The sequence below is a fragment of the Megalops cyprinoides genome, chromosome 13 (genome assembly GCF_013368585.1).
Source record: "Megalops cyprinoides isolate fMegCyp1 chromosome 13, fMegCyp1.pri, whole genome shotgun sequence".
In the NCBI taxonomy this organism is placed as follows: Eukaryota; Metazoa; Chordata; class Actinopteri; order Elopiformes; family Megalopidae; genus Megalops; species Megalops cyprinoides.
Genome location: NC_050595.1, coordinates 17571185 through 17643273, shown reverse-complemented (window position 1 = coordinate 17643273; position 72089 = coordinate 17571185). Strand labels below are relative to the sequence as shown.

Below are 72089 nucleotides of genomic sequence, written 5' to 3'. Positions count from 1 at the left end.
GTTGTATTCCCCTGTAACTTTAATGAACTGGTTTGCTTATTGCCGTTATCAGTTCCCCAGGTGTGCGTCTCATCTCTTGGTTATGGAATTTAAATATCCATATCTCAGTAAGTGGCTGTATTCCCAGGACTTGGGTATCTGTGGGAAAATTGTCTCTCTGACATCAAGTCTTCTTGATATGTACTGCTAAAGTAATTAGCTTATTAAAACAAACCCTCAGCCTGTTTGCAAATGACAATCATAATTTGCAAAGATTGTTCATTGTTTGTTTTTTCTTTTTTGTCTTAGGCTAATGATCATTTCCGAAAAATGTCACTGGTAACATATGGAATTGTCAGGCCCCTAACTGCCCTGGTCCCTTTGTTTGAGCATGTCTAATTACCTGACACTCTTGGTGCTCCAGTCAGGTAATTAGAGATGAGTTATCACTCTTGTTCTTTGTGATAACAATGCTGTTGGTTGTAGTAATGATGATGATTGTTTGGTTATGGCAGTGATGTCAGTGATGGTGTAGGTTATGCTGAGGATAATGATGTTCTGCTGATAATGAGCATTGTAGTGTTTGTAGTTTCAGATGTGAGCGGTGATGGTGATGGCGTTGGCTATTGTGATGGCAATGATGACAGTGTTGATTATGATGGTTACGGTGCTGATAGGATTGGCTGAGGTGGTGAAGGTTTTGGTTGTTGTGGTAATGGTGTAGGTTTGGGTGGTAATGATTTTGTTCATGACATAGATGGTGATTATGGTGTTATAATGATAATAATGTTAATGCTGCTGTTTATGGTAATGATGGAGTTGCTTATGGTTAAGATGAAGATGATGATGGTGTTACAGTGATGACATTCATGATGATGATGATGATGCTAAGACTTTTTACTACTAATTACCATTTATTGGTATTTAATTTGTTTTATTATCTGCTTATATGACATTTATTAAAGTTGATGGCCTGCTCACCAGTTAAGAAAGATCATGTCAACATAAGATGACAGTGCTGCATAGAAATAGTTCCTGTCTGATTTGGGTGGATCGTGGATTGTGGAGTTTCAGTGCATGTTCATTTCTGTTCATCTTTCAACGGTTTTGCTACACACTTATTTTCTGAGAAGTGGAGTTTCAGCATCTTCTGATAAACAGCCACACAGCCATCTAACTTTGTTGTATGAGAGACAGTTGTTCTGTTTTAGAGTGTCATTTTGTCCTTGGCTGTGCAGATTCTGCACCTGCTCAGTGATTACGATGGCGTCTGGATTGGCTGATACAGTGGGTACAGTGAATGAGATGAACCTTCCAGGTGAAGAAAAGATCAGATCAGAATCTGTGTAAAACACCTGTTACCCTATAACAGGTTTGTGATTGAGTAATTCAGAAATTATTGATTCACTCACAGTGTAGCAGTTATGGGGGACATGAGGCTTCATGAAGCCCATGATGGGTGGAGCTGTCATTAGCTGTCAATCACTGACTTGTTTGAACACATCAATTGACTGGATAATCCCCAGCTGCAGCTGTAAGGTGCCTGGGGTAATCTTGGAGATTTCTGGTCTGGAGAGTTGGCAGTGATGTCCAAAGTTTATGTTGAGACGACACTTTAGCTGAACAAATAACCTTTCAAACACTTAATGCACCAAAACCTCATTTATGAATGCACATTTCCTCAAGCTGAATGCAAATCTGTCTGCCGCAGTGTAATAACCGCAATTACAAATATAGATGTAATTTATCACAACGTCCCTAATCACTGTGGCGTGCACAGCTTTTAAGTTCCTAAAAGAATGAGTGATTAGTCTGATTAAAGACGTGCGGCGGAGGAGGAGAAAGCAGCTGTCACAGCTGCAGATGGTGTCCCGTGGCCCGGCGATGTGTAAACGGGAAGGCGCCAGTGTTAATAAAAGGATTACCTCCTGCAGATAATCAGCAACAGCGAAATGCTCTGGGCAGAATTTCAATGTGCCCATTCAGAGGAAAGAATGCGGAACTTTTCTAGAAGGTTCTTGAAGGTCGCGTGCTTTGCTGGTCCTATTAGCGGTTTCTCCACAGTATATCAGATGGGTAAGGATTCCTGCTGGCATGGTTTTTAATAGAATAAAATTTACGGCTCTATGAATGGTTATTACCATGGTCAATTTACAAGCTAGTAAAGGGCCAGTTTACACATGGAGGAAACTCAGCAGATGTTTTATGAAGATGGAGTTTTTAGTGGCAGTAATACCACAGGGATGAACATGTTCATGAATGTGTGTCCCCGTGAGCATGTTTGTTTCTATGCTGTGTTTGCATATCTCTGTGCATGCCTTCGCATGTCTGTGTTGGTCATTGTGTCTAAGAGCTATGCAGGCCTATACTGGTCCTGGCACCAGGATGACTTCCTGAAGAAAGAAACGCCCCCACACCATCATACTTCCCAACTTACACCTCTACACATTGCTGTACATACTCTGCCACAGCACAACAGACCTGCTCTTACACACTGCAGCAGAACAGACCTGCTCTTACTCACTGAAGCAGAACAGACCTGCTCTTACTCACTGCAGCAGAACAGACCTGCTCTTACTCACTGCAGCAGAACAGACCTGCTCTAACTCACTGAAGCAGAACAGACCTGCTCTTACTCACTGCAGCAGAACAGACCTGCTCTTACTCACTGAAGCAGAACAGACCTGCTCTTACTCACTGCAGCAGAACAGACCTGCTCTTACTCACTGAAGCAGAACAGACCTGCTCTTACACACTGCAGCAGAACAGACCTGCTCTTACACACTGCAGGAGAACAGACCTGCTCTTACACACTGCAGGAGAACAGACCTGCTCTTACACACTGCAGCAGAACAGACCTGCTCTTTCTCACTGCAGCAGAACAGACCTGCTCTTACACACTGCAGGAGAACAGACCTGCTCTTACACACTGCAGCAGAACAGACCTGCTCTTACACACTGCAGGAGAACAGACCTGCTCTTACTCACTGCAGCAGAACAGACCTGCTCTTACACACTGCAGGAGAACAGACCTGCTCTTACACACTGCAGGAGAACAGACCTGCTCTTACACACTGCAGGAGAACAGACCTGCTCTTACACACTGCAGGAGAACAGACCTGCTCTTACTCACTGCAGCAGAACAGACCTGCTCTTACTCACTGCAGGAGACCAGACCTGCTCTTAAGTGTTCTCTCTGGCAGCTTTTAGGGGACCCAGGGGAAAATATCCTCTTTCACTTCTCACTCACTGACTCACTAAATGGGGAGTGTGTGGTGTTCCGCTTTTTCTCTTCTCGATCACACATTGTTCTCTCACTCATCTCTCTGCCTCGGCTGTGTCTCCTGCTCCTGGTCATTTCTGCAGCTCCTCCTGTTAGTGACACCTGGTTTGAGCTGATTCTGTGAAACGCCCTGCATTACCTCTTGAAACACAAGCATTGTAGCAGTTCATATTTGACAGAATCAATGTGAGTCGGTTCAAAATCATCTTAAACCTTACCTTTTCCCTGGTGAGACCATCATGTACTTGTGCAAGGCTTCTGACTTGAGCTGCTCCAGTAAATACACAGCTGTTTAAACCGATAATAGTCAGATATATATGACATTATAAGCTGTGTTGAATAAGGGTAACTGCTGAGCAAAACAATCCCCTTTGTTTTAATATTCCCACCTACCAGCTGAAGCAGTGGGTGTGAGCAGTTGGACTGAACGGTCTGATCGGAAGGCATCTTATCAGTCATTTTCTCTAATTTGCACGTGGAACTCGGCGGACAGTGCTGATTGATGAGCAGAACGTCTCCTATTGGCCAAGCAAACCCAGGTTCACCTACAGTGTGAGGTGGACAGGACCAATTACATGACAGTGTTGTCATGGAGATGTGTAGGTGCAGCAGAGTTTTTTTTCTTTCTTGTGGCAGTACATATGTAATGGATAGGCCTGAAAATAGAAGCAGGTACAGATGTTTGAAAAACAGATGGTATGTGCAGGCAGTTTAAACTGGAAGTAGTGATTGATGGAGTGTCTCATTGGAGTGTCTCACTATTGTTGATAAAGAAATTGGGATCTCATTTGGCTGTAGGAATGAATTCTATAATGTTTTGTATGTGTGCATTTTTGTCGATTTGGATACATTTGAACAATGTCCCCTTATGTGGATACAGTAGTATTTGCTGCCTATCTGGCTGTAGATAGTATTTGATTTTTGCACACTGCAAAAAATCCAAATCTCACCAAGCATATTTGTCTCTTCTCAAGTCAAAATATCTCTTTACACTTAATATAAGACACAGTCACCAAACAAGCAAAATTTCCTTGAGCTACAAGGACTTGTTTTTAGACGGTGCATCTTGAATATCTTGTTTGGTGAAACTGTCTTGAAAACATCTTACTTTGAGTGGTATATCAAATTAAGCAAGCCTTTTTGACAAGTCAGAAGGTTTTTAAACTGCATGACACAAAAACACTTCCTAATACCAGTTAAAAATGGATCAAAATTAGTTTTTTTCCACCTATCTTATCTTAAAAATGCTTAACTATAACACCTTATTTCAAGAAATCTTAACAAGTGTATTTCCACTAGTTCCATTGGCAGATTTTTTCACTTATTACTAGCAAAAAACACCTTGTATTAATTATTTTATTTCTTATTTTTGAAGGGCTATTTTTGTAGTGCATTTTTTGTTTAATCAGAGATATGAATACATCTATTCATATTGTCATCATCAACAGATAACTGAAATTCCACTGTGAGTCCACTATATTCCACTTTCCCAATAATGTTAATAATGAGTTATAATCTGGCCCAGATGGCTGAGGACTAAATCATAAGGTGTGTTGGGCAACAACTGAAGTGGGCTCTGTCTTTTCCAGTCAAATCAATAAATCACATAGTTTTAAACATAATGGGCTTAATAAAAAGATTGTCACAAAGCGCTTCACAGATCATATTTCATATAAACAAGTTGTGTAACGGTTGATATCACCAAGAAGAGTGAGATTTTCTAACTGGACAACTTACAGTGCCATATCATATGAACAATTCAATTCTGAGAGGATGAAAACCTACAAAAAAAACCCAAAATACCCTCAAATGTGGGAAATTTCCCATCAGCTGCCCACAACCCCCTAATGGCAGGCAGAAAGCAGAACTGAGCTGTTGGATAATGGAATTGAGCTAGCATGAGAGGAAGCCAAGGTCCATGAAGTGAATGATAAGATTGTGTTTTCAGGTACCTGGTGAAGAAAGCCTTCTCCCTCTTCAGCGCCAGCGACCATAAGGACATGAAGATGGTGTGAAAGGACGGATGTTGTGGGCGGCGGGGGGGGGTCGAGGGACAATCAGGCTTCAAGGATGTTTTTCTTCACTGTGCTGCAATGACTTCAGCTTTCAGGGGCAGGGTGGGGTAGGGGGAGATTTCAAGCAACGGTGTTCAATCACACACAAATGATCTGAAATGAGACAAGTGAAGGTAGAGACAGGCAGACAGGGGACCGTCCAGGGCCTGAGGTTTCACTCCTTCCCACGCTGTCTTTGCTGTTACTATGTGCATACATACTCACAAAAATGGTTTTTGTTGACTCGCTTTATGATAAATGTCTCTTTTGTTCACATTCTTCAGTCTTGGATCTTGTTTTTAGCTGGATGCTGCTCTGGTTAATCACAGATTTTCCCTCTGGAGAGAGTCTGAATTGCCCGGGCCGAGCTGAAAATGTGCCTCTGACGGTCTCTGAGGGAGGCAGAGGCGAGAGTGTCACCCTCTGCTGTAGCTCTCTCTGGGCGTGCAGTGGCCCTCTTAAAACATTTTAATAACACCATCCTCATCTGAAGCCAAGGCTAATTGCAGAATGTGCAATTATTCATTTGCTTGGCTGAGCCCCTAAGATAGAGAAGCTCTCATATTTTGGACTCCACCAATATTCCTCTGTATTCCACCAATACATTATTCATCCGGATGACTTACACTGCACACATACTACCCCTTAACACAGATAGATACTTACTGCCATTCAGAGTGTGTTGATCAAGCCTACAACTGGGAATCAAACCTGCCAACCTGGTTGCAACACCTACTCCTTAACCACAACACTACAAATGTGTTTGAAAAAGTTACTTGAAAGGGTGAGGCTTACATGTTAGTGAGGCAGAACACATATTGTGCTGAGTAATCAATGCAGAATTCCCAGTGCTTTTGAAATGGGCGAATTGACAGGGAGAACAGCTGTTATCGATTTGGCCTTGCTGTTAACCTTCTGCTTAAGTGCTATTTTGGTGTTGCTTTTGTGTGCTTTTTAGCCTTCATGAACTAAGCCACTTTGCTCTGCCCCTGTGGGCTCTCGGTCTTTGTCCACAAAGGTGGCACTCCTGTAGGTGGGGAAAATTTTGAATTTGTCGATCACGCTCGGAGCTTCTCCAGATGGCTCCATCATTTCGATGCATGAGCTATTACATGCATAACGGCGCTTTGCATTCTGCACGCGCACAGTGGTGGTTGAATTTGTCTCCTGCTGAATCTGTGCCCATTGTACCCAACAGGATTGCATATGTTAATGCAAGCACCATATTGAATCCATACTGAGGGTAATTTCATAAAAATGGGACAGGATTGAAATTTTCTCCTATAAGAGGGTGGAGGCAAGTCAAAGGTCTTCTGTGTGACTGCATCATTAAGCTTAGACTATGGGATTCAACGTCGCTGACAGCTCTGACAGCAGGGAGTGGTAGAAGTGGGCCTGTTCCTGAGGGAAATGGACGATGTTTACACACAGTGGTGCGTCTGTGCCTTTTGGGTTTGGCCACTCTGTCAGAATATCAATAGGAGGAGGGAATACCCTAGTGTTTTTTCCTTCTGTCCCCCGAATTATAGACGGTGTTAGTCTTAGGGCTGGGTAAACAGGTGGGAGGAGTGAGCTTTCATGACCGCCAGAATGGGGTGGGCCTTTTATTTGTTATCAACGACTTGATGATTTGAACCAATTGTAGACATTAAAGTCCATGGATTGGTTCATACCAGTGATCTGTGAGAGGAGGTTATGATCAGAGGCTTCTCCCAGAAACGGGGCACTGTAATCAGAGGTTCCACAAGGAAGCAGGATGCTGATTAGAGGTTTCTCACAGAAACAGGATGCTGTGCACCAGCAGTCACGACATTATCCTGTACACTGCATTGCTGCACTGAGGGGTAATCAGCCGGCCATGTGCTCTGGCCACGGCACCCATGTAATACCAGAAATCCATGGTAACACTGTTGCCATGGAGGCCTAGAGTGGCAGTGAGGATAAAAAAGAGGAAGCTTTTATCGCCTTGTTGACTGAGAAGCACAAGGCAGCATGGGAACAGGTGAGTGACAGTGCTGTCCTTCTTCCCCACTATGGTATCATCATATAATACCAGACAAAGAAGATTTATATAACAATAATACATTTTACTTGTACAGTGTAATTTATAACACAATATCAGAGCACTTAACATGCATCAGAAAACAAAAAACAACCAAATACAACAAAATCAAAACAAAGAAGGAAGAGGCAAAAATACAGACTGTATGGCACTATAAAAGCATTGCATGTGAAAATGCAGAGGTGTCATTCACATCAGTACAAGTAAAACAGCATGCAGCAACAAATGCAGCATATCAAGACTACAGACATGGAGATACAATACCCTATCATACATTAAAGCAGGGGCGATGAATTCATGCATTTTATAAAAGCCATTTTATGTAAGCATGCTGTAAGTAGACAGTTTTTAAATACCTTTTTAAAAATGCCTAATGTCTAGAGGAAAGTTGTTCAAAAGTCGAGGAGTTAGTTTCTCTTTCTTATGAAAACTGCACCATGCTTCATGGCACATGCCCTCACTAAAGTTCATTTACGTAAACAAGATAAAGCCTGCACAAGAAAACACTGGCAGGGTTTGTACATTTGGCTCAACTCTTCAATGCTGTACATATTTGAACCAGGAGGGGGCAATCACACTCTTTTCAGTTCTGAAGTACCACTGCTGTGAAGGTCAAGCTGGAACATGTTGTTCCACTTCAGTAATAACTCAATTTTGTTTTGATAATTACAATGATGAGCTTATCTGAAATACTTACTGTATGTGGTGTTGAATTGAAATTTCATGCAATCAAACCATCATACACACATGGTTATCATCCTAACGTGGAATTTGAATTCATACCCAATTTAGCAGCATACTAGCTGCATACCAACCGAGAGAGAGGGTACAGCAAGATTCACAGTGCATTATGGGAATTATGGGAGGCAGACAAAAATTACGTGGGACACAATACACTTGGGTTTTCAACAAAATTTATATATATTTTCCAATATATTTTTTAAAAAGCATTTCAAATAAATGTTTCTCAAACCTGGTCTTAGGGATCTATTGAGCATGCTAGATTGGAATGCTCAGTTAATTAAGTTTATTATGTTTTTTCCCTTTATACAACCCTGCGTAGAATGGCAAATTAAGCAAGGCTCGGCTCACTGTGGCAAGCTCTGCGGTTGTATAGAAGTACTGAAGCAAGACAAATGTAATCCTTTGATACACTTATTTGAGGTCAATTTTTCACACTACACATTTTTTCCACACTACACATCCCACAATGTCTAATTGCAGGGTGCCTGAGAGCGGGTGAGATGAGGACGATGACCTAAGTGCCTGTATCCCTACTGGTACAAAAGCCAAGATGTTCCACTGGTGGTCACTGTTAGCTGATTGGACAGCTGGGATTGAACCCAAGCCAAAGGGCTCAGCCTGCATTCAAGATGGGCACCTTGCTGATTGAACCTCTTGGAAGGCACTAGGGATTTGCCATTTCACTACTATAAGTGGTTGATTCTTTTTTTAAAGTATGGGTTGTTAGAAATGCATTTGTTTCCAGAGAAAGCTGCAGGTGAAGGTATGTCTATTAAAGTTATTTTTACTTATTTGAATTGCTTAAACAAGATAATACAAAAAGATTTACATATTTTTAAGAATAATTAGTTGTGTATGTACTATATACTAAGTCATAAACAAACAATTTCATTTGTAGGAACACACATGATCAGGTGATACTGCATTGCATGGGATTTGAACCTTCAACCTTCTGGTAAGACCAGCTCACCCTTCTAAGGGTTATTGTAATGACAGCAATATTTTATCTCATAAGTTGGCCCACTATGAACTCGCCTTACACTGCATTGCAGAGTGTGCCATGTGAAATGGAAGCTGTGCTTGTTATATAAATAATTGAAAAAAATTTCCCTGTTGGAGTTTGGAGTTAATAATTTATTAGTTTGTCTGTCTCCATACTTTTATTTACCAATTTAAATCAACAGGTTTAAAGGCTGAAATTAAATTAACTCCTGAAATAAATTTCTGTTCCATTTCCCCAGCAATTAAAATGTCAGTTTTAATGTCATGTGTATATTTTTACTGTTGCCCTTGTCAATGACCTTTGCATCTTGTTTGTGTGAAAAGTGCAAAATTCTTTTTTTCCAGTTGAAAGCTTAAAGCCTAAAAAATGCAGGTCTCATTAGTGTATATACATTATTTTTTGAGCAAACTACAACTAGTATTTTCCTCACATCAAAGCTGTCACTTTTGGAAAACAATGAATATAAATCAATGAATGCAAACAATGGAACAATGAATATAAATATAAATCCAAGACTATGTATATTGAAAGTGGCTTCATTTTGCCACAGAGTGCAAAAGAATCATATTCCACCTGCTTACACTACAACACAAAACCTGACACATTTGCTCTTTATACAATGTGGTTTTCCATTAAAATGTTAAACAGAACAGAATGTGCATACGTTTATGTATATGCAGTATACTGCAGCAATATGTGAATGTTTTTTACTTGGTCTATTCCAAATGTTCTCTTTACACAAGTCAATTGCCTTGCCATCAGCTCACTGTTTGGCTAACAATTTTATTTCTCCCACAAAATATTTCATATTTCAAAATTCTATGAAATAGCTGCAGATAAAAGCAACTGAGATGAGGTGGAAACATAATCTGCATGTTATTTAAAAAATGAGCACCATACTGTAAAAATGGTGCATTAAACAATGAAACCTGTAAACCATATTGGCCTGGATTAGTGTTTTACTCAGGTGGAGTCCCCGTCTGCACTCATGGATATGTCATACCTGTTACCTGCTTTTAGCCCTTATGCCTTGTTCAGCAGCAACTGCAGACCATCAGTGGCATCCACAATGGGATTTGTGCATGATTAATATAGAACAGAATGCATGTGTTATGAAAAACAAGATTTCACAAACAAAAAAGTTTAACCAAATAAAAGAAACAGATTTAGAACAGGAACAATCATGTATGGTTGATGAGGATGAGGGATGGTTTTGTTTAAATTTCAGCATCATTCTTGTGCTTCTGTGACCAGAGCAATGCTGCCTTAGGTTAAAAAACATCGTTAGGAATCAGGTGATAACACCAGTGCGAGTAAAGAAGGCAATAAAATAGGCCAGGGCCAGGTTGACGGGTCATGGAGTATAGGGGTGTATTCCAGGGCATGTTGCATCAGAGAGATGTACTGCAATGTTGTCTTGTCTTCATATATGAATCTACAGGTTTCCATACCCATGAGAAATCATGTTTTGTAAAGCACTTTTAATATTCGTATTAGTCTGAGCCAGGTAAGACATAATGAGAAATGCAATCTAATCCAGAAGCTGAGACTGATTGTTTAAGGTGTTAGTTCATATTAAAATTGTGCCGTGGCGAATAAAACTTAGGTAGTTCTAAACATCCTTGATTAAAGATAATGGATGGATAAAAAATCACAAATTTAAGAAGAAAATCCACTCATTCAATGTTCCACTTGCATAACTAATAAGTCCCCTTTCCCCTTTAGGAACAGACTGGGGTGACTTCATCCCTTACCTATGTGAGGTGCCAGGTGCTATGGAATCATACATGGGCCAGCATGACTTTATCTATAATTATATATTCTACATTACTTACTGTGTCTTGTGAGTTGGGATATTATGGATATTACTGGCAAATACAAATAATTATATTGTACAAGGTCAGCACACGGTTACACTAAAATCAGGCTACAGCCCCTCACCTTTCCTTCCTGAGCTGGTTTGTTTTCACACTGTTGTTATCATGTCCTAGAGATTGCCCTTTACAACCTAAACGGTTCCTGACAAACATACACAGCATGCTCCAATGGTTATTATATTCAACAGAAACACGATGAGGTTGCAGGATGGGCGGGTAAAATCCCAGCAATTTCGCCTGAGTCTATCCGACACCTCGGCAGGTAGCCGCAGCTCAGGTAGTTCTCTCCCAATACAAAAATCGAAGGCGCGGTTTTAAATCATGAGGAAGTCCTTCCCTAAATCGCATATGATTGGCCAAAGCCCACATATGCGTCATCAATCTCCTCGTCATTGGTCCGCAGGCGCATCAGTTGCAGAACAGGTCGATGGACTCAGTGGTCTACGCGTCAGGTGCAAGTTTTTAGCTATAGAGAAAAGGAAAGTTGTGTTGGTTTGTAAAATAACTTTAGAATCGTACAGCAGATTAGTCCATAACGTTGTAAACAGTGAGATCGCAGTTTTTAACTTACTACGGTAGCGGCGACGGTGTTTTCCTGAACATGAAGAGTCTGAAGTACAGGTTTAAGAAACACGAAGTTGCAATCACTGTAAGTTGAAACTTTCTGAGAGCCCAGTTCATGTATTGTCTACAACCACAAGCAACCGAGCTAACGCGAGCAAGCTAACTGACCACATATGTATGATTCAGGCAGGCGTGATACCTGTAAAACGGAATGCATTAAGTTATCTTTCTAGTTTGTGAACTACTCATTATACCTGATTGAAATGTTAAGTTATTGTTTCTGAGCTCGTTGTTTAACCTGTCAAATTGTTAGACCAACTCGGTCTGTGAACTTGCTATTTGTTTTTGCCCGTTTGTCATCAGGCTGGCTAGCTTGATATCTTAGCTAGCAAGCGAGGTGTTTCCCCAAATTCAGATGTCCTTCGTTGGCTCTTGTGCTTAAACATTACATTAAATGCATTTAGCGTTTGTCTAACTGTGGATGTATGAAGTATGTGTCATATATGGGCACCAGCACAGAACACTGAAAGGCCACCCAGCTAACTTGCTAGCTAACATAAGTTTCAAAATCGGTAACGTAGAATAAGTCAGTATTAGTTTCTAGGAGACAGGTTAACATTATCTGTTCGCGCCTGTGTTCGCAACAACTACAGGTAGGTAACGTTAGTTGACCATGACAACTGTTTGGCTGTTTCACTCCTTTATGAACTGTGTTTTATTTATTTATTTATTTATTATTATTATTATTATTATTATTATTTTACAAGGGTAACTAAACGTACTAGTTAATTTTATGTCGCAAAAACTCGAAAGAAAGGGTTGTCTGGAGAAGAGCCTAGTTTTGATTGACACTTGATAACCAGGACTGACACTTGCAAGCATATATTCTAATAAAAAAATTTCTCTCCCTTGATGTATCGGAAATTGGTTGTGAATATTTATCCACTAAGTATATATAAAACCGCGATGAAAAAAGGTTTTAAAAGGCTAAATCTGTAATAACTCATTTATTGGAAACTGAAATTACCTGGCCATGCCAGGGGATCACGGCCGATGAAGCGTTAAGTGGAATAACAGTTTATCCTCAGCTGGATAAACCAGGACCTGGAACACGTGCCAGTGCTGCAAAGCCTCATCACCTCGCAGTGCAAATCAAACGGCAATTTAAGGATTCGGATCACCGGCCCACATGTAATTATGATTTGATTACAACACTTCTCACAGCTGCATATTAGTGTCAGCAAAGAAACGCATGGCCTCATACACCCCTATATAAAGTATAAAGTAAACATCTACACTGTGTCATGCTTCTTGCCTTTGGTTGCTAGGCTTTTAGTTAATGCACTGAAGTGAAAGAGGCAGACCTCTTGATGTTTTGGAAGGTGTCATTACTGACGTTGATGGCATGCTTTGACAGCTCTGAAAAAGTTTTTACAGCTTTGAAATTTGCAGTTGACGGTGCAATTGAGGCTGCCAGAATAACTAGGTGATCAATATGCTGGAATGGTGTGCCATCAGTAACTGCCTGTGAAAGTCGGCAACGTGTTTTTGAAACTGATTGTGCCTTCTCACTTGTCTTCGTACAGAGGATAATGTCTTAACTGCGCTCTGACCTGCCTTCCCTTTGTCCTGAGATGAACATGGTGTGTGTGTCGTCTGTCAAAGTGACTGTAGGATAAAACACCGGGCATATGTGATGCATAGCGTTACTAAAGGACTGATTGGCAAACAAATTGTCTGATTCAGACCTTGAAACCTCTTTCATTGTTCTTGCAGACGAAAGATCAGAACTGTGAAATTATCCCTTCTTTGCTGGTCCCAAAAGATGCACCCAGAAGTCTCTTTGAATCAAATGATCACATTGCCTGCTTTGAAATGTGTTTGACAACTGACGCCTCTGTTCAGTTGTGTGCATGTGTAATTTACTAGCACTCACACATATACACACATAATACGTATTTTGTATAATAGCTGGAAGAGAACGCCACATTGTTGGATTCTTTTGCCATGAATATACTGTATGTAGAATGCTTTAGAAATCCTTCCACCTGAACGCTGGGGCTTTAAACCTGACCAGTTTTCCAGTCCATTTGAGTGCCTTACACTGCAGTGTGGCCTTGCATTCTGAATGCCCCTCCAATTCATACCACACAGAGTACCGCTGAGGCACTTTTGAAGATGCCAGTTTGCATCTGGATTTTTCCCCGAACCTTCTTTAGACCATCTAAAACCCTCCAGCTTTTTGAGGTCAGCTGTCCCCGACTCCCAACCCATTATTTTTAGATATCTCCATGGTTTTCAGAAAAAAAACATGCCAAGAGGACAAAAATATGCTAAATTTGTATTTTCATAAAGTAAATTAGTACACCATTTATAGTGTTGTGAGTAAAATTTAGTTTGCTGTTTTCATTTGGTGGACTTCATCCCCTTAAGCGCTTTGGCATATATATGATGCGCTCTCTCTCTCTCTCTCTCTCTCTCTCTCACACACACTCATATTGGTTACTTCAGCACTTATGTGCTTATAGACCTCTTGACTTCATGAATTCAGATATAGCTGTTGTATTGAAGGCTGAAAAGGAGAGGTGATTGTAAGACTATTGATCTTCTGTGTACTGGCTCCCCACTCTTTAATGTCAGAGCTTCATCAGTTACCAGATAATCAGTTTCACACTTTTAACTTTTTATTTAAACAGCACTTTATGGATTTGGGGTTCGAAAAAAAAAAAAAAATGAAAATGGCAGCTGAAATATCTTAGAAATGTCAACAAAAGATTTATAAAATGTCACAGAAAAATCCCCTGAAACTAGGCTCCTTTGAAGAGGGTAACCAGAGTGCACTTTGATCCCAGCTTAGATTGTGGCAGTTGCTGGCTTAAATACTTTGGCAGATTTAGCGTTGCAGGAATGTTGCCTAAACATGTTGGCAGCGAGCATGGCTTGGCAGCACAGTAAAATACTGTTATTGAATGTGAGATTTCTTTGAGTTTGGCTTATCCAGCATTAAATGGTGAATATGTACAGTTGCTGTATAAAAATCAATGTGTTGCAGTGTTTTCATGAGATCTTAGAACTCACATGTCCATGGTGGAAAATGTTTCCTTTGTCAGGGTGACCTCAGTACATCTGATATAAACAGCCAGAAAATGCATGTAATGCTTTTGGTGTTCATGCAGAGACCTTCTTTTGTACCATTGTAGGAGATACAGGGGTTCCAGCACAGGGTTCAAACTGAAGGATTGAAGGACACTTAACTACACATCTGCTTTTAATGGCCAATTTCAGGAATTAGAGCATTTGTTATAAGAACAGCATCCTTCTATGTGAAACATGCACGTATTCTCCCTTTTTTTCTCTCTTTCCCTCCAGAGGTGGTTTGTGCTTTATTGTTAATTTGGGGTTTGTGAACGTTCGTAGCCAGGAGTCTTAGGGGCTGCAGTGGAGTCTGCCTCTCTGTGTGGGATGGTTCACTCCTAATCCAGATGATGCTGCGTAACCCCCCCTCCCATACAGCAGGCTCAGAGAGCCCTCATGCCCTCAGGAGAAGAATTTGCTGTTCTTACAGAGATGTCTGTGTTCCTCCATAGGTGGGTGGAGATGTGTGTAAAGCAGGTAGAGTGTGCTTGGTTCCTCTGTCAGATGAGGCTCTGTTGAGACGCTGGTTATTACCGAACATCTTCCAGACTGGCAGAGGGTAGAGTTCAAACAGCTGTGCTGTGCAATGTCCCCACGGATTCTCAGTGGGAATGGATGTGTGAAATCCCAGGTGTGTGTGTGTGTGTGTGTGTGTGTGTGTATGAGAGAGAAAGAGTATGAGTGTGAGTGGATATGTGTGTGGGTGTGTGCGCGTGTAAGCCGGTCAGCACACGCTCATGCACGTGCGTGCGCACACACACACACACACACACACACACACACACACACACACACACACACACAGTGACACTGACAACTGTACTGATACAGTGGAGTTGGTTGGGGCAGCAGTGTGGTGCAGTGGTAAGGAACAGGGCTATTAACTGAGAGGTTGCTGGTTCGATTCTCTGTTGGAACACTGCTGTTGTACCCTTGGGCAAAGTACTTAACTCACAATTGCCTTAGTATATATCCAGCTGTATAAATGCATAAAAAAGGTAGCCTGTGTATGGTGGATAGGAGCGTCTGCTAAATGACAATAATGTAGTGAATCCTTCTGAATTGTACTGTTCATTCTGGTGTACTAAAAACTCCTCCATCTGCAGTAGATTTCTTTTATCTTTAAGAGAGCCCATACCTTTCAGAATTGAAATGTGGGAATCATTTTTCCGGTCACAAACAAAACCTGGTTCTCCTCAAGCAGAGCTGTGTTCATAGTGGAAAGCCCTTATGGTCTAAGTGACTGTTTCTCGGAAGAGCCTGTAAGGTTAAAACAGGCCGTTCTGCTGAAAGCCTTTGTCTGCCATGCTTGGGGAACAGATAGTGTGCACTGAAGTGTGTTGTAGTGTGTCTTAAAGATGCTGGATTACTGGGGGGGAGGGGACATACACAGAGCATCCCTCACATGGCCCACATGAGCTAGCACAAAGCATTATCCTGTCATATTTAACAGGAACAAAGCAACCCCTTCCAAAACATCCTCACAAAATGTGGTTTGTATTCGTGCTGAGGTAACTACAGTGCTCTCTGAGTAATGTCTCAACCCTTCCATCAATCTTATCTCATTTGTTTTGTGATTAACCCACTTTAAAATCAGTACGTCACTTCACAGAACTCCTGACAGAAATGGAAAGTGGTTGTCTCACCAAAACGCATGTTCAGTGGCAGAAATAATACTACTGTCTTTGCATCCTCCCATTTGAATCCCGCAGGCAGCGGAATACTGGCTGCATGCATTTGAAGGAATTGTAATACTTCCAAAACAAGGCTCGCCATTAACAGTGCTGAAATTACATACCAAGTTTCAATAATCAATTGGAACAAAACTGCCCTGTCCAACTAAAACAAGCAGTTCAGCCTCATTGTGGCCAGGCTGTTTCTTTCAATCTGGCTCTGAGTTTTTCCTCTTGATGAATGTTTTCATAAGTGTCAGAGTGTGAAATGGCAGAAAGGGCATGTGTTTCGACACTCCTCCTCGTCTGTGGGAGTGTATTTATCTACACTGGGGAGTTCAGCCGTCTGATTCCACAGTTCATAAGTTTGTGGGAGCGTCGGTTAAATTGAACCACTGCCTCACGTTTGACTGTGGCTGGTGGAGCGTTTTATGAGCAGGGGTCAGGGAGTGTTGAAGTCACTGCACAGATTTAAACATACATTAGTTCACACTGACAGAAATGAGGGCAGAGAATGTGGAGAGGAAAAAACAATGGAAGATTCAGTTGATCGAGTTTTATGTGACTGAGTGCTTACTCAGAGGATCAGCACACAGACACTGATGCATGGAGATATGAGAATTCCCCCTCACACCTCGAAAAGAAGAGGAAGAAAGTAAAATGATTAATGTTTGGTTGATGGTGTGACCATAGTAACAGATATGGTTTGGAGTGTTCGTCTATGAGCTGAGATAGGGCAGTGTTTCACAGGATTTTGACTTTGGCTCTTCCGAGGGTGCAACCATGAAAATCCCAGAGATGTGTTTAGCTCTGCTCGGTGGACGTATTGATTAGGCCTGTCTCAGCTGCAGGGAACACTAACCATCCAAGCACATTCAGTTCACGGAATGGAGCTGTTCCTGTCAAAGTGTCTATGAATGAAGCCCTGCGGCCCAGAGACATTTTCTGGTTCTTTAACACTCCGTCAGCGTCGAGCTGGCTTTCTGACTGTCATCTACTAATTAGGGTGCTGCGGGATTGAGGCTAGTAATCTGGAAAATGTTAATACTGACGAATCTCTCAATTAGAACATTCTCCACGTACCACTGGCCTCTGTGGAATTTGCAGCCCGAACTTGTGAGGTAATCGCATCAGGCTGGGTTTGCTTTGTGCTGTACTCTCACGATCGTGTCCAGTTTGATACTAATGTTAAAGTATGACGGTGTGGCAGTACTGTTAGTCTGTCCTTGTTTGCTCATGGTGTACTTGTGTTTTCATGGCTGATCCCAAGAGCTGTAGAACAGTTGAGCCCCTAGGTGGTGGCTGTGGGGGGGAAGATACGGGCAGAATTATGCTTACTTACGTTTGCTCAGCAGACAGTCTTCTACAGAGTGACATGCACAGCACACACACAAGATATCATCCATATTATTTATACAGCTGGGTATTAATAATTGAGGCAGTTTTGATAAGTACATTGCCCAAAGGTACAACAGCAGTACCCTAACGGGAATATTCCTGGCTCTTTACTCCCACGCCACGTTGCTGCCTAGAATCGACTGGGAGGCTGTTTTGCGGCCATAATGAGGCTGCAGTCACTGATAAAAGATGTCTGTCAGACACCCCCCCCCTCGGTACAGAAGCTGCACTCGTGATCCTAATTCCGAACGGACGATAAGGAAGCGGTAAGGGTGGGGATTACACGCCATGCTCGGAGTCATGGTGGACCGCTTTCCTTCACCGCTCCTTTTAATCACTCGGGAGCGGAGGGGATTGGAACCCGTCTGTGGTTAGCCAGCGAAATTGAAGCGATGAATCTGAAGAGCTGCAGCAGCAAACTCAGCCCTTTCAGATCAGTTATAAATGTTGCATTGAATACAGGAAATATGTCTTGGGAGATTTTAAGGAACTAGTTTTTTTTTTTTTTAACTGTGTTTCTTTTTTACTAGTTTATCTCAAAGATCAAAAACTGAAGAAAATCTTTTTTCAATGTTGACATTCATTGTTACCTAACACACATAAAAATTGCAGATCAGTTCATTAGGAATGAAATATTGCTAGGTCTGTCCACCAATGCCAAAAAGGTTGTGAAATTACAATGTGTTGGATCATATTTGGCTGCCAGTATTTCTTCTTTGGAAGGCTATTCAAGGACAGAACTGAAACTATTCTCCTTAAGGCAAACATCAGGAGACATTTCGAAGGAAATTAACCCTACCGCCACCCCTTTTATCAGCGATTGAACGTACAAAGAATGACCCCACAGGAAACTAACTATTCGAAAATATTCCACCGCGACATCGCAAATCAGTTACAGGAAACGGTAATAACATGCTTGTCGGTTAGATTGAAGAATAGTAACCTAGAGCTGCAGCTGCGTTCTTTGTCATTAGTATTTATCAAGAACTGAAGGACGCTGAATAGAATCAGTTTGCTGTAGAAATTTCCTGTATGAAGGTGCAAGTGAATGTGTGTCTCTGCAGTGAGTCATTGTTCTCACAAAGATATCAGGAATTTTGCAGAGTGATTCATGTGGTTGGGGGCAGTCTGTATCTGATATTCATGCTTGGAAGTGATTGCATATTTGAAAATAAGATTATTTGAAATACACATCCCTGGTTAAGGTATATGTGGAATTGAAGTAATGTAGGTGCTCCACACTGCGTCATGATATTACCAGGGAAACTCGCTCTGCATATGCTATAACACTGGACCCTTAGTATCTGGCTAATCACACTCGATTGTATTGCACCTACATGTGAGATAGATCAGGATTATTAAAATAAGTGCTTGAAATTATTGTGTTTTAGTGAACGTTAAACCATTGAAACTAGCAGCGCTGGAACACGCAAAGTACTGTTGTGCAGTGCACGTCCCTGCTGTTAATGGCCGAGATGTGGGTGACCCCTGGCTCTCTGAAGGAGAGTCTTTTTAATCCATAGAAAAGGAGGCAAAGCAGCCAGCATCCTTGGGTGAAAACAGTGCTTTTTCCTCCACCTGCAGAGCTGAAATGTGCCATTCTTCACTTGGCAACGTTTATCGGCTCTGTGTATAAAACCTGGCTGTGTGGTGCTAAAACGGTGCAAAGGGTGTGTGCGTGGATCAGCTCTTATTGGCTGTACTGAGCTGGGTGCACTTCCTCTCAGAGACACGCTGATATTAACATATTCTGTCTGACATCAGGATCAGATATTTGAGCAATAGCTCCCTGCTTTTCCCCAAAGTGCCGGATGAAACTCCAGCTATATCAATTTAACTGAAGACTTCCTGAAAGGAGACCTGTGTTCTGTCTCACTTTCAGGAAAGTTGATAATTCTTTGATATTATTTCTTATTTTATGCTGGCTTCTTAGGTGCTCCTTTATGAATATTGATTTGAGAAAATAAGCCAGGCTTTTTCTTGTTCAGAGTCAGAGAGATTTTATTGTCAGCCCATCCATATGCAGTATACAGTAAGGTTGAAATAATGTTTCCCTGGTACCCATGGTGCTACATTCAATACAACTGAATAAATACACAAGACAATAAATAGACAATAACAAGACAATAAATAGACAAGAAACCAAGACAATAAATAAATAGACAAAGTAACACGACATCAGATTGGAAGGTGGCAGGCAGAGAGTGCAAGTAAATATGTAAACAGCTTATACTTTTTAAAGTGGCTCAGTCCAGGGGAGTGGGCAGGAGCATGCTGTGCTCCTGGGGGTCTGTTCTTGTGCAGGTGCAGGAGGGGAGGAGGGGGCAGCGAGGAGTTGAGGAGCCTAACTGCCTGAGGGGAAAAAGCTGTTGTTTCATTAATAAGAATCTGGATACTAATCCAAGTAATTTATCAGTGACCTGGCAGCTGAAGGTTACGTCTCCTCCCTTTTGTTTTACAATATTGAGTAGATGAGTAGAGGAAACCAGTGAGAGTGATGGTACTGTGAGTTATCTCTTAGATGTCCCCAAACGCACTGCGGCAGGAACCCGATCCAGCCTCCCTCTCCCCGGCGGGGGGTGGGGCGGCTCTGTGCCTCTGGGACCTCAGGCTCCGCCCCGGCCTCAAGGCCGCCCTGCTCCACTGCTCCCCAGCACAGACAGTGAACGGAAGGACAAACGACTCAGGTTTCAAGGCTGAGGCTCAACAGAGGAGGGAGGTGGAGGAGAGCAGAGCTGCTCGCTTACAGGAAGTGCTTACATCTTCATCTGCTTATTGTCACTTTGGCTATGGAATTGTAGAGTGAATGAGGCTTCTCTCACCTCTGTTAAACGCTGATTATTTACTGGCTGATTATTTACTGCCTGTTTGGAGTTGGATTGAAAGAGGTCATTTTAAAAGTTGGGCTTGGCTGAGAATTGCGTTATCAGTTGGGAATGTTGTGATCACAGCAGGGGAGCGTTTGCCCAGTGACTGCAGAGGCATTGTAATAACACTGTCATGTACTGTAGCAATTAGGTTTCATTCCTGAGCTCATTTTCTCATAACCCCCTCCCACAGTCTGCCTCCACACTGAAGAGCAACATACCCACACGCATACACACACACTGGATTTTATAGATGGCACTTTTTATAGATGGCACTTGTTGGGATTCTGCTGTGCAGGTGCTGTGTCCTGACCACACTAAAAAAAAACAACAAAACTACAGAACTCCTGAGAATCCAGCACAGTGTTGAAATTGTATATTCAGTTACAAACGGCTATGCCCTGTGCCCTACTTGCTCCTGTACTCCTGCAGTATTAGTCGTGTGAACAGTGGAAAATACCCGTATATATGTACAGTGAGAGCTGTGTTGTTATTACACAGTGTGCAGTGGACCGTGTTGGTGCTGTGTGATCTAGGCATGAGGCTCTGTAGAGAAGCCCGTGTGGCCCTGCGTGTTGGGCCGATGCCTCCGCTCCACAGGGCTCTCAGACGGAGGATCCAGGTTCCGCCACCCCTGCAGTGTGCCGTGTGGACCGTCCTGGGTGCTGGCACACCCCCCGTCCCCCTCTGGCCCGGACCGGGCCTCTTCCTGTTGTTCTTGCATGCGAGGCGACGGGGGGGAATCCCGTGCTAATCCCGCGCTCATCCCGCCGTGTTCTCCAAACGGAAGCGCTCTTCCTGAAACGGTGACTCATGCCGCTCTCTGAATCTGCTTTTGGCCTTGCTTTGATAAATGACTCATTGAGCATGTAACTGGCAAAGCAGACACAGCACTGGCATGGTTTAAATCAGACTGCCCTGTGCAGCTCTCCCGTAGGGGAGTGTGGGGGCATCAGATCAGAGGATCAGATTCTCCTCTCAGCCAGGCAGCTCCGGCCTGTTTTCCTTTGTTTAGTGGCTTCTCAGCTGAGAAACAGGCCCCGAGGAGAGGCTGAGGCTGTTCTGGGTCCTCTGCATTGTCAGCGATGGGATGGAGGGGGCGTGCTATCGGGTCAGGGCCCACCCCCTCTTCCTCCAGCTGACCCGTCCACACAGGGCATTGCCATGGCGACAGGGACACAAATTTGCTGATGGAAGGGGAACTACGGCAGCGGCTGCCAACAGTTACGCCAACAGCTACGCACAGGTCCCCTGGAGGGGGCGATGGTGGAAGTGCTTGTTGTGGGCCTGTGCACACAAACATCTCGTTCATCATTTCTACCGGATAAACTCTGTTAAATGGGGGTGTCTAAATCAGAGTGTGAGGTGTACAGCACCGGTCAAACGTTTTAACACACCTGATTAAGATAATGGGAACCATGCATTCAAAGACATTTTGATCTAAAGACTTCTGTTTAAATGCTCTAAAGTTGTTTCTTAGGCATTAACTTTCACAGTTTATATTTTTCAATGTACGAATTTCTTTCCAAAAAATTTAAGTTTTATTTTTTGGCTATTTTGAAGAATCTAAAATATAAGATAGTTTTGATTCATTTGATTTATTTATATTAGTTCACTGTATAATTCCATTTGTGTTATTTCTTAGTTTTGATATCTTTACTGTTACTCTAAAATGTTTAAAATGAAGAAAAACTCTTCTATGATTTGGTGTGTCCAAACTCTTGACTGTGTGTGGTGAAGGTGTGTTAATGGGGAAGCCCTCAGATGCGGCTTGGTTTTGCATGTGCACTGGTGGGGCAATGCGCTCAGTGCTGCCCCCGATGGGCAGATAGTATACTGCTGTGGGGATTTTCTTGGTCTGTTGTTGGAAATAACTTCCTTGCAGTGGGAGGTAGGGTCCTTCCATTTACTTAGTAGTGAAAACATGTATTTAGCTTAAGCAAGTAAGAGCATTTCTGAGGTCAGTGGTGCTGGAACACCTCCACTCAGATTAAGCTGAACTGAGACATCCACCCAAGATTTCAAGGGGCAGACATTAACAAAAAATAAAAGCAAAACAAGAAGACAAAACAAAATGAAAAACACTGAGCCAATTCTGTCTGCATATTGAAGTCGGTAAGACTTTACAATGGACTAGTTGTAGCGATGTGAAAGTGATACTGGCATTCAGGTGATTGCTCTGATAAAGCCCGCAGCTGGAACAAAAGGTATTGCGCAGGGGTTCCCAGGACGCGGATTCCTAATGTCTCTGTTTTTTCTCCGCTACCTCATGAAGGTTAGCTCTGAAAGCCGTTCCCAGGCAGCTGCATTATATTCCATATGAGCTTAATGCACTCAAAACGCCTAATGCACATTTATTCCCATTACCCGCTCGTTTTTGCACAACCGCATTATCCGGGGTGCGGCGTGGATTCTGAAGTGGTGCCTTTGTGTAAGCGTATCATAACAGACCACTCATGGCACATCAGCAAGATCGCCCGTTTGATGCTGCGTGGCTGTTAGCACTGCGGGCTGATTCACCTTACGGAAGCGCGCTCCGTCACCGCTGTTTCTGCGAACCGATAAGCATGTGCGTGCAAGTGCACGTGGGCGTGTGAGGGAACATTTGTGCGCACACGTTTTTGTCTCTCTCTGTCTTTGCGTGTCTGTGCATGGATTGTCTCATCCTGCTTTAAGCAAGGGAACATCCACAGGGATCAGGTCACTCGCAGTTACTCTGGTTACTCAGGAAGTGCCACTGTGTGGAGTTTCATCAGTTCCATGTATAAATGCTGAAGAGTCAGCATGTATTTCAGGCAGCTCTGTGGAAATGTAATGACCTCCCTGCCACTGTGTCACGGTCAGGTTGTCGCCCCAGCACTAGTGCATTGGGAGGGTCTGTGTTACACTCTTGGGAAAAAGCTAAACTGGGGTGTTTCTACAGCACAAGCACTCAGTTGTCACTGAATTTGTTGTTAAAAATGGAATTGCTTTCATTCTGCTGCATAACTAATGTCGATGTGTTTCAGGTTTGTAATGATTTTCCCCTGGCTGAAGCGTCAGCATTTTAGCTCTGTAGTGTGGTAATTGTGGTAGAGGTCAAAACTCAGGCTTTGTGTTGCTTTTCTTCCCAGAGAGCCTTGTTTCGCCTGGGTGGGGTTAGCTTCAGGGCTCCGCGCTGCAGTTAAAACAACAGGGTACGGGTCTTGGAGCCCGGGTGTCTAATCCCTCAGATGAATGGCTCTGTGGCAGAGCGATATCCTGTTCTCTCTGTAAAGGGCTGAGAGGGGGAGGTTTCTCTCTCTGTAAGCCGATCCGGCCAGAGTGACGACCCTACTTTTCCGCCTAACTGGGGTGGAAGGAAGCTGGGAAATCAGGGCTGTTGGGCTCTTATTTCACCCATTTTAGCCTTTTTCATGTATTATGGTGAACCAATGAGACAAACTGGCCATGACAGCTGTGAGTGAAGAATAAGTAAAACCTGTATGGCTTAACCTGTTTGTGGGGTGAGACTGAAATCTTCCTCCATGTTTGGTGCTCATTTGTGCTGCTCATTTCAATTTCTTTCCAAAAAAACTAATTATTTTTAAAAAAATATATATTTTTAGGCTACTTTGAAGAATATGAAGTAAGATGTTGTGTCCAAACTTTTGACGGGTACCGTAATTGCATATTGAATGAGTTTATGGTTTGCCGCTGTGCCTGAGCCTCTGACTTTGCTTACTCCCGTTGTGTGCACACTCTGGTTAAGTGCATAATGCCACAGCTGTCCTCAGCACACAGTTATTAGCAGTCCCTACTATATTTTTATAGGGAGGAACACGCTGGCACGCTGTTTCTAGTATTGCTGTTCAGTGTTGAGTGCATTTCAATCACAGCTCTCTCTAAAATGTTGTCATTTTGTCATCAAAATAATGGCAGATAATGGCGTATTGGAAACGTTTCTGTTTGTTTTTGAAAACCGTTGTGGGTTTTTTACTCCGGCAGCAAGAAGTAAATTCACTTCCTGGCCTCGGCGGCCTCGCTGCTGTAAGTGCTGAAAGCATTCCTCCAATCAAAGCTGCAATTAGAGAGAGAGTGGGCTGGAGTCACTCGGTACCCTCTCTGTTCCCTCCCTGAGGCAGAAGCAGCACCACTTCAGAGCCAGCTGTCAGTCACTGCCTCACTGGCTGACTGAATGGCTGCAGTAACGGGGGCCTGTCGCCAGATGGCGTCACGGCACCCGTTCCGTTCTTGGTTTTTGGCAAAGAAATATGTGTCAAAAGGGGAGTTTCAGTTCCAGCTCCTTGTCAGTCAGGCACTGAAATTTGAGATGTGCTACATGACGCTCTGAGTCATGCTCTAAAATGAGTTTTATTGCGATGTAAGTAAAGGGTAAATCATACAGAAAAAAATAACTTAAGGACAGCACAATTTCCTGTCACAATTGTATTTGCGAATTTAGAAAATGGTCACATGGTCATGCGGTTCATGGGAAACCAAGGGATAGGAATTTAAGTGGAAGATGCTATTGTGCTTGGGGTTAGTGCTTGCCTTGCCTGCATTTAAACGGACGGACACTGTTCTTCAGTCTCTGGGATGCCTGTGGGTGGAAGTGGCCCACAGTAACAGATTGGTTCACCCTAAATCGCAGTTAGAGCTCCAACAAGCTGTATGGCCTGTATCAGTCATTGTGCACACTCTTGTGTTCTTACAATTTATCAAACTTAGTTGATTCAATAAACATAAACATAAAAAAAAATGGCCAACCTGGACCCCTGAAGTAAATGGAGAGGTGTGTGCAGTGATTTCCCAGAAGTCTTTATAAATCATTTTAAGTGGGCAGGTTCTGTCAGAGTCCCTTGTGCCGTGGCTGCGATGTGGTCCAGGCTGGTCTGTCTGTCTGTCTGTCTGTCCGTCTGTCTGTCACAGGTCAGCAGCAGGAGGGTATTCTCTTGCAGACAGTGTAAGCTGAGACCTCGCGGGGGCAGGGCCTGTAATTTAAACGTGCCCCGGCCGCCCCTCTCTTTTTTCACTCCAAATAAAACCTGACGTCTTCGGCTGGAAATAGAAGGGACGCGCGGCGTTTGTGTGGAGGTGCGACTGGGGCACGGTCCCAGACAGCTGATCCCGTGACCCACAGCAGCTAAGCAGCCTCTTTAGCGCGGGACACCCAGCTGAAACAGGACTCGCTAATCCCCCAGGTGCATATTTCCGGAGCCCGGGACGAGGGTGGTGCCCGTGCCAGCCGGGCACCTCCTCCTTGTTCCCGCCGTGGATCGCCAGCGGCAGGCAATTACTCATGAATGGGGCATGCTTCGTGTATTCTTAGAGCTGTCATGGGAGAAAGGTTGAAGGTTGGAAGACAGTAACACAGTAGCGGTCCTGCGTGGTGTTTACCCAGTGTATTTTAAACCTGGGACACTGCACATATTTACAGAGGGGGTGATCTGTCCTTGGACAGGGCAGGACGGGGGAGACCAGAGGGACACACTCATGGTGCAGAGAGAGACTGTGAAGCGTCTGTGTGCGTGTGTGTGCTCTTCCCTGCTGGTGTCCCATATCCCTATGCACATACATACACACACACACACACACACACACACACACGCACACACACAGACTTGTCCCTGTAGGAGGAGTTGTGGTAGCACACTGGGCGGTCCTGCTCTGGGACTCTGCGATACTGAGATGGAGGGGCAGACAGAGGCTGTAGGCTGGAGAGGACCGACAGAACCCTCCTACAGCCCGCACTGAGCTGGATCACTGGATCCAGCCCCTGATCACTGTCTGGGACAGTGCTGAAGAGGATCCAGCCCGCCTCACCTCTCCCTAGGATACTTCTGAAGACGATCCAGCCCCTGATCACTGTCTGGGACGGTGCTGAAGAGGCTCCATCCCCCCTCATCTCTCCCTGGGACAGTGCTGAAGAGGCTCCATCCCCTGATAACTCCCTGGGACGGTGCTGAGGAGGATCCAGCCCCCCCACCCCCCCGCTCGCTGGCCGAGTGCAGAAGTGGCCCCCTGGACGGCCTCGCCAACATGAGCCGCTGGCTGAAATGCACCTCCAGTTACTTTGTAGGTGCCGGACGCAGGATGACAGGCTTCTACAGTGTTCTGACACTGCTGGGCTGGGGCTGATACTCACGCCTGCGGAAAGCATGTGGACTGCTCTGTCTCAACCCATAAGCTGCATGTCTTTATTGGAGTGAATATTATTCTTTTTATTACTGTTATTGTTATTAGCATTGTTCATTTTTCTACCCGTATTCATTTTTCTCCATCACTGTGTTTTTTCGAAGCATGTGGTTTGTGGAGCTGGTGTGAGAGCAGGCTGTGTTCTGAGCTGCATGCTGTGTGGTGAATCAGGAGAAAGGGAAATGGGGTTGGGCTGAAAAAGCCTCCTTTATGGCTGAAGTGGCCTTTTCTCCGTGCGAGCGGACACGTTCCCCACCTCCATTCACGAAAAACGCTGCTGCCCTCCCCGCGACCTCTGAACAGGCTCTGCCGTGTAGTTTTCGCAGCATGCTTTCTGAGGGCTACCACCCCCACACCCCCCCAACCCCCTGCCGTCGAAAACCTGCTTCTTTCGAAAGCGCGTTTGCCTGTAAATTGAACACCTACGAAGAAAACATCCTGCGGTGTAGTAAACATCAATCTGACAAGAGCTAAGAATAGGTGCTGCCTCTGAGCTCTCACCCTGGGTGGTGGTGGTGGTGGTGGTGGTGGTGGTGGGGGGGGGGGCAGTCAGTTTACCTGCCTGTTGTTTGTGGGGCTGTCTGTGATTGGCTGTTCTGTGTGCACTCTTGCAGAACGCGGACTGGAATAAGCATGACGAGCGGCTGATGAAGGCGGTGGAGCGGGGTGAGGTGGACAAGGTGGCGGCTGTGCTCAACAAGAAGGGCGTGGTCCCCACCAAACTGGACCCGGAGGGCCGCTCCGCGTGAGTGCTGTGTACCCTGAAAACTCTCACACACACAGATGTGTGCACAAACACGTAAACTCGCATTCACACACACACACACACACACACACACACACACACAAACTCTCCTGTACCTCACTATCCTAGCTGTTAACAGTATCCCTAAACCTGGCTTTCACACCCAGTCAGCTGAAGCAGAACAGGTCACTCAGCAGAGCTCTTTGAGTGAAAGTGCATAAATCCAGCAGGAAGAAACAGGACCTGTATCTCAGAGTTTTTGCCTTTCCCTGCATTGCAGGGGTCTCATTCCTAGTGATGTGAGGTTAACACGGACATGGAATGTAAAACATTCATAAGCTGAAGCATATGTTCCTCGTGGGCCCCTGATTGGCTCAATGCAGACATTGACATTGCGTGTTCTAGGCTGGGCTGAATCAGGAGTTCCCAGCGTTTCATCCAGGTAGGGTGGGCTACTCTGGCCAGTGCCCCAGCATCACACCCTCTAGTGACTCGTCAGGCACCTGTAAGTTGATTGGATGCCATCAGCAGAGATGCGCCTCCCCTCTGTTTTGTGGTCACACCCCGCTGTGATGCACTCTGGGACTTGTAGTGTGAGAAGCCATTGGATGCGTGTGAGTGTATTGAAGGATTGCATTAGTCATACTACAGTGCTCCTGAGTGAGTGCAGGGGATGTTGCAGTGTACAGCGGGTGATCCTACAATCAGGCAGAAAAGGGAAGGGGCAAATCATCAAAAAGCAAGCTCCACACGCAGATGCATTCAGTTTATTTTATTTCCACATGGAATTAGTAACAGCAGATCAATTCGTATTTGTTAAAAACTCAAGCTGTAGAATATCTCTTTCCTTTGGGCTTATTCACAGATAATGCTCAGCTTCCTCTGTTCCATTACCCATGTCCTCATCTCTAATCATGCAGTGATTTGGACTGCTTCACTTCTCTGCCTGCTGAAATGAATCTGAAGTCTGTTCTTCTGGAAACATGTGGAAGCAGTCATGATATATTTGAACGCGCTCGCCTGAGCAGGGACCTCTCCGCAGTCACACGAGCCGCCTCCTGCCGCATGCAGAAACGCCACTCTCGCCGAGCTGGCTGACGAGAATAGCAGACAGACAGCGGTCAGGGCCGCGGGGCAGCTTTTCTGAGCAGGAAATGTTTTCAGGGTGAATAAACTTGATATTCCGCACAATATAAAATTAGAGCCAGAGCTTGAGCTGGCTGTAATTTTAGGGCCTCGTTGTCATGGCGACAGCCGCCCGTATCTTTAGCTGGGGTCCGTGCAGTGGTGCGGGCTGAGGGGGGTGGTATTTTTAGGATGAACGCAGGGTAAACAAATGCTGGACATTTGGGGGGGGGGGGGGGGGGGGGCCCTGGCCACAACCCAGGTGGGGTCTCGTCTGGAATTGTGAAGAATGGGGTCACTCTGTCTCCTCAGGTTGCATTTTTGTTTTTCGTAACATCTTGAGCAGTTTGTGATCTGGATTTACCCTGTTAATTTTTACCACAGTATTTCTGTCAACACTACCGCTCTGACTTCAAACATTTCATTTGGAACCTTAGGAGGGACTGTTGTGTGTACAGGAGTCTGGGAAGGTTGGAATGGGGGCTCTTGGCATTGCCACACACAGGCACAATGGTGTGTCCCAAATGTGAGGCCACAGAGTCTCTGTGCGCTGAGTCCAGCAGGAGGCTCCCTGGGCTCTGATGAAAGGGTACTCTTTGCCTGAAGGCCGTGCTTCTGATAATGGCCACACAGTCACAGCTGGCAGTGGGACTGAGGTAGTTTTGCGAAGCTCCTCTGAAATGAGTGGGAGTGAGTGACTGTGTGACTCCCACTGTGAGAGCTGCCTCTTGCCAGGGCCCCTCACAGAGCTCATACTTTACCTGTTTTCTGCAGGCAGAGCTGGATTTTAACAGAAAATCCAGCTCAGGTTGAGCACATCACTCAAAGCACCACAGCTGGACCTTCAGCTGGGCTTTGAACATGCAACCTGCAGGCTGCATGCTCAGTACCTGCTGAATGGCAAAGAGTAGAGGCTTTCTGAAATTACTCTGAATGTGTTAGGATGTTCTCATTCAGCCAGCCTTACATAGCTACAATTTTACACGACCCTCAGTGATGTAGGGGACCACTCCCCTTCACCCCCCCCTGGAGAATGTGAATGTGCAGCTGCAGATGGAACAGTGCTTGTCATTAGCTGTTATTTCGGGCGGTGGTGAGAGGCGTCTGTGTGCGTGATGTCAGCCGAAGACGGAAAGGTGAGCTCTGCTCCTGAATCTCAGCGGCTGTCAGAGCTGTCAGAGCGGAGACGGAGCCGCGGGTTTGAGGGGCGACCCCCGTCGTACAGTGTGCCTTCCCTTTGCTCAGAACACACCGAGTGCACACCTGCATAGGAGCTTCTAGCAAGTGAACACATGTAAATGTAAATGTTTCATCTATTTACCACGAGACATCCGCACCTGTGTGAAGGGATGGGAGGGGGTCTGATGCTTTTAACGTACGTGGCGTTCACCTGCACACATCCAGTCCTTTCGAGGGAAGGATTTTTCATTAGTCTCTGCCCCCAGCTTTCACGGGGGTTGTAGTAATATTTATTTTGGGGAATGGCGACCTCAAGTCTCACTGGAGGGACAGATGTCTGGATTAGATGTCGTCTGTGTAGAAAGGCCTGACTCTAGGGCTGCACACAGCCGGTGACCAAAGACACACGGCGTCGCCAGGGAAACACTTTTGATCAAAGCAAACTCGCTGTTGTTTTTTTTTATGTCTTTTCTGGGGAATAAAAAAACTCCAAATGAGATTTCCCACAATCACAATGTCCCCTCTGTGGTTTTTCAATTGGAAATGCGTAAGTCTGCACAAAGCGGTGTTCAGACATACATGGATTGGATTTGATAATTCATCATGAGTAACAATACTCATTATCATCATGTAGAATGATTGGTAATGATAGTTATTAAGCATTTTATCATCTTGTTTCTTCAATGTTCCGTTCAGATGAAATCAATTAAGCAATTTCTCTCATTTGGACCTGCGTAAAAGCTCATCAAATGAAACGAAATGAAAGGCCTTTCAAAAGAGCTAAATGGGAAGCAGTTGAACCGTGAATGGATTGTGCTTTGACGGGCCAATTTGGAGGAAATTAGGCAGTGAATGGCAGGCTTTCAGGCTCCCACGGCGGCCGTTAAAGCGTGTGCGCTGCTGCGGGGGCACAGCCGCTCGCCCACCTCGTCCTCCTCTCTGACATCCCCCCCCTTCTCTGTCCGTTTTTTTTTTTTTTTAACAAATTAAATTAACATTCAGCAGAGCAGGGGTTTTCAGGGCATGTTATTAGGTGTGAGAAGTCAGCGGTTTTGTGCTGCCCTCCCTGCTTGCTGTGGAAGTGTTAAGTGATTGTGAGGACTGCGGGGGGAATGCCGGTGCATATGAGGAACTGAGTCTTCTTGTGCGCAGTGTGATTCACTCGGGTCAAACAGAAGGCAGCTCTGATGGTGGCGTGGTTATTCCTCCCCAGTGTGCGGCAAACATTGCCGTGGAAACCGAACCTGTCCCATGTATACAGGTGTCCCCGGTTGAAGTTCTTTATTGGTTAAGCGGGCTGTGTACGTGTGTATAGGATTGGATGTGTGTCTAGTGCTTCTGTAGCGTAGTGCTTTGTTACTTCTTGTTCTGCACCTGTGTCCTTGTTCTTGCCAGTCACATGACTTACGCTACATGTATCTCGCCATGACGGCCTTGTAAGGCGCTTTGGGACAGAGCGTTCGCCAAATGAATGATAATAATGTCCTACTTAGAGACGATGCACCTCCCTGCCTTTCGGCACCTCTTAAATAAGCCGCCCTCCCGAAGCGGGGTGTCGGTTTGCATGTCCTGTGTGCGCTAGTCATGGTCCCTCCATCCACAAGGTCACCAACATGTGCCAGGGGGGTGGGGAGCCTTTGCATTTGCACAACGCTCGATTTCCAAGAAACACAGCCAATACTATACTATAGACAATATAGTATAGAATACAATACTATAGAGGCTCTATGCGGTCTGTGATGCCTACCTGTGTGTGAAATTGAGCGGGTCTTTGGGTCAAGGTGGAAGGCAGTTTCATCTTCAGAAGAAACCTCTTTTTCTGTTATCAGATGGTGAATGTGTGCTCTGAATGGGTGTTATGGAGTGGCGAGTTCCAAATGTACAATTCTGATAATTCTGGCAACAGGTGGAATGGGGTGACTCGATCTGTGTGAACGCCGTGCAGCTGTAGATGGCTGTGAAAACACGCTGATGGCCTGGTGTCATCTTGTTAGATGTGAGAGGGTGTGAAGCTTGTGTTGATGGTGCTGATTGGGTGGCAGTGTAGCAGTGGTTAAGGAGCAGGACTCGTAACCAAAAGATTGCTGGTTTGATTCCCCGCTGGGGTACTGCAGTTGTACTTAACCCAGTTTTTCCTCAGTAAATATCCAGCTGTATAAATGGGTAACATGAAAAAAATAACCTATGTTCGTTGCTCTGGATATGAGCGTCTGCTAAGTGCCAATAATATAATGACTGTGACTGATACCCATTCATTACCTAACTTTACTCTCTTTTTTCTCTCTCTGTCCTTGCCATTTTGTTCTGTTTTTCCTTCGTCATTCTCTCCTCTCTTCTCACCTCCCCTGTCATACCTGCTGTCCTCCCTGCTCTCTGCAGGTTCCACCTCGCTGCCACCAGGGGGCACCTGGACTGCCTCAGCCTCATCCTGGGCCACAATGTGGACGCCACGGCCACCGACTCCACCGGTAAGTGAGACCCTCTCAACTCGTTATCACTCTATTGATAGAAGCGCAGTTGCCAGGGCAACCGCCTAAAGATATGATCATTGGGACAGGGGGTGGCTAAAGAGGTAATAGGTACCCACATGGGTTCCAGTGGAACATAAAGTCCAGATCATCAAATACATACTCCCCAATGCTCTAATGCCATCTGGTATCAGGTTACATGTTTCCTCTCTCTAATGCATTAACGATGATCACCAGATTAAACTGAACAGGAAAAGTCATGTTTTTTTTTTTGTTTAGACTTTATTCAAAAACTTTTATTTTGACACTGTTGCTCATGCAACTGGATGTGCGAATGGAAATTTATGTTCTTTTGTGCTGGACGTTCCTCTGGATAAGAGCATCTGCTAAACGAATGTAATGTAATTAGTTGGAATTAGGAAGTAGTTGGAATTGATTGTCCTGCTTCTGTGCCTCCTGTTGACCTCCATGCCTGAGAAGTGCACTGTGAAGCTGGCTGTTAGCATAAGGCTAGCACTGGACCAAAATGGGTATAAATTCAAAGTCCACAGAATAAGACAGGAACAAGCCATGCATACAAATAGTAGACTGTGTGCAGCCCAGCTCCGTGCTTGGACTCTGCATTTATATGATCACAAAATGTTGCCAAGAATGAATAACAAAGCAATCAGCTATGAGAACAATTTGCCAACAAGGAGAGAAGCAGCAGGTATAAGCCAGCCGCTTAATCAGTCAGTCAATCAAATTTTATTTAGCACATTTTTACAGTGGAGACTGTCACAAAGCACTGCATGGGTAGCACAGTGGATTTTCCAGAATCCATCAAAAAACAGAAGAACTAGGCCAATTGGGGAAAAACTGGAAAATTATTTCCAGAAAATATTACTTTGGGAAATGGCGGTTGCAAGACTCCAGCAGAATCATGGAAAAGATAACATGGGCATAACACAAACGGCATCAGCTCATCTCAACAGTTCCATTCCACAGCCACCGGTGTGGACAGGGCGTCGGATGCTGGCCTTGGGCAGGTTTTGAGTGAGGACCCTCCGAGAGTGGATGGTGCAGTGATGGTCCAGGCATTGTGTGCTGTGGCCAGTTAATATAGCAGGGGACAGTGTGCAAAAGCGCTGGACTGATCTAACTGTGTTTTAAAAAAATTAAGTACAGTCAACCACCACAACAAAAAATGCCCTTAATATAGCGTATTGTACAGCTAAGGTTTTCACATAAAGTGCTGTACAGAGGTTTTCTGGAGGTCATCAAAAAAAATAAAAATATCCATGGGCCAATCTGAGAAACTGCAAATGCTTCCCTGACCCATATTCCACTCTGCCCTGCTCCACTGTTTATTTTTATCTGTACAAAATACACCTTTCAATCCAGACAGGACCTTTGCCTGATGAAGTCCATAGGAAGTGTGTGTTTGGCTGACACCCTGGTTCTCTCTGCAGGTAAAAGCGCCCTGCATCTGGCTGCACGAAACGGACACTCTCAGTGTGTGCAGAAGCTACTGCAGGTACAGCTCTGTCACAAACACTGTGGATGCATCACGCTACGGCAGCTGTTGCTAGGAAAGTGATGTATATAAGCTCTGAAAAAAACACGTATAGCCTTCTAATGTTGCTGTCACGGCCAGGTCACTTTCTAATGCTGTCGAAATTCCACCAATCCCAGCCCTGTTATGTCGCTAATTCCAGAGTGGTTACCTCAGGTTGTTTTCTCATTTCTCTGTGAAGCATTGCTTCTCCCTGGGGAAACGCCTGGAGATGGGAGAACTCAGCCTTCCGATTGGGTGGTTGTGTGCCTGAGGAGTGTGCTGATTGGGCGGTGTGGTGGGAGGCTGAGTTTGTGGGTCGTGCTGCTGGACAGTCCTGAGCTGTAATCGTTTCCCGCATAGCGCCCAGATTCTGGCGCTAGGGGGGTAACACTGCACCTGGGTTCCAGGGTGTTGAGTTTCGCAGCGTGCTGTCAGCTGACCCCTGCTGCTCCATTTGGACCCTGTTGCTGGAGAGAGAAGGGTTTTTATAGGGGGGGTTAGATCAGACCCTGGCACTGAGACCTGAGGACCCCCCCCCCAACACAAACACCCACCACATACACACACACAAATGTTCACACACAAAAACACATATACCGTGTACATATACTCACCACATATATACACAACATGCATGTTCACATACATACAATCATGCATACAGAAACACACACATATACACTCAGGTGCATGCAGACATACACATACACACATGTACATGCCCATGTATTCTCACAGGAGCCTGATGTTGTACTTTCCAGTTAGAGATTTGTTTGACACAGATGCAACATGAGCATGGCATAGCCAAACTCTCCCCTCACATTTTCACTAGTTGAATTTGATTGTGGTATGATAAGTGAAGTGGTCTGCGTTTGTGTTTGCAGTGATTGTGTGTACAGGCAGGTACTGTGCCGAGTGTGATATAATGTTGCTGTGTGAAGCTGTCTGTTTCTGTGTCTGTAATGAGGGCAGTCTGTGGTTTTGAAGCTCCCTCTAATTTCAGCGCAGTCAGGAACGGGTCCAAGTCAAGGGCAGGGTGTAGCACCGGAGTATGAATGCATCTGGGAATGGGAATGCATGTAATGCAGACCACCCCGTACTGAAAGACTTTCTACATCGGTTCGTCTGTCTGTATCTGCCTCTGTCTCTCTGCGTCTGTATGACCATCGCTGTATGTAATACTCTCTCTCGCTGTGTGTGACCCTTCTGTGTGTGACCTTCTCTCTCTGCTGTCCCGCAGCATAACTGCCCTGTGGGGAAGGTGGACCTGAATGGCAGGACCGCTCTCCACGATGCAGGTGAGTGTGACCTGCATGCCCTCTGACCCCTGACCTCTCACACGGCCCTCTGCACTCTCACCCGGACAGCGAGGCAAACGATCCTGAGAGAGACCAGCCGTGTGATTCTCGCAGGGACGAAACCTTTATCTGAGCAGCAGCAGATGAGCTTGTGCAGGATTTGATTCATTTTTACAGACGGTGGAAATATTTACATATTTACTGCCCAGTGTAGACAGCATAACCCTCATCCTGACCTCTGCTGTCAGTCGTACAACCGTGTGTTTAACATCAATCCTCAGAAGTGCTGAATGCTCATATTTCACGCCACATGGATGTTTTCCCCATAACAGAAATAAGCTTTGCTGAGGCCCAGTGTGCCAGGTGCAGAGCGCACTGCGATGGCGGGTCACCAAAAAGGGCATCGGTACGTCCGCTAAGCCTGCTCCGCTAAGCCTGCTCCGCTGCGGTTTACTCATTTGGCGGGTGCTGTGATTTGGCAGTGACTTACATGGCTGTGATGATGACACACATGTGGCCCCTGCCAAGCACCTGAGCACAGAATACCAAGTAACACAACAGTGGTACAACCAGTACTGATTGTATTCACTGAAGTGTGTTCACAGTGCATTTTACACACACACAGCCATCTGTTACATGGAGCACTGGCACTAGCCATAAAAAGTCACAGCAGTATATAAGGCTGTTCACCTGCATCTGAGTCATTTGAGAGCATCATTAACAGCTGCTTTCCAGCGGCACTTCAATGTCACTCCATTGGACACAGACTTGATTTGTTGTAGCGTTTTACTGATGAGTATGTGTTAACCATTTGGTGGGCAGTTGACTGAACTGGAAAAGGTCTGTAGAAATGTCTGGAGCTGCTGTTTTTCTACATGAAGACTTTTTGTGCTAATCAGGGCATAACACATCTGCAGTTTTTTTTTAAATGTTAAAAAATGTGAAAAAATTAATTTGGATAGTCATTCATCTCATGATTAAGAAGACATTAATGAAGACATCAGAGGACAGCAGTGAATTAATTTGGTTTGAATTCATTCAGCTTGAGAATTTTTGCAGAAAATACATTCACTTTAATCATTTTATGACCACATCACCCCCCACTAACATTTCATTTCTGTCATAAGAGTGAAAGCACACAAATCCTAAGAGACCTCATATCAGAAATATTATCATCAAGCGCCAAAGCCAGTCTTAAATTAAAACCACCGCAGAGGCTTTTGTCATGATGTCATAAATAGGGGTGAGGCAGTGTGTAAGGGATTGGGTGTCCCGTTGTGGAAGAAGGACGCCATTTCTGTGCACACAGTTAAAGGTTTTGTATGGTGGCTGTTGAAGGTTGTCTCTTGTTGCTGTTTTCCCAGTGATAGCTGGAAGCTTCGCCAGTGTGGAACTGCTCTGTGACAGTGGGGCTGCAGTACATGCCAGTGATTCTGTGAGTACTAACCACAGCCAGCTGTGGGAGTCCTTGACACCCTTCATACATGCATACAGTTTTACTTCTGCTCTTGCAGTGTGTGTGTGCCTGTGTGTGTATGCCTGTGTGTGTGTGTGTATGCCTGTGTGTGTATGCCTGTGTGTGTATGCCTGTGTGTGTGTGCCTGTGTGTGGTAATAAAGGAGTTTTATATTACTCAGGGGAAGCAAAGTTCTGGCTCCTTACCAATATGGCTTGTTTGGTATTTGCCTGTATATAAATATGGATCAACGGGTCTACTGAATATATAAAGATGGTGAGAAATGCAAAAATAGGTGAATATAGTAAGTAGTTGGCCCATGTGAAAGTGTGTGTGATGGTATTACGACCTTTGACCCCTGGTTCTCTCTCTTCAGGACGGCAGGACTCCCTTGGTGCTGGCCACCCAGATGTGTCACCCCCAAATCTGCCAGCTGCTGCTGGAGCGAGGCGCAGATATCGCCGCCCGAGACAAACAGAACAAGTAAGAAGTGTGCGTGAGTGTGTGGTAGAGCAGATCACTCTGCCTCTAAGAAATATGGATACAGGAATCACCCACATGTAGTGATCAAAACCACAGTGTACACAGTGCGTGGAAGGGTAGGAGGCATTTGCAGTGTTCTGTAAACCCCCTGGAACTCAATAGCTGGGCCCAGGCACACATGCATACAGACATGCATACACAAATACACACATACAAAGGCACACATACAGGTCCTCGACTCTCGGCAGTACTCAGAATGTGGTCACACCTGTGTGATGTGTTTGTGCGTGTGCGCGCAGGACTGCTCTGATCCTCGGCTGTGAGTACGCCTGTAAGGACGCAGTGGAGGTGCTGCTGAAGGGCGGGGCGGACGTCACGGCGGTGGACGGCCTGGGGCACGACAGCTACCACTACGCCCGCCTCAGCAAGAACCCGGAGCTGGTGGGGCTGGTGAAGGACGCCCTAGACAGCTTCACCCAAGGTGGCTTCATTTATCCTCTCAGTGTTGTTCATGATAATTCTCTTGGTTACAGGAAACGTTTCAGATAGGTGCCTTGGGATGATTGCTACACCCACACCTCTCTTTCAGCTGCTGGCAGTTATTTAACTGTTCTCTGCAGTGGAAAATTTCCTTCTAAAAACTTTGCTTGACAAAAGCCAGTGTCAGCGAAGTATCTTAAGCTCTCCACTATTGTACAGATATGGACTGAAGGGCATTTAAGCACGCATGGGGAACTCAGGGGAGAGGGAGGGGGCGTGGGATGGGGGACGCAGGGGAGATGAAGGGGAGATGGAGGAGGGGTGGAGGGGGGACACAGGGGAGGCGCAGAGGAGGCGCAGAGGGAGACGCATTGCACAGAGGAGAGCCTAACCCTGCCTTTGTGTTTCTCACACTCTCCTCACAGCAAAGGAAGCTGCCAAGATGGAGCTGAAAAGGTTGCAGGTAACAGCACATTTCATGCACGATCTTCAGTTCACCCTGTCCAATAAGCAGATTGATTGCTTTTTGTACCCTCGTGCCCACGCATGGTTTAAATATATGAACACTGAAGGTAGTCAGTGAGCTGTGAGCAGTTTCATTTTTGGTCCAGTGAATACTGCATCCCGTTGTGCATCCATAAACACAAGCCAGAGCATCTCTAATATACGTATTCAAATATTCAGTATTAAGTAACCTGTCATTGTGTCACAGTTCTGGTCGATGTTGTATAGGTAAGTCTGGTCCATCAGTACTGGAGTCACAGATTTGTTATGTTAAAGACTCACTTTACAGCTTTACGCTTGATAAAGCTCTGCCCTCAGTCAGCATGGCGCAGCAGCGTTTTCCTGGAAGTAGTGTTTGGCTTTGTTCTGGTCCCTCTGGAAAAGACGCCGCTCTCGCCAATTTTTCGGTCTCACAGCCCCAAATCTCAGCTGGTCATTACTGCCATCTAGTGTTGAAAGTTTGCTACGGTTAATCTAGCTTCTATGATGCAGCTATTCAGTAGATTGAGAAGACACTCTTATGATTGGTAGACTGTTTTAGTTGGATTTTGCTATGTCTTTTGTTTTAGCTATGTAATATTGTGCCCAAGGGTAGGACATCAGTTCCCCACCTGCGATTCATTGTAATCCCCAATCTGTGAGCGCCGCTGCAGGGTTTTGCCCTCCCTCTTTGCATGCAGAGTGGATAATGGAAATATCTGTCTCCACAGGTGATGAATGCAGAAGGAGCAGGGCAGTGTCGAGCTGCACAGGTGAGAGAAATATTCAGAAGCCGATCCAACCCCATGAAGATATTCTTCTCCTCCACCATTTACTGAAAACTGACTTGGGAATAGAGAAGTGGAAATTAAGATAATACTCATGTGTGCAGAGGTATAATGAGATTGATGGCAATATTGTTAGGTTTGAAACCCTGGTTTTGATTTCATTTTGATTATATACGGACAAAGCATGTTGTACAGAAATGCACGATTATGAGTTTTATGGTTTTAGAGTGTATAGTTGAAATAGCACCACTGTTTCTGGATCTGTTGTGTGTGGTAGACATTGTGCTGCCCTGTACAGAGGGGACTATACACATCTGATCAAAGCTGTGTGCGTGCGTGCGTGAATGCATACTGTATTGTGGGGACTATGCAGATCTTCTAAAGGCATAAAATCTGTTTATGGCAGGATGTGGAGAAGCAGAGAGAAAGCCAGCAGGAGGCGCTAAAGAAGAAGCCCCAGGAGCAGAGAGTTCTGCTGGACCAGCTCCACCAGCTGCAACAGCAGCTCAGTCAGGTAAGTGTAGCAATCAGTACACACAGTATTAATGTGTGATTATAATAATGTAATATTAGTGACTGTTCTGAATGCTGCCTTCAAGGAATAATGTCCCTGCATTCATTTTTTAGGAGAAGTCATCTGTGGAACATCTCCAGAAGGAGGTAGTTAAATCATTTTTATCTCACACCTCTCTGACAGATTAAAAACAGCGTTTAGTGTATATATTAGTGTATGTTGTGACTGAAGGTGGAGCAATTCATTCATGCGGTCATACTGGACAGAGCCATATGCTTAGTAATACAAATGATTGTAATATTCATGATGACACAGTCCAGTACCCAGCCCATAATATCTTACCTCCATAATGTTCCTCAGAGAGACCAGCTGAGGATGCTTTTATCCAGCAAGGAGAGGGAGGATGGTGCCAGGGTCACCGAGACGGTCAAGGTCCAGCACAAGAGCCTTCTGGTGAGCCACACCCACACTGCGACACATTTTGTGCATGATAAGATTGTCATAAAATGAGAAATATTATTGTTGATCATAATAATAAGCATAAAAGGTCTGTGTTGGCGGAGAAAAAAAGTAGTCAGAAAAAAGTACGCCTGCACTCTTGAATGGTCTTTTGGAAGAGATTCATTCATCGAGCAGAAAGTGATGCATGCAGACAGCACTGCCTTATTCATGAAGACTAGACATTTCCGGAGAACCATTTGAACTGTGGATGTACTGTAGACTTCCTCAAAGATTATTTCTCTTAAGAATATGCAATTAATGGCCTTGATGAATTGGCTGTTTTAGCATGAAAAAAATGTTTTCATATTTTCTTTTTAAGATATGCCTTAATTCCCCAAAAATGTATTCAGTTATGGAAGTTTGCCTTTAGAACTTAAGTAATTGATGTTATCTGAATACGGCTGTTCTGACTAATTAAATTGTGTATATAAGACATTGTGAATAAAGTGAATATGCTCCTGAGCTTGTGTTACTGATGTTTTTGATGCTGATCCAGTGACGGGTCAGGAATGCTGCCCTGATGATGTGTTTCTGTCTGTGTGATTACAGGGGGATTACTCAGGGCAGTCTGTCATTAAAGGTGAGACAGGAGCTCTCTCTGGCTGTTTTCTGTGCTATGTGTAAGCCTTTAAAAAGGAGATGATGCTAGGGCTCTCAATATTACACATGAGAGAGGGGGAAGAAATAAAATTTGATATGGCTGATTTCAGCTGACACCTGGTTGTTGGTCCCTTAGGAAAAGAGCACTTCCTGGTGAAGCAGTCTCACAGTCTGGATTCTGCAGAGGTACACCCGTCCACCTCTCTGTGTCTTTCTCTCCCTTCCTTCCTCCCTCTCTCTCTCTCTCTCTCTCTCTCTCTCTCTCTCTGTCTTTCTCTTTCTCTCTGCCTTTCTGTGTTTCAGAAAGTACATTTCAGTAATACCAGTGTGTTGGATACTTGAAACGCTGCTGTTGATAGTACTGATGACATTTGCTGAAATGTCTCATGTTGATCTTATGGTGTATTGTGGTGTTTCAGGGGTAATATTGTATCATACATCACGTGGGATTATATGACTCTGTGGATATGGGCTCACGCTGTGCACAGCCCACCATGTTGCTATTCAGCCTTTGTCAGATAATGCTGAGGTGACGGGCTGCCGGCTGGATAAGCAGCAGAGTTCTCCCCTGTGCTGTCAGCTCTTTGCCCTCGGGCCTGTAAGGTTATAGCTTACGGGACTAAAATGCCACAGCGGTTCTTGCTGTTTGGGATAAGCTGTGGCTAATGGGGTTTTATCCCTGTCTGTGAGTTCAGCAGGTTTTTCCAAAATAAAAATGAGGGTTTCAGTAATGAACTGTAAGTATAAGTGACAGCACATCAGAAAGGGCTCGAGGTCGTGTTTCTGGGTCGTCTGATGCGCCTTCCTCTCTGCCCTCTGCAGGTCTTGCAGTCATCCCCGCCCTTGTGTTCTGGGTCCCGCCCCCTCGAGGTATCGCGGGCGGGCGTGGCCTGGTTAGGGGAGGCGGAGCTGGCGAGGAAGAGGCAGGAGGCCGTGGAGCAAGAGGTGAGTCGGCTGCAGGAGGCGCTGGCGAGCAAGAGCCGGGAGTGCGAGGAGCTGGCGCAGATCCACGAGGAGGCGCAGCGCAGCTCGGACCGGCAGGTGCAGGAGCTGGAGGAGGCCCTGAGCGACGTGCAGAGGAGGATGATGGACTCGGAGGCCAAAGTCAAGCAGCTGCAGGCGCACGTGGTGGCCATGAAGGACCGCCTGCAGGGCCCGCAGGCCGACGAGCTCAGGGCCCAGCTGCATGACGTGAAGGCCAAGTACGAGGGCGCGTCGGCCGAGGTGGGGCGGGTGCGCAACCAGCTGAAGCAGAGCGAGCAGGCCCTGGAGGAGTACCGCAAGAGCGAGGGCGTGCTGGCGCGGGAGGCCGAGGAGCTGGCCGAGGAGCTGGGCCACTGCCGGCAGGACCGGGAGGAGATGGGCGCCGTGCTCGCCGACATGGAGGCCTGCATGAAGGAGATGGAGGCCAAGATGGCCGCTGCCGTCTCCGGGGAGAAGTTCGACAACATGAAGAACCTCCTGACCAACGCGGTGGACGAGAAGGAGCGGCAGCTGGCGGAGCTGAGGGAGGACTACGACCGGGTGCTGGAGGAGGCGGCGGAGCTGCACAGGGAGCTGGACGAGGAGCGGGCCCGGGGCGGGGAGCGGCAGGGGGCGCGGGACGCCCTGGAGCAGCAGAACGCAGCGCTGCGGAGGAGGCTGGCCGACGTGACGGCCAAGAGCAAGGCGCTGATCAGCGAGCTGGAGCTGAGCGAGGAGGAGGCCGAGCTGCTCCGGGAGCGCGTGCGCGACCTCGGCCACAAGATGCAGACGGAGCACGTGCCGCTGGAGACCCACCAGGAGGTGGCACAGTCGCTGGAGCGTGCGGCCGAGGAGGTGAGGAGGGAGCTGGCGGAGCGCGTGCGGAAAGGCGAGCAGCTGGAGGCGGAGCTGCGGCAGCTGCGGGCAGAGAACGGTGCCCTGAACGACACTGTGACCCGCCTGCAGGGTGAGAGCGCTGACCCGGAGCGGGTCCGCAGTGAGGTGGGAGTGCTGTCGTCTCGAAATGCCGAGCTGGAGGAGGAGCTGGTGGCCCTCCAGGGGAAGTGCCAGGAGAAGGAGAGGGAGCTGGGCGTGGCCGCGGCCAAGGGGGCGGAGCTGAAACAGAGCCTGCAGGGGCAGTACGTGTCGAGGGAGGAGCACGAGAGGGTGAGCGCGGAGCTGAGCCGGGCCATGCAGGAGGCCCAGGCGCTGATCTGCAGGATGGAGGCGGAGGCCAGGGAACGTGCGGAAGAGCTGAGGAACGTGCAGCAGGGGAGGTCCGCTCTAGAGGGGACGCTCCGGGGCGTGGAGGCGGCGCTGGCGAGGGATTACGTCAGCCTGAAGGATCACGAGGAGATGCAGCGGAAGCTGGAGGGCGAGGCGAGCGAGGCGGAGAGCAGGGCGAGCGAGGCCCGGCGGGAGCAGCGGGAGGCGCAGGAGGAGATGAGGAAGCTGAACGAGGCCATCGAGGACCAGAAGCGCGAGCTGGACTCCATACAGGAGGCCATCCTGTCCCGCTTCGTCCCGCTCAGCGACCTGGAGGAGAAGGAGAGCGCTCTGAGAGACACACTGAGGGAGCTGGAGGAGGCGCAGAGGAGGTGCGATCATGCCCAGGAGGAGGCGCAGCGCCACGAACAGGAAAAGGAGACACTGAGGGTGGAGCTGGTCTCCCTGCAGAGAAGAATTGAGACGGACTTCGTCCCCCGTGAGGAGCACCAGCAGATGGAGCAGGAGCACAGGAGCAGAGAGGAGCAGCTCAGCCGGCAGGTGGAGGAGCTGGACCAGCAGTACCAGGACATCGCGGAGCAGAACGCCCAGAGCAGCGCCCAGATCCAGGACCTTCAGCGCCGCCTAGTGGCGGAGTCCGCGCGGGTGCAGCGGCTGGAGGAGGCGCAGCGCTCCCTGAGCGACGTCCGGGCGGAGCTGCAGAGGGAAGCTGACGCTCTGCGGGGCCGGGCGGAGAGAGCCGCCGCCCTGGAGGCGGAGCTGCAGAGCCGCAGCGACGGCGCCGCCCTGCTGGAGGACGTGACCGCGCTGCAGGCGGAGAAGCTGCGGCTGGAGGAGGAGGCGGCGGCCCTCACCGAGCGCCTGTCCCTCCTCTCGCAGCGCTGCGAGGAGGCGCGGCGGGAAGTGGCCCGCGCCAGGGAGGGGGAGAACCGCGCCCGGGCCGAGACGGAGGCGCTGAGGGCCCAGAGCAGCTCCATCCAGAGTGAGATCGGGGAGCTGAAGGAGCGGTATGACCAGTCTCTCAGCACCATCGGGGACCTGCAGAGGAGAGTGCACACGTCCTCAGAGCTGACTCAGGCCAAAGACAAGAAGGTAAAGACAGACAGACCGCTAACAGACTAACGCAAATACACGGGGAAAAACACATCTAACAGAGTAGCACAAAGGCGTAAGAAACATACATCTAACAGGGTAGCAGAGACATGAGGAGCACATCTAACAGGGTGGCACGGAGACATGTAATATTCTCTGTTCTGTGGCATTTCCACACATGTATTATTACAGCTGTTGTATTATAGCTGTGTGTGTGTGGCTGTGTGGCTGTGTATTATACATCTTATGTCTGGGTTTATGTGTGTATGTTAAGATCTCAGAGCTGCTGGCAGACGTGGAAGGATTGAAGCAGGCCTTGAGTGGGCTTTCCCAGTTGGCCTACTCTGGCAGCACTCCCAGCAAGCAGAACCAAAACAGGGATACCCTACAGGCCCAGGTCCAGAGCCTGCAGCAGCAGCTGGCTGTGAGTACAGTGTGGGAGGTGACACAGGAACTGACTCAGGATCAGCACTCTGTACAACTGTTTCTGCACCTAGAAGTAGAGGGTTCTGATGAGTGGGGGGCTGTACAGACTTACAGTAGTATTGTGGTGGTCCACCATTATGAATATTCATTGCAGTGTTTTGCCATCTTACTTTTACTTTGTCAGAGAAGTGGGGAGGTAATTTTAGACATCCAAGACTAAACATAAACACTCAAAGCATATGCAGAAACACTGGTAACAAACAAACTCTATGACTTGTGCCAGCCACCCCCACTCTCTGTCTGAGAGGTAAACAGATGCAGGTGCTGTGTGTATGTGCCATGTTCAGCATCTCTGAGTCCATGTGGCAGTGCTGTCTTTTCTCTGTTCGCATGCATATGTTCATGTACTTGTCCATCAGAATCCCATGACCGCAGAAAGTGTGGCCCTTCAGATTGGGCTTTCCTCTGTACTTTCTGACCCAACAACAGGATCACTCACGCTGAGGCAGAAGATAAAATGCTTACTGACCCAGGGTCAGTACTTTTGGAACATTGGCTTCCTCTGTATTCTCAGAAATCACTGGGAAATTCTGCTGTGCTGACGCATGAAAGCCAGTGCAGTGTCGCCACTTTAAATTGCATAGCGAGTCGGTGGGGAGGGATCCTCGCTGGGATTAATTTATATTCTTGGGTTCTTGCTCAAAGGAGGTTGCACACCTGAACAAGATCCTGTCTTTTTGCGTCCCGCCTCCTCAGATGCAATGTGCGAGCCGGGCTGCATTCCTGATTCTGTCCCAGCGTGGCTTAGACACGCACAGATTGCAGTAAAGTTGTGGCTTAATTCCTCTGACAGTTAAAGGGTGAATACCCTCCTGCTGTCTTTGCTCTGGGTGTGGGTGGTGGAGCTGAGTGCAGTCAGTGGTGCCTGCTTGTGCATGTTTACGCGTACTGTACATGCTCAGTGCTGCAACTAAGTTTAACTGTCACTGAGATCTGACGATCTTATCTGTACTGCGAGTTAGGTTCGGCAGTCTTATGTGTTTCTCTACTGAGTTAGATGTGACGGTCCTCCATCCCTCTGCTGTGAGTTAGCTCTGGTAGCCCTCTCGCTGTGCTGAGAGTTAGCCCTGACAGGCTTCTCTCTCTGTCCCCACAGGATGCTGAAAGGCAACACAGAGAAGTGGTTTCCATCTATCGAACCCACCTCCTCAGCGCAGCACAGGTACTAACTATGGAAACGCTGGCAGCTCCTGCTAAGAAGCTCCATTTGGAAGCCTGCTGACATTATGCACTTAACCAAAGAAATGAATGAAACAGAATCACAGTATGGCTGGAGTGTGCATTTATAAACGGTGGACTTTAACCGAGAGCCTGTGCTGTGTGTTTCAGGGTCACATGGATGCAGACGTCCAGGCCGCCCTGCTCCAGATCATCCGCATGAGACAGGAGTTTGTGTGTTAATTACTTGCAGGAAAAGCTCCACCAATCAGCTCCCTCAGATCCCCTGCCCAGCCCTGCCTAGCCCCACCCAACCTCCACTCCATGGCCTGTTTTTCTAGCCCTCCCCACTCCCTTGTCACATACCCTCTTCACTGACAGCAGGACCTGCCTCAGTTGTGAACGTGTTTGCCTCACACTTCAGCTTTTGTCATCACTGAATTGAAATCATCTGTAGTCAGTAAATCAGGTCATGCTGTTCTAGCCAGAACTGTGAGGGTAAGAATCAGGACTGTGACAGCCTGATGGATTTAATGACAGACAGGATTAGCTCCCCTCTTTAAGGGGGAACTTTGAAAGATCAGTGTGTTTTCTCCTGTTTTGATGTCATCGACCCACTGTCCACCACATTTGGTCAGACAGCATCACCTGCCTGTTCTCACTAAAAATGATCTGACTGGTCAGCTGTGTTTATAGGGAGGTTTGGTTGAAACCAAGGCAGTCGATGTCTTGAATGATATGTATGTAAAACAGCAGTCCACGGTTCTGGAATGGTTTCAGAGTGGATCCAAAGGGCCGTATAAAAAAGTCTGTGTTTCTGGTCTGTCGCACAAATCTGAGCTGTGATGGGGTCTCTTTCTGTAGGGTGAACGGTCTGTTTCCTGTCCTGGTCCTGGCAGCTGTGCCTTAAAGTGCAGCCCTCCTGCTCTCAAGCCCATGTTATTGGGGCAAAACTGCCCCCTTGTGGTGTAACTTGGCAGGCCAAGTTATGTGTGTAGTTCAGTTTGGTTTTTAGTTTTGTGGTTAATAATAGGAGGTAGGTTCAAAAATACTGTGGCTTTACACAGGTGTATTTGTTATACGGGAATGGATTTGTTATACTTTAATTAATAAACACTATGTTATGATAATATTCAGCTGGACTGGTGTAGAATAACACAAAGCTTGTTCTTGGTAACTTTTAGAAGTTTATACTGCAGGGCTTTTATTTTATATGTCCCCCTATTTCCATTGTTAGAAAAACATATAACACAGTTTAACGTGTCACACAAAATATCCAATAGGACATGATATTGAGTATTATTATTATCAGGAAGACTGATGAAGAAACAGCCCCTTGTCTAATGTAACAACTATACCTCAGCAGCAATCAGAGCACTAGAAGTAAAATTAAAATGAATTGAGATCTTTTGTATCAACCTGATTTGGTATTAAAATGAACACTTCTCTTCCTCTGTTGAAGTTTTCAGAGTACCTCTATTACTCGTCGCTAAACCACAAATATTACCTCCAGCTCCTCATCTGTTAATATATGTTGTGCTTTTTTTGTTCTTTTGCAAAGTAGTTGTACCAAGTTTAATAAAGTTCCTGTTTTAGAAGTGTCGTGGTGTGTGTGTGTGTGTGCGTGTGTGTGTGTAAGGTGTTTCTTTGGCTTTGATCACCATCACTTTCTAAAGTTGCATGTAGATGTAGATACTGATCCAGAGGTGAGTCCAGTAATGGGTGCAGCGTTTTTGAGGATAAACTCTGGGGTTTAGACTCCTTCTCAGCTCCATGCCACAAATAGTATCTTAGCACCTCCCAGAGCAGAGAATCTACAGGAGGAAGAGTATAACTGCAGGGCCCTTGTCTACAGAGTGGCATCCAAGGACACATAACTACAGTGATGCTGTAATAAGGGAAAAATGACACTCTCCTTCCCTGCTCTCTGTCACAGTGTCGTGGCAGTTCCTGTCTGTCTCTGGAAGAGTGGCAGCTGAGCTGTTTAACCATTGGTCAGTTTCTCTCCTGTAACTGCATATGCTATAAATGTAAACAGACTCACAAAATTGATGAGAGAGGAGGACAGCCTTTTTGGTAAAATACTTAGTTAAATTTGAGTATTTGTGCCCTGCTGTGCCTGATACAAGGATTTATTTAAAATGAAACCCTAAAGTCTGTATTGTGGAAAGTGACACTGAAAGGCATAATGTCGCCCCCTTCTGATCAGGTTGGGTTTTGCATCAGAGGATGTGGTGAGACGTGCATTGCCAGGGTGATTTTGACAGGGTGCAAGGGTGTGGACACGGTGTGTGGTCATGATGAACTGCAGAACCCTGCCTTTACAGGGCTGTGTGTTTGCGTGTTTGCTTGACATGGTTTATAATCGCACTTCCCTTACTGTGCTTTCTGTGTAGTGTGTAGGTGGCAGAGTGTTTGGAAACACAGGGTTTTGGGGCTTGTAGCAGTGTGTTGTGTCACATGCTTTAGGCTTGGCTTTAGGAGTCTATTTTGAGTATGTGTAATACAGAACAGAAGAGTGTAAGCTTTGAGACCCAGCCCACAACCCCCCTCCATGGTAATTACCACAGTCCTTGGCTCATGTTTAATTGGACTGAGATCCAAAAAACATTGGTTTCAAATTGAGTTCCTTGTCTCCTTTTATGAGTGTTATTTGCGGTCAGCTCTGTATAAGCTGTTCTCAGCAATTATGGTGAATATAGTTTGAATTTGAGTGCAGATTTTCCTTTAATCTGATTTCCAGGCCTATAACCAAGAACAGATGCACCCCCCCCCCCCCCTTTTCTGCTTGGTTTTTCTCAAAACATTAATCATCTCCTTAAGATCTGTGGTGCTGTGATGCTGCTTAACACCCCCTCCTCCAAAAAAAGAAAAAGAATGGTGTGTAACAACCCTGCCCACAGTCTTTCATGTGGTTTGTTACTTTACCCACTAGTCTGCCGCTTTCCTGGCTCCTCCCCCACCCTGCTGCTGGCCACACCCCTCCAGCCTGTCGGGTTCTGCTCCGTTGCGCCCGGAGGCCTGCTCTCATGTTAAATGCTAATTGTTTTCTTGCTTTTGGCTCCTGTGTTTGTCTTTTTCCCCTCTTGGTTGGGTCAGTTTCTGTGGTTTTCTTCTGCTTCATCAAGTGGTTTCATCTCCGCTTCCTCTCTGGGAAAGCTGACAGTCATCGCAGCAATTGGCCACTGCGTCTCCTCTGAGGCAGATCAGAGAGGCCAAACTTCGAAATCCAGCTCATACGAATCAAGACAACGGATAGCTTTGTTCAGTCTCCAAAAAAATCCTTCCTCTACTTAACATGCAGAGGTATGCATTTCCACACAGGCAATCCATGCTGCCTGTGAGAGATGTCTTTTCACTGCCTGCGCACACACATTCACGCATGCATACTCGTGCACTCACTCACACACTCACTCATTCACATATGCATACCCACACACACATTACATTATTGTCATTTAGCAGATGCTCCCATCAAGCATAAGTTACAGTGTTATCCATTTATACAGCTGGATATTTACACACACACACACACACACACACACACACACACACTTGGAGCAGAGGTGTAAGCCCGCTGCTGTGGTGCTGTTTTGGGACCCTGTACAGTGACATTATGGGAAGGGCAGTATGCATTGATGTTACATTGGGTAGTGGAGTGTCCACTAGAGGGAGTAGTCGCACTAATCTTATCATACGGTCATACAGCAGGAATGCAAGTCAAAATAATAACAGGTCGTAGTGAAATATGCTCCGCTTCCGACTGATCTTGTGTGAGTATTGCTCCTCATAGTGTTTCTACTGGTGTTCCCATTCTACTGTTTCATTTAACCTAAAGGCGATGCTTTGTAGCGCTGTAAAATATATGTTACTTTCATAGACTCTGGTGTAATGCCGGGAGCTGTTTGTTTTATTCTAATCAGTGCCAGAGACAGGATATTATATTCGGTAGGTAGCTCTGGGTAGCCGTTTCCAGAACTTGCGTTCCCATAGCAGACTCAAACTACCGTGCGCAAATAGGTTAATGAAACGAGCTCATTATAAACTGCTTGTTAGTAAATGAGCCATGGAACTCTGCCTAAAACACACGCCACATCAGAAGCCAATGAGGCGTGCAAAGCGCCGGGAAATACAGACGTCCCGGCTGCCGGTCCAGAGCGTCCCGTTGCTTAGGGAACCGCCTCATTTGCGTCTTCATTAGCGGGCTAGCGTGCGCACGTGCTGGATGCGTTTAGAGCTAAATGGTGATCCGCCTGTGTGCTCGGGTCCGCGGAGTCTGATCTTTGACATTACCCACAGCGGGAGGTCCGCTTGCCAAATTCAGAGAAATGTGAGCTCCTTCGTTGCGGCCTTCAGCTAGAATATTGTTTGAGGTGCAACGCTGTCCGTGCACGCATACGCCTAGGCCGACACCTTGTGCGAGAGCTCCTCATATCTGCTCGGGAAAACGTCTAGCATGTGAGTTGTACTCTTTCACTCCTTTCCTGCTCTGCTGTGTCCTCTTTCAGGAGCGGAGTGCTTCTGTTGAGAGCACACTGGTATGGCGATACCCAGGGTTTCTAACCCTGGAGATTGATTCAGCCACAGACGGTTCTCCTGGGAGCAGAGGGTAGAGGTAGACTTAGCAATCAGTGGCACAGAGTCCAGCCAGAGAACAGAGTAAACTAGGGGTGGTGTGACTGTTGATCATTAGGGTTGGAAAATGCATTTGTTCTACAAGACTGCAGTCATGCAATCCAATTAAAAACACATGAAAGCTCTCTCCTGCCCCCCCCCTTGTCCCCCTCTCTCCTCCCTCCCTCTCTCCCCCGCTTTCTTGTCTTTCTACTTGAACAGGAATTCATGACATGTAAACAGGCTGTAAAAATGGAAAACTACCTGTGTTTTCTTCAAAGGCAGAGTACAGTCACATACACATTTGGTGTCATTCAGTGAAAGACACATGAATTTACCTGAAGAAGGAAAAGGAAGAAACATTTCCTCATCTGCTTTTGATGTTCAGTGGGAGTGGTTCTGTACTGTAGTGGGCTCTTTAGAGTATGTGCTTTAGGCAGTGGTAGGTGTATGTGTATTTGGACAATGGTAAGTGTGTGTGTTTGACGCAATGGTAGGGTGTGAGTTTTGGGGAGCGGTGTGGTAAGTTAACTTGCTCAAGAGTGCAGCAACAGCAGCATTGCAGCAAGGATTCAAACTTGCAACCTACTGGCCGCAAATCTAGCTGGCAATCCACTGCATCACACAGCTGCCCTAAATCCAGGATAAAATCTGATCCCCTCGAGCCGTGAGCTGCTACATTGTTTTTCAGTGCCTGATGAAAGGCACCAAAGTGTACAAGGAGGGCCTGACCTGGGGTGGTGTTGTATCCCGTGTCTCTTTACAGGAACACTCCAGCTGTATCGTGCACCGCGCAGCACAGCGGCGTGATCAGGGGAGTGATAATGCACCCTAATTGCTGTCTGAAAAAGCAGGTACAAGGATTAATTAGATCTTTTTAATTGTATCTGTTGAGAGTAGCCTAAAAATATACTGCTGTTTAAAAAAGGAAAAGCCCTCCAGGATTGTGTCTCTTGATGGGAGAGTGGAGTGTAAGACTCTCCACTTAGCACGCTGAATTTTAATCAAATTACCCCTCCCTCCTCTCTGTCTCTCTCTCTCTTTCTCTCTCTTTCTCTCTCTTTCTCTCTCTCTCTCTCTCTCTCTCTCTCTCTCTCTCTCTCTCCTGCTCTCTTGCTCTCTCTTGCTCACTCTTCTAACCTCTCTAAGTTCAAGTTCAAATTCAAAATGTATTGGCATGAAATGCAGCACATTAACAAAACACACTGACCTTCAATGGAGTGTCACCTGACTGGATGCCATTCACCTGATTGGGTCCTGTTCACATGACTGGATCGGGAGGGGGGCCCTTTGCAGGTTGAACTTTTTAACTGTTCTAACCATGTTGGTTAGTTAAGGTCGATTACAATTACAATAGGTAAAGTTCGATTTAAACACATGCACCAAACCTAACTAATTTTTTTCCGACTTGCTGCATCAGAATAGACTCTAGGTGCATTAACAGTGCTCGCCCCAGCAGCATCCCTTGTGTGTTGGTACCCCACACCACTGACTGCACCCAGTGCACCTGACTGGATCCTGCTCAGCTGATTGGATCCAGTTTTGCAAAGGACAGGAGCTCTGCTGCAGTGTGGCAGAGACTGGACCTTTAGAGATGCACACTCATTCATCCCGTCCTCTCCCTCAGTTGCACAACAGAGCAACAGGACTCGTGAGTCAGATACAAAGGAATGCACTCCCACCTGAACCCTGTGTTCTAAAAATGTCCTTAACCTGTTTACTTTCTTAACCGCATTCATCTGCAGGAGAAACCAATGCTGAAAAAAGTAGAAATAAAAGCATGGTGTTTGCTGAAATTAGCCCCTACGAGTTAAGGGTGAAGTGCATTGTTAGATTGAACTTTTTCTGAAAACTAATTGCCAATGTGACCTTTTTGCCATTAAAGATTCACATGTAAGTCCACGTTATGGTGACTTTAATATTTTAGCTGGCTTTGGACAAAAATAAGGGGGGAAATTGTCCTCTTTCTGAAATCCATCTGGAGCTAACAGAGCCTTTATATAACAGACAATTACCCTCTCTGGTTTATTCTCTGCCCTAATTAGCACCCTCAGGAAGCCTTGCTTAATCATTTTTTTCCAGCATCTCTGCTTTAGTTATTTATTCATTTCTATATATTTCCATTCCACGGTAAGAGGAGGTCAGAGGAAGCTGGCTGCTCTCTGAAAGGTGCTGCTCTGAGATTTGGGGGTATTGGGCTGTGTACCACCAGGGGGAGCTTGCGTACCATTGGCGGAACCATTTTTGTCAACATGTTCCACACTGTTGCTTAATGCTTCCTCTTGCACCACCAGCTTTGCAATTTCCAGCACCATCTCCACATCATCAGCCTCTAGTCCTGGACACTGGAAACACCTCAGCACTGGGTCTGAAGACAGCAGCTTGCTTTTTCTCCCTCCTCACACTTCAGAAAAAACTGTATTTTTTTGGGCTGCAGCTGGAGGAAACAGTCCAGTGAGTGAGTGAGTCATTGAGGGACATAGAAACCTCTAGGACTAAGTAAATGGCTCCTTCTTCATTGAACAACAGTTACATCATTTTGCCATTAGATGGCCAATAAAGCAGTTGCAGCCATTGAACAGTTGTTGGAATGTTACCTGAAACAAGCAGAGTTCCTTACTTATATTCCATACTTATCACAAACTGCATGTGTGGATAATAGCTTTAGCATGCATGTTTGTTAATGCCCAGAATTGCTCCCATGCTGAAAGTAGAGTAAGACTGACCTTTTGGGTCATCACCTTTGACTCCAGCCAGTAGAGCAGCTCCTATCTTCCAGTAAAACCCCACTTCACTGTAGTGTGCTGTGTGACTTGTAGGATGAAAAATAGCCATTGGCTCTCTGCGACGGTTTGTCTCTCGTCAACGCTCCTCTGTGACTGCAGAGGTTGTTACACTGAGGTGAACCTAGTACACAATCGCTATTTCAAGAAAAAAAAACAAGCATAATTGCATAAAGGGGAAAAATCATTAAAATGGACATTTTAAGCTTTGTAACTGCTGACATTTCGCTGTCCCTTGACATATAAGGTCCATTTGTACAGCTTGCTTTTTATGGAAGAATTCCAGGTGAAGTACATTGCTCAAGGGTGCAATAACAGTGCTCGCCCCAGGAACTGTGCTTCCCCGTCCATTACTGCACAGCGCTCTGCGTTCCACTTCAGCTGTGCAGTAAATGAATAAAACTGCTGAACCTAATGTCCCCAACCCCTCTGCTCGATTGCCATTGCGCGTTAATTACCATCCCAAAGCGCTCGATTAGATATAGACCATTTGACATCTCCCCAAGTTTTGCATTCCCAGAGCTTTTAGACAGTGATAGATGGGGTGTAATCTGACTGGCTTCTTGTAATGAAGCCTGCCCTCAGGCAAAGGTGTCTAAACTGGTTTAGCACTGTCACAGAACTATTGGACAGCTCCAGTTAAAGCCTCATGCACACACACATGCCAAGTGCCAGCAGGTACCTCAGGTCACTGTCCAGAGTGTGGCTAAGAGCATTTGCTTGAGGATTGGCTGGTGTTACTGCCCTTGCAGTAAAAACCAAAGTTTGACTGGGAAGAAGGAAAAGGTTAAAAAAAAAAAAACAGGAGATGAGAGAGACTGGAAAACCAGTGCAAAATTTTATTGGATGCTGGAGTTGGAGCACTACACAAACAGTACTGCTGGTAACAGGAAGTGACATGGTGCTTTGGTGGGGAAAGGTGAGTTTTCACAGACAGTGGAGATTAGTCAACAGCCAGGGCATTAGGGAGCGTCAGGTCTCATAATAATATGACTAGGGTGGGTGGGGGTGTGTGGGGGGGGGGGGCGCAGGGCAAGGGCGGGGGGACTTGAGGTTGAGGCTGATGTCAGCCATAAGTAGAATGAAAGACACAGGAAATGATTTTGGCAGCTTCACTGCATGCCCTACAAACCAGCCATTTCCTTCAGGTTTCTGTTTTTTCTTTTTTTCCCTTCATTTCTCCATCTTATGTAGAGGATGTTTTTATTTCTGGTTATTGTGGACTGTAAACCCTGAAACCCCACATTCCTGGAGTGAGCCTGAGCAGGAGCAGAAAGAGGCTGAGTTCAGATTCAAGTGCCCTCCCTTCTCTCACCGTGGAACTGGATCAGTCACGTGGCTTTGTTTTCCTTTTCAGCTGACCATATTGTATGTGGTCCTCGCCAAAGTGGCAGTTGTAATTTTTAAAGAATAAACAGAGGGAAAGAAATTTTAGAAACAGAGTGAGAGAGAGACCGAGAGAGAGGAAAAAGAGGTTCATGTTTCACATACACAGAGGCACTTCCTGTCTGGGTGTCAGAGGGAAGAACGTTTGTCCTCTTGCCAGACAGCGAAAGAGGTGTGGTCAGTCAGTGATGGGACTGTATTTGGGGACGAAACAGGGATTCAGAGCAAATCTGGGAATATTTACCAATGTCTGTCAGCTCCTCAGTTGCAGCTCTCTCCCAGAGAGAAGTGGTGTCTTTGTCAGACCCACAGAAGTCCTCACGCCAGAGTTAGGGGGCATGCCCTTGCCACCTGCAGGACGGTCTCAGGCATGTCACTACCGTTAGACTGCGCTCCCACTGGAGCACATAAACGGGTCAAACTGAAACCAGAACGGACGCTGCACTTCTCATAGGGAGAATTGCACATACCACTCGTGTGCATGTATTCTTAAAGTATTTGATTATCCTAATTATGTGTTAATATATGTCTACCAGCCAGCTTAATGTCTGCCATCTCTCCTGAGGGTCTGCAGAGAGCAGGGGTGGAAAAATAGTTTTTGAAACAGCTTAACAGTCTTTACCCAGAAGCCCTCTCCGTAACATCTGTTGAGACGATGGAAGATGTCCCCTAAGATGGGTCGTGATTGGAGAGTCCAGATGTCACTGATAATGTGAGGGAACACAGCAGCACCCTAGGAAAGCCCAGAACTCCTTTCTGTTCTCCTGTCTGTAGTTTCTGTTTAGCCTCTCCTCTCTCTCCCTCTTTCTTTCTCTCTCTCTCTCTCTCTCTCTCTCTCTCTGTCTCTATTCAGCCAGGATAAACAGGGCAGCCATCACGTTATTAAAAACACATTAATGTCCTTAATGGGACAGAGGGGGCAGTTGACATGAGTGTATCAGAGCGGATCATTCACTGGCAGCCCTGTGCTTGTCACAGTAACCTTGGCTGACTGTTATTTAAAGTTATTACAAAGGAAAGCAACATGACACACATACCCAGTGTGAAGTGAGTCACGTGATTCTGGTGGTTTTTTTTTTTTTTTTGCATGAAGCTTATGTATTTGAAAGCCTGTAACTGAAATCATGTCCAAGCAGTCTGGGACTTTTTTCCTATTCCTTTGGTGGGGATGTCTGAACTTAAGCTTCAAAAGGGATACAGTCACGGCCCAGAGCTGGAAGCACCACAGACGTGATCAGGGCTGGCTGGCGCTCGTATGCTCAAACATGCATACGTTATTGGAATTGGCAGCTCTGCCCCACAATAAACTTATTAGTTTTCATGATCCCTGCAGGAGCAGTTGTTATTCTGCCTGTTTTTTACAAAGACCATTAATCTGACCTGTCATCGCCTCCCTTGCTTTGCTGGAAATTATTTTCCTCCGTTTAAAGCTCTGGTGCAGTATTACAGACACCTGTAAGGCCAACAGCCTTGGCACTGATATGGTCTTAAATCTATCCTGGGCCTTAGACAGTCTGCTGAACATGGATGCTGTATAATGTAAATTGAAAGGAATAATAAATGCACACACACACACACACACACACACACACATGCTCCCTCATCTGTGGACTCATAGAGAATGGGATAAGGTAGGAGAAGCAGACTTCTCTTTAAATGTACATCTTGCTGAAAGGAAAGAAAGCTACAGCAAGAGTCATTGAGTCAGCGGGAGGGGACCAGGGTTGTGTTTATTTGGGTGTCGCTGGTGTGCTGATTTGTGAGAGGGGCTTTTAGAGAATTCCTCCCTCTGTGAGTCGCTGGAGTGCGGAGACGTCAGAGAACCAAGCGGAAGCTGAAGCTGCGGGTTTGTCACGAGCAGCACTCCTGCTCAGCCACTTATCTTCGTTGCCCAACAGATTGGTTGGTGGTCACCTTCAGTGTGCCATTACTTTCCATTCCTCTCTGGGGCTCCATAAACATGCAGCAACTACAGAAGAGTAAAGCAGCCGAGCCACAATAAGAGCAACCCTGACTTCTACTCCTTGAGGCTCACGTTTATTTGCCTGTCCAGTTTGGAGACTCATTTTCTTACCGTATTTGGCCAAAGGGGGTTGTCTGGAGGTCCGGTTTGCAAACTGGTGATGTAACGCAGTTAGAGCACATTTTGGATGAGGGAAGCTGTACTGTTGGGCCTCCTGTTGATTGCCTGCTTTACTTAGTGTCTACTCACTCTTAACTCAGTCTCTACTCAGTGTTTGAGCGTTCTTTAACTCTGTGTGAAAGGAGGGACCAGCAGGTGACTGTGCTTTGAGTGGCGGACAGGTTTAATTCTGTTCCACAGAGGTTAACAGCACATGAGGGCTTTGGGGAGGGGGGTTGGTAGGGGCATGAACCGGAGTATTCAATATTCAGACCGGAGAGGTTTACAGAGTATGTTTGCGCCACCACGCTTTTCAAAAGCAGTCCAGAAACAGGGAAGGGAGGGGGGGCGGTGGCTAAGTCTGCAGAGGCTGGGTGTAAAGCTCTCTGAGGGGAAAACCAGCCCAGATCTCACTCCAAAAAAAACACAAATTGCAAACATTACACTCACCATCTGCCAGCAAGGAGTGCTGAAAACAGGTGCGAGCCAATGGATTTTTTTTTTAAATCACTTCGGAGGAAGAAAATCACAGTTGGATGAAGAAGGAAATCATAAATAGTTTTAGAAGAGTCCTGCATACCTTGTGAGCTGACTGATGTAGGGTTTACATGTTCTCCTTAAAAGTGCTTCTCTTTTCAGTGCAGGAGGCTTGAGAGGCTGTGTTTTTCCAGCCTTTGGGTAAACCTTACAGGAGGTGCTCTGAGAGAGAGTAGTTTGTAATAGATCCATGACTGATGGCTCTCTGGGGTTTGTTTATGACCGAGCTTCTCTCCCCCGCTGACGCGCGTCTGCTTTTGTATAAAGTGCCTGGATTACTCTGCCTACAAGGTGAATCATTTCACCCCTGCATGTGGCTCTCCTGGGGTGGCACTGAATATTGACAAGCCCAAAATCCTATCAAGTTTTAACCCACTGCCAACTCTTCATTCAAATGCTGAGAATTGTTTTTAAATTGTTTCAGTTTTCAGCATGAAAAATATTGAAGAAGCAATTCTTGTCTTCTGAGGTGTTTCACAGAGAAGCCAGGAATGGACACCAGTACTAGTAATGACCAGTCTTGTGTGTGTATGTATTTTGTGTGTGCATGTGTGTTTGTGTATGTATTTTAACTGTCCTATACTAACAGGATGGTGGAACACATCACTTTCACCACCACCACACAGTCTGCTGTGTCTCACCAGCGGTATTTCAGCTGTATGTGTGTGTGTGTGTGTGTGTGTGCATGTTGGCTCTTTGCAGGCTGTGACCTCATTACTGCAGCTATGTTTCTTCATAACTCACAGGGAGCTGCCTCCTTAAAAAGACTGTTATAGTAATAAATCACTGCCATACATTAGTCAATAAAGGTCACTTTAGTGCTGCTTTGTTAAGAGCTGTTCCCTGGGACGTATGTGGTTGCCTTCTTTGCATCAGATCTGTGTAATTGTGAGTGCAACTCTGTGTGTGTGTGTGTGTGTGTGTGTGTGTGAGTGAGAGAGAGAGAGAGAGAGACCTCTGATGAAACCCCCAGAAAACATGGGTGATTCATTTTAATGCTTTTTTTCCCCTTTTTATGGGGCCTTGCTGTTTATGCAACTGTTTTTGAATCTGCGACTGCACATGGCTCATATCTCCGTGACAACCTCTTTACTCCAGAAGCACTGAAGCTAGACAGAAGCAATCCTCAAATGCATTTGCATGTAGCCAACCACCACAGTCCACCACAGTGAAGTGGATGCTCGTTGGAGGATAGGTGCTACTCCGTAGACATCATACAAGCGACTTGCAGTCACCTGATGAACTGCAGTGTCTCAAGTGCCTCAAGTGCCTAAGAGAGGTGAAACGGGGAAACCCTAGCCAACCTACCTACCCCTATCCCCAGTGGAGCAAAGCCAATTTCTTTTAATTCTGTGGGGTCCTGGTTAAAGTTGGCAGGTAACATGACAGTAGAGCTAAGCTTATACCTGAGATGAGCACCTTGCCCACTAAGCCATTCTTTGATATAGTATATAGATGACATAGGCCATCTCTCTCGTACCATACTCTTCTCAGCCGAGATGAAAGCCCCTGCCCCCAACAAATCTGAAATGATTAAAAACATTTTAACAAAGGAAATAATATTGGAGTCAAACAAACATGAGACCATGACAGAAAGGCTCTGTTGTTTCATTGGATTATGGAAAGGGGAGAGGCTTCATCTCAATGACTGACTGTCACACAGGCCACAGTGTTAGAAGCCGACAGTGGACTCTGCCAGAAAGAGAACACCTGAGTAAACCACCCTGTCATCAGAGACACGTGTCATCTGAACATCTGAATACCAGCTACTGTCTGCAGGGCAACACCTGTGAGTAAAATGGATAATACGTTTTGTGCGATGACACTGGTGTGTCAATCAACGATGAGCACAAAAGGGGCTGTGCTACAGAATCTGAGGTTGTGGCTGGTGGTTGTGGTGGGGAAGCTCCTGTTTATCTCTCTCTGTCTCTCCACAGCTTCCGGCAGAGTCTGTGGGCTCTGTAGTGTGGTGTGTCTCCTCTGTTTCTGAGGGAAAGCTGATGGTGGCGAAACACTGCTGCTTTGGTGGCTGCGCAGCTGACCACTCTGCGAGTCAGGGGCTCTGCCCTTCCTGGGCCCGTTTCCTCTTTGTCTGTCACAGCTAAAAATATGATGGGGAAGTCAAGCAGCTGGTTTCAGTAACATCACACACACTCACACACACGAGGATGTGGACCAAGAGTGAGCTTCCTGAATTCTCCGTTACCTTGAGATGGTTGCGTAAGCTGCCTCTGATCAGCAGTCCGGCAGTGCTTTTTATGTAACGGGCAGTGCCAGAAAAGAAAGGCATCTATTTCCTGTGTGGAGCTGGGTCCAATTACAGCCACTTCCTGTCCTCACAGCTCTGACACAGGGGCCTGAAGCTTGACAGCGCATTAACTGCGCGGCACACTTTAATGTGAAGGGCTGGTGAGAATGTGCCAAATTTTGATGGAGGATGTGCAAGCTGATTGCAGCTGAGGATAGGCTCATAATAAGCCACAATGCTTTTAGAAGAGAGCCGTCAGTGAATTACCAGGAGGAGAGCTGGGCACACAGAGAGCTGCATTTCCACATTCCAATTTCAAATAGAGCAAAATGATGACAGCCTCATTTTTAATTATTATATCACTGCTTGACTGTGGGATGTATTTGTTAAGTGCCCTGGGATTGATTAATTACACAGAAATGAAACTTGTCTTGGATTCTTGTGACTCTCTGAATCTATCTGCGCTCTCTCTCTCTTTCTCTCTCTCTCTCTCTCTCTCTCTCTCTCTCTCTGATCTGTTGTTTTGTCGAGGGCTCACAGTTCAAAGGGCACACACCTGAACCCTGGAAAATCCAGAGATGTCATGCGACAGGTAAGGCCCTCTAGCACACATTATGTTTAGTTGTCAACTGTTACCAAGGAAACAAACTAAAACTACTCCACCCTTTCAAACATCTGTATCATCCTCATTCTCATAACCAAACACATCTGCAAGGTAAGATTACCTGGAAAATTCAATTAAAATGACCTGCCCTAAGGTCTGTCTGGGTCAAATGGCCAAAACAACTCAATTTGTTGTGCTCTAGGTGTGTGACCCTGCTGAGCTGGGGTGGCAGTGTAGCATAGTGGTTACGGAGCAGGACTCACGACCAAAAAAAGGTTGCCGGTTCGATTCCTGGCTGGGGCACTTCTGTTGCACCCTTGGGCAAGGTACTTAACCCCAAATTGCCTCTGCTGTATAAATGGATAACATTGTAACTGTTGTAAGTCACTCTGGGTAAGAGCATCTGCTAAATGCCAATAATGTAATGTAAAATGTAATGATGTGGACAATGTAATTACCTTTGTTATGGTGAAAAAGAGAATAAAATGTAGGAGGGAGATGTCTGTGTCCTCTGGGCTTCTGGTGTTTTCACCAGTGAGACAAGGGTCAGGTGCCTGAGCAGAGTCGTTACATTGCTTTCTGTTTCACTGTCCCTGCTGCAGCTACCTGTTGCAGACACGTGAGAGAGAGAGGACTAGGGCCTCCTGTTGGAGATACAGGTAAGCCAGAGACTGCTGTCAGTCAGTCGATCTCTGCTACAAACAAGATTCCTTGAACTTGACTTTCCATGCCTGTCCAGCTCTGCTAATAAACAGCTGGAAGGTTTCAGGTTCAAATCCCTGTTGGGGTCTTTTAAATGCATGACATTTAAGTCACCCAAAGCACACGATTAACGATGTGCTCCTGTCTGCACTATATATGGTCCGACGTATGACAATAACCATTCCGATGTCAGACACTGCAACGAGGTGTACTTCCTACAAGCTCCAGAATAAAATCTGTCAAACCCTGATTAATTTTTCATAGAACTTTCTGCAGTGGATTTGCAAAACATCCAAGAGCGCAGCCGTGGACAAGGGGACACGTCTTCCTTACAAATCTACCAGAGATCATTGTGAGCCGAACCCATCCCACCTGAATTGCACCCCCCTCCTCCTCCTCTTTTTCATATCCTCTCTGCTTTGTCCTCCTTTCCTCCCCCCATCCGCCCGCCGTGGCATTCCAGCAGGGTGATGTGTCTGGCTCCTTGCAGATGACTGCAAGTTAGAGAAATCTCATTATCCCGTTAACTGTACGTTTATGTGACAGGAGAGTGGGGAGCAGGCGACCCGGCCATCATTAAAGATTAATAGAAAAAAAAAAAACTAAAAGGAAGAAAGCGGGGCCTGAGCAGCGTTTTTTCTGTTAATGTCTGTGACAGACCTGACGAGACTTTTAATCAGCGACCAAAGAAAATCACACCTTTGGCTCTTGGCCTCTTCACTCATCGTCTTTAGTTTAGCGCCATTACATGGCAACCGAAGGTCAGGAGGCACAGCGCTAATTGGTTCTACAGCGCTCTGAATAAGAATCAGCCCAATTACGAGCTCGCGGGGTGGGGAGGGCACGGCTGCGTTTCATCACGACTTTCACTTTCCCCCGACACGCGGCTATTAATAAAATTTATAAATCAGTGCCGGCATAAATTTTAATAGGGGGCTGCGCAAAACAGCCGTTGTCCCTAGCGATAGCTTCACCTCATTTTAAATTCCATTTGCATAAAAGATTCACGTTAACACGGGAAGATTTGAGGGGAATGTTTCCTCACCCACGTTTTTTTTTTTTCTTTTTTGTCATCTTTTCATTTATTAATAAGGATTTTTCTTTCCTACCTCTCTGAATCCGAATGAATGTGTGCTTGGGTGCAAATCCCTGTCTCTAACTAACAAACTCTCTATATTTATTCCTGATGTTATCTACAAAACAGGGTCTGTGTGGTGCTGCCTGTAAGGTTGTTCCTGTATCAGAAGCACCCCCTACTGATGCAATACCTCTGGAGCAAAACAGCCTCCATGAGTAGCATGGAGACCGTGGGGGACAGGCTAACAGCACTGCCTCTTAGCCTTGTCTGAAACAATGTGCTGTCATTTATTCACTTGATTTAAACCAATCACTGTGTTTCCCCCTAGAGATCAAAGTGTGTTGATTGGTTCATATCAGCTGGTGATTGATGGTACCTGGAGGCAGCCACCCATCATGGGGTTCATTAGGCCTCACTCTCCCATGACGACAGTTCCACCCTGATTCAAACCTCTGCAGAAACAAAACATCCATTCTGTGGGGGAGGGAGGTGTATGTGGGGGGGGCGGACGCTGTGGGGGAGGGAAGTATTGGGCTGGGACTATATGATGTGGGGCTCAGTTGGGGTCAGGGTTTTGTGAGGGGTACGGGCGTTGGACTTTTTGGGGTTGGGAACTCTGAATATTTGTCTTTTCAGAGGGCTGAGTTTGAGGCCTCAGTTCAGACACAGGTCAGCAAACCCACCAAAGCAGGTACCTGACAAAACAACCTGCAAATGCTTGGAATAAAGGTATTTATTTAAATAATGGAACTGGTTTAGACTGCTGCTTTCATTGACACTGCAGCAGTTTTAGAATAATGAACACGTTTTTTCCAGTTAGGGCACACAGGGAGTTCTTGAGCTGAGGTCCATGTTAAGTTCAACACCGAGCCCTGGAACTGCCCCCTGCTCTGAATTCAGGAGCTCATATTAAGCAAATTCATCTTCTGAGTATTCATCACTTTTTATTAAACCCCAGAGGAGAAGTCACTAAGCACCCAACGCAAAACCACGTCCCTCTACCCCTTTCCCCCCTGTTCAGCAAATCAAAATGAAAAATGCTTCAGATAAATATTTCATACTCGCTGAAGTCTTCACAGCGGCTTTGGGAGTGAAAGAGCTTCAGGCTCTAGGCCTTTAGGCACACACGGAATCTCTTAGCCAGATTCGTGCAGCGGTGCGTGTAATATTCTGATTGCAGCAACCAACGGTTTTGCCTTTAACCTCTGCAGAGCCGGCAAACAGCATGTGTTTTGTCTGTCCTTGTAGAAACTGGCAGCGTTGATGTAACGCTCCCGACTCAATCGCGGCCCACGCGTAGCTGCTTTTCTGATCTCTGCTTTTGGCCCGGGAAGCGAGCTCCTGGAATCCATATGCTGAGTATTTCATATTGTGTTTAATAAAAGCAGCAACTGTAAAAAGGACCGAAAGTGTCGATCGCGCATGTTTTAACAGCAGATTTTTATTGGGAGCTCAGATGTAAACATGCACCAGGATGTCCCTCAGGGCCTCGGCGGAAACCGGAGATCTTTAATCCCGGTGTTTAAGAGGTACACACACACTGCAGAGCACGCAAAGGGCAGCTAATTCATATTTGAAACTTCGCGGCATATGCTGGAGCAGCACACCCACATCTGCAGCTTCCTCGCTGCCTGTCACCATCCTTGTTCATTTTGTCTCCCTAATTAGCTAATTAATCGTGTTGCTGTGATTGTTGTGTTTACCGTTCACTTTGTGCGGGGGTGGACTCCTGTCGCGTTCGTCTGTACGAGGAGAGAGCGGTCCCGCTGAATAATTCATACGCCACTCCAGCGACAGGCAGCACTGTTGCTTGGGTTGTGGAGGCAATGGTGAAACTCTCTCTCGCTTTCCAAGCAGGGAAAGTTTGAGCAAGCAGCACGGAGTTCATGCGTTCACTTGTAGTGAATGGGTGAAAACAGGATGCGGGCAGCCTCTCGTCGACCCCCCCACCCCTCCCTACCCCAGACTTCAGCGGTGGAAAATAACTGTCTGCCTCTGATTTTTACTGTGCTATAGGTCAATTTCAGGCCCATGCAACCTCGCCAGCTGTGTGTTGGAACAGAGGCACTAGCAGTGCCTTTGGGTCAGTGTCCCTTTGAATTGTTATTTGGATAGTATTTATTGCTCATTCACAGGGGTATGGATTTTAGATTATATTTGATCCAGAACAGATGTCTCTAATGCAGTGTGATTGAGTGCCCCCCCCCATGGCCACACCCCAGGCACAGCATATTCCACATGCTGCTGCCTTTTGAGGTTTCAGGTGCACTGCAGGTGAATTTTCTGCAGGGGGCAGTGTTTTGGGCTCTGACAACTGAGAGCAAAAGGGGGGTAAACCAAACTACCTGTCTACATCAACACGCCAGAGGAAAACAAAAACAGCAGCAGCAGTGGTACTGGGATGAAGCCATCGCAGGCTGTGAGGTTTTTCTGCACTTTGTAAAAACGCAACACAAGTCTATGCTAATCGGATGTTATTTGCATAATTAGGGAAACTCTATTATTATGAGAGAAATGTGTGTCTGAGCCTTGTGCTAACGCTCCCAGCAGGGTGCTGCAAGTGAACAAGACAAACAGATATGCCCTCTCGCTGTTATTTCTGTCTCCTGCTGCAAAAGAGGATATTCATCTAAGTTAATTAGCTAGTGTGTGTCTTAATGGTATTTATATTTTTCGATTTGACTGCTTGAAAGGGTATTTTTCTTGAATGCAGATGTTTTTTGTGGAGGCCTTGCCTTCAGGGGGATACAGAAGCTGCTGTTTGGATGGTTATGGCTTTACGATGTTCTGCATGTTATAAGGTGTATTGCCGTAGCTCTGCTCTTTAAGCTCCTCAGCTTCCTGAAGTCTTTTATTGCTCAGAGCTGCAGCCCCTGGCCGTTTCTCTGTGTCCATGGTTTCAGCTGAGGTTGTACGAGAGACGTGAGGCGAAGGGAAGATTGGCCATCTTTTTCAGGGAATCAGTTAGCACCTGGATATGATCCATGCTATGATCGTGCATTTACAGTACCCCAAAGTTTTCCTCATTGCTCAAAAAGGGTATTCAATACACTTCACATCTGCTCTTTTTTCTCATTATACTCTAGTCTCCATGACACGAGACGCAGGTTGGGAAATGATGCTCTGGACGTTAAATATTTTTATTGTCGCAGTTATAGTTATGATGGTTGCATATAATCCACGACTGTTCGTCACACTACAAGTCCTTCAGTGCACCACAGAGGAAGAAATACCGGATGGAGGATAGATGCATCTCCACTGGTATCATCTGCGTGACTTATACACTCCCGATGAACCACTAGAGGGCACCAAAGCAGCAATACAAGAAGACTGATGTGACCCACTCTTCCCTGGCAGAATGAAATTGTTTGTATGCTGTTGCAGACTCCTTGTCATTGTCAGCAAATGACACTGCTCAGACTCAAAACCTGGGCATTGGCTGTAGGGCTCAGCCTGCACTCTGAACAAGTATCTTACTTGAGCCACTCTGGAGCCCCCTGAAGACATAATATCTAACTGGCAAGCTATTTCTGTCTCTCTGATGCTCATATGAAGTCTTGCTGTTGGCTTGTTTTCAACTGCAGAAATGGTCACAGAGACAAGTGAGAAATGACTCCAGAGGACCCCTGGATCTCGCTGCAGATCATCAGGGTGATAGCATGCGCAGCATGTCGGCAAAAGGCTCTTCACCCATGTTCTCACTCTTACCCTCACTCTTCCACAACATGGCCTGGGGAGGGAGGGGGCTTCATCAGACTGCAAATATTCCCTTGTTTTTTCCTCTTTCTTTGTCTACCAGCCCACAGCCAGAACCACAGATTAATATTTCAAAACATGTCATCTCTCCCTCTCGCTGTTTCTCTCCCTCTCGCTCCCTCTCTCCTCGCTGCTCTGTACTCTTTCTTACATATACACACACTCCCTTTTCCACCTTCATCTCTCCCCCATCCCTCTCTCTCTGCAGAATCGTGTGATATTTTCCCATCACTTGTGTTTTGCTGCTCCAGTGCTCCTCCAGCTCGATCACTGACGCGATGTGTTTTATGAATTAATAACAACGATCGCGGATGGTCCAGCGAGCCTAGCAGAGAGCCACCGAGGGAGGGGGTAGACAGTCGAATTTTAATGAGCACCAAGGGGAATTTCAGATGTGTTTTTTTTCCTGGATATCCTCCTGCTGCACCGCTCTAAATCACTGTCACGCAAATGAGGCATTTCCCATCATGCCTCTGGTTCTGGCCCGTAATAGTGTCATCATGTGGCACCTGCTCGGCTGTCCTAATTGAACAGATGATCTGCCAATTTGTCTTGTTTATCTTCAGTGCGTCTTTCTGGCGCGCGCGTCGTGCTCTGCGCAGCCCCTCAGAACATGGCGCAGATGTAGGCAGCCTTTTTTATGACAGATCTTGGAGTCATTACTGAATAATTCATCACTGCATTAATGTCTCCAGATAGCATCTCCCGCTTCCTCGCTCTCCATCTCGCTCGCACACCCCCCTCCCCCTCCTCACTCTCCCTCTCTCTCTCGCACACTGTTCGTCCTCCACTTGGGGAAAACTTTATTATGCTTTGCTCTGACAGCAAAGTATACAGATAAAAGATAATTGCCTGGCTTGACTCCTCCATTGATATGAAAATAGGATTTAAATTATTCAGGGCGGTTTAAAGGTTAGTTGAAGGTTATTACAGGGGGGAGTTGAATAAACGGAGAGAATGGAGCCACAACGCGCGGCACAGACCAGTCCTGTCTGAAAAGCTAATCTGTGGTGCGCGGGCAACGGCGTCTGGTGAATAAACTGACAGCTCCTCCAGAGATATTTTAACGCGGGAGGATTCAATTATTCATGAGGAAATTATGGCTATCTTTCCAATATGAAAACGCCGTCAGCGGCGAACGAAGCACAACCTACTCGTCGCGCTGTGTGCGATTACTTCTATCGCGATAATCATTACACGGAAATTTTACCGTTCACCCCACCGCACACGGACTCGATAGTCGGTCGTTCGCAGAGCTAGGAAGAAGGTTCTCCGAATTGGCGTGAACGCATATCCAAGCCGCAGAGCTGCGTGTGGGTTTACACTGGCAGGGCTGACGGGCACAGCGGGTGGCATAAATAAATCACTTCGACCGCGGCTGTTCCCTGGGTTGAGAACCATGCTGATTACAGCCGTCGGCGCGCCTGTCTACTACGCCGCGTCACCACGGAAACCAGAGATCAGTGCGCGCACTGCACAGTGCGTGCCCAGGGAGTTGCGCTTCCATACATCAGCAGGCAGCTCTTGCGCCCCTTACTGAAGTGATCTATCTGAGGTGGCGTGTTTACATGGTTTTGTTAATGCTTCTTTTCCACTCTCTGTAGATTGACGGAGAACATTTCGCTTGTAAGCACGTCTTTTCAGTGCAGAACCGTGTGTCGCTTTGCATTTCTAATATTGAATACATATCACATCAAGATCCAGGAACCGACCGATCCTGCGCATGGGCTTTTCAAATTTGTAATACATTAAAAATCCAGGGTGTTGCCATTACTGATAAATGTATGACATAATTTAGGTTAACCCTCAGGCCCTGTTTGCATCTTACAGATCTGTTGGACAATACGATCTGTACATGAAAATCCATTATCATAACAAAGATGTTTCCCTGATAGGCTGCAAAACTCCCAAGATATCACACTGAGATTTCCTATTGGTATGAGACACTTAACTGCAAATAATAATAGTCCTTTGAATACTATTTCTGCTCTATGTGATAGAAATATCTGTGCTGTGATTGTCATCCTTAAATTGTAATTATGTCTGTTTAGCCCGCGGTTATCAAAAGCAAATGAAGCCACTGTTTTGATTTTTTTTTAATTTAAATCTTCCACACAGTGCTGTGGGAGAGGCTGGAGCCAAGCAGACCCATCCTGCATTAAAACCCACATTGTACTGACAGTTCAACACACAATAAAATGAGGCTTTAGCCAAGGCGGCTAGCTGCTGTGTGTGTGTGTGTAGCTCAATTCTCCATTTTTCAGTATTCCAGTCATTAGACCCTGGTGGATATTTCTTGCACTGTTTTCACACATTTTTTCTGACAAAAACAACAGAAGTTCGATAGTGTCTATCGGGCAGCATTTAAAATTCAGGTGGAGCAGCACTCCCGCCTGTGATGGGAGCTATTGACCACCTCTAGCTAATCATCCTGCACCGCACTCACTGCGCCCAGCTGCTTTCACCCTTTGCTTTTTAAATTAGTGAAACGAGCCCTCGGGCACCAATCTATCAATCCCTCTCAGATATTCTCAAGATGTGCGCGGCTTTGATTTCTCTGACCCTTTGAGCAGCGCTGAAGGATCGGGCATGCTGGGGGGAATGCTAATGCTAACGCTAACGCAGACGCTTTGGAGAGCAGTGGGCAGGAATTCGCAAGGTTCCTTGGCGTGCTGCTTTTTTTTTAAACAGTCTTGCCTTTATTGTCACTGCTTTGACTGGGGGACATTCAGGATAAAATTCAAAGCTATACTGATCTCACAGAGGTTGTACATTGTCCTACATTGTCCTACATTGTTCTTGCTTTGAGCGCCTGTGACCTTTCTGTAATAAACCAGGAAGGTGATCCTGTACCTCTGATGGAACAAAAGGTTGCAGCCATGTTTTACCAGCACCAGGTTAATTCACTGTCGTCACTTATTTCACATGGTTCTGCTGCATCTGCTTCTGCTAAATTCACACAGTGCATTCATTGTTGTAATGCAGTGTAATTAATCTCTTTTTAAATTAATATGTACATGAGCAATTAGCTATCCATATTTGGTGAGACATCTGATGTATGTGGGTGGTGTGCTTGCGTTAGTAATTGAAAAAAGACATCTTGAGCATACTGAAGAGTGGGGATGGGGAAGGGATGTGTGTGCGTGTGTGTGTGTGTGTATGTGTATGTGTTTGACAAGGTGCGCGTTTCTTTGGACACCTGCAGTTATCCTGTTTGTTGCACTGGAGGCTGGCTCTGTGCAAAGCTGATTAGCGGAGCTGAGTGGCTGTTGATCCGTCCAGGAGATCCGCTCTGCTTGCGAGCTGATCTCAGATCTGCCTCGTGCGCGCAGCTGAGAGATTAAGCACAGGCAGCATCTGTCTGACAGTTCCAGAGTACTGCTCTAACACCCTGCTCCTGAAACTGAGGACACAGGTGTTCCTGTTTGTTTGTTTTTTCATTTTTTTTTACATTTTTTTAGTGACCATGTTTGAACCGACCATGTTTGAACCAGCCCTACCCCCTTGGGTGGGGGGTATGTTAATGTAGTTTTTTTTGTATCCTTCATGTCAGGCTTATTTCAGACAATGTTGTCTTTCCAGATCATTGTTAGGCCTAGTGTTTTACCATGATATGCTTTAAGTTTAAACACTATTTTTAGCATTATTTCAGCATTATGTAAAGTCATTTTTACTCCTCTGTAAGTTATGATCCTTCTTGTTCCTCCTGTTATTGTGTGTATGTTTAATGTGCTGTATCATGCCATATTAGCCTACGTGTGTTTTATCTCCTAAAGATGTTTCTTGCGGCTGGAACTCCTCCCACTTCCTGTCCACACTTCCTGCCTCCCACCCGCAAGGAATGACTCGGCAGCTGTGGTTATTGAGAGCGGAATCAGCGTTTCACTGGCCCAGATGTGACTATTTTAGTGCAATTCCAGTTGCTTCCTAAACCAGACCTCCTCCCTGTACTTACTGATTTCAGTGGATGGTGGTCTGGTGGATGACTCTGAGCCTGGTGTAGCAAAACACATGCCTACCAAGGGCATCAGTCTCTTCTCATTGGCCTGGTATTAGTCAAGTGTTAACTGATTGGGCAGCAGAGGGAGAGCTAGGAGGAGAGAGAGAATTGGGGAAAAAGCACATTCTCCATATATAAATGTGTGCCATTTATAACTGTATCAAACCATGAAAGCAAGACCCTAGACTTGGCATCAGTACCTTAAATATGTTTTACTAATGTCACTCCTGCACGTGTGTAGTGAATTTGGCATGGATATCACTGTATGCTAACTATGCATTACCACTCTTCGACCACGGAACTCGTACCTGAGCCTGTTTTTCATTTAGCAGGGGTCGCTCATCACCTGCTTTGTACAGTTTTCATTTAACTGTGAAAGGTGTAATGGAAAAAAAGCACCAGAATGCTATCGTAATCAAAATGATTTTTTGTAACCGAATCTCAGTGCTATTATTAAATTTTTTAATCAAAGTGTGTACAAAGGTATTTTTATGAAAATTTCTGATTCTGATTTTGCTATCTGATTAATATACATGTCTGTTTGTCAGAGACTGTTACTCTGCTTAAGGGCATTTACAAGGTCAGGGGCAAGTGGAACAGACCCCCCCCCCCCCACCCCATCCCAAACATGCTGCTTGGCTGAGGACTAGGAGTCCTTATCTCAATGACTGCTGAGGGATTGCAGGCTACAAGCTTAATTTCCTTAACAGACTAAGAAATGCTTTGTGGCATCTCTACCACAGCGCATGGCAAATTTGTAGCAACACTATGCAATTAACAGCACAGATCATTTACATAGTCGCTGAGCTAATTTTCATAATGTTTTCTTTATTATCAGAGGAAGAAATTAACCCAGGAATATATTTACATAGCAGCCGTGCACGGTAACAGCTTGCTAATTGCCTGTTAGATGATTAATACGCTTACAGCAGATGCTAATGAACAGCGCACTCACGGTTTGAAAGGCACTTTCTGTGTGCTTGCATTTTGGCAGCTTAATTATGGTGATAATTATGCACTTGTTGCTTTCTGCTTTCAAGCAAATACCATCAAACATGAAAAAAGATTAAAGTGAATTATATCGCCAAGAAGTAGTCAAGCTTAAGTGTGGCACTTACGCTGTTTGGGAGGGAAGATAGTGGATTGAACGAGGTTGTTTCCTTTTTGGCACGGGGGCTTGGATAAATGTTCAGTAGGGCAGCTAGCCAAGAAGTCACAGTGTGTTGACCCAGAATGATTTTGCTCAGTATAATATTATAGTGTTTGTCATTCACATTTTTTTGGTTGACCACAGTAGAGTCATCTTTATACCCTGGAGATTTTGATAGTTTGATTCAAATCCATTTTCTTGCTGCCTACAAAGATTTGGAAAAATCTGCTTCTCATGCTGGAAAAAGGGGTCTGCCAAACATAATAAGTTATATTTCATTTATATAAATTAATATAATTAATATCATTCATGCACTGAAGCAGCCTGACATACAAACTCAGACTACACAAAAGCCAGTTGTGATGGACTTTTAAAACTATAAGGGCCATTAAACCATATCAATGAAGATGCACCTTTATACAAGTAAAACCACTCTTCTGAACAGGTAAAACTATGTCTGTAAACAAGTAAATCACTGAATGAAAAGTGGATCTCAACGAACAGAATAGAGCACTCTACATTGTGTTTGGTGTATGCACACTCTTCCTGTCATACTACTTAGCAGAGTGGCACCATTAGAGTCAGGTCTGCCGTATGGCTGTTTTCACTGAATATCGCTGCATTCTTGCTCTTCAGGTGCCCAGCTATGCTATGAGTTCCCTTCCGAGATTGGTTTTGGCAGGGGTGTGGGCAGGGGGGAAAAATGCAGTGTTTTCCATGAATAACCAAGTAAATCTCTCATGAATCTGATGTTACGCACTGCAAACAATTCAAATTTCCCTTTGTACGCTGTCAGAGGTTCCAGTTCAGGCACACTTGTCCCTGTATATTGAAGTCAAGTGAAGGCCTTTTTTGTGGAAAAAACGAGAATAAATATTTTCATAATTCCTCACTTTGTCTCATGCCTTTTACAGCGCTTCAGCTGCTGAGATCAAATTATACTGGCGCTCTCTGAAGAGGATAATTACCAGACATGTCCCGGTTAAAGCCCTGAGCTGCTGTTTATTTAATTGTCCTTAAGATTCAGGGAGTGTGCATATTTTATTCATTTTGCTGTTAAGCTAAAACAAAAACCTGACTTCACCTCTTAGAGAAGGTTCATGCAATATTGAGCAGGCCGGCAACGAACGCAGCACTCGAGAGAGAATTCCCCTGATGCAAAGAGGAGTGCGTGCACAGCCAAGCACACAGCTGTGACTATACCAGGCCTGGCAACTGAACAGCTTTCTGTGAATAATTTCTCAGGGCTTTTTTGTCCTTGAAGACGGAAGCACAACTACAACAGATTTGGTATGGAGTGGTACCATCAATAATGTATGACGACAACTCACTGATTAAAGACTGGTACCATCATTAAGGCAGAGTCATGACAAATTTATTACAGAGCGGTACCATTATTGACTGTTATAGCATGTTTATTACACAGTGATATGACACATTTATTACTGAGTCACAGAGGCAGAAGTACGATATGCTCCTGTTGTGTGTCCAGCCTCAGGACTGCGGTGGAGATCTTGTGTAAACACTGAGAGAGCAGCTGTGCAGGGTATAAATATTTGATGCCAATCTCCTTTTTAACCTGAGCCAAGCTTGCAAAGGAATCTCACTGATCTTCTGCCCTCATTGCAGATTAAAGGAGCTCTTTCCAAACCACTGATTAGAGCCCCATCCAACGGCTCTCTGACATTCCACCCAGTTTCTCATAGATGTCCCAGAGGCCTCACGAGCAGA

At 45.9% G+C, this 72089-nt stretch overlaps 1 protein-coding gene across 2 annotated transcripts; it reads left to right on the top strand.

Annotated features, from left to right (window-relative positions):
- Window positions 1-11462: 11462 nt before the first annotated feature.
- Window positions 11463-46886, top strand: LOC118788372 (uveal autoantigen with coiled-coil domains and ankyrin repeats protein-like). 2 transcript variants are annotated; one of them, XM_036544339.1, is made up of 19 exons: window positions 11463-11651; window positions 27410-27540; window positions 32224-32312; window positions 33764-33828; window positions 35090-35147; window positions 36512-36582; window positions 36980-37086; window positions 37386-37567; window positions 37992-38029; window positions 38781-38822; window positions 39244-39351; window positions 39465-39497; window positions 39712-39804; window positions 40402-40432; window positions 40589-40638; window positions 41275-43734; window positions 44009-44158; window positions 45317-45382; window positions 45550-46886. In XM_036544339.1, exons 1-19 carry the CDS (start codon window positions 11604-11606, stop codon window positions 45619-45621), a joined length of 3894 nt encoding a protein of 1297 aa, XP_036400232.1. In that variant the 5' UTR covers window positions 11463-11603; the 3' UTR covers window positions 45622-46886. The 2 variants fall into 2 exon arrangements, with proteins under 2 accessions (XP_036400232.1, XP_036400233.1); XM_036544340.1 differs by lacking the exon at window positions 11463-11651 and adding an exon at window positions 26196-26675.
- Window positions 46887-72089: the final 25203 nt, after the last annotated feature.

What these genes read in the sequence shown, in the direction of transcription:
- LOC118788372 (XM_036544339.1), top strand. Translation starts at nt 11,604, where the DNA reads ATGAAGAGTCTGAAGTACAGGTTTAAGAAACACGAAGTTGCAATCACT. An exon ending in TCCAGCACAAGAGCCTTCTG is followed by an intron (nt 39,805 to 40,401) that starts GTGAGCCACACC and finishes GTGTGATTACAG; the next exon opens with GGGGATTACTCAGGGCAGTC. An exon ending in GCCTGCAGCAGCAGCTGGCT is followed by an intron (nt 44,159 to 45,316) that starts GTGAGTACAGTG and finishes CTGTCCCCACAG; the next exon opens with GATGCTGAAAGGCAACACAG.